The sequence below is a fragment of the Camellia sinensis genome, chromosome 5 (assembly GCF_055761805.1).
Source record: "Camellia sinensis isolate YWXY chromosome 5, ASM5576180v1, whole genome shotgun sequence".
NCBI lineage: Eukaryota > Viridiplantae > Streptophyta > Magnoliopsida > Ericales > Theaceae > Camellia > Camellia sinensis.
Window position 1 is genome coordinate 13,456,209 of NC_138965.1, and position 72,089 is coordinate 13,528,297.

General features: G+C 36.2%; 2 protein-coding genes and 1 pseudogene across 2 annotated transcripts; all 3 read right to left on the minus strand.

Annotated features, from left to right (window-relative positions):
- Positions 1 to 15,303: 15,303 nt before the first annotated feature.
- Positions 15,304 to 15,816, minus strand: LOC145791228 (uncharacterized). The gene has a single exon (XM_082871552.1). The coding sequence runs from the start codon at positions 15,814 to 15,816 to the stop codon at positions 15,304 to 15,306; it is 513 nt and encodes a 170-aa protein (XP_082727678.1).
- Positions 15,817 to 27,230: 11,414 nt separating this feature from the next.
- Positions 27,231 to 27,832, minus strand: LOC145791229 (dirigent protein 23 pseudogene; annotated as a pseudogene).
- A 20,198-nt stretch (positions 27,833 to 48,030) lies between these two features.
- On the minus strand, positions 48,031 to 55,259 carry LOC114322065 (putative amidase At4g34880). The gene is given in 6 exon segments (XM_028269334.2): positions 48,031 to 48,601; positions 49,220 to 49,418; positions 49,526 to 49,585; positions 49,587 to 49,760; positions 49,880 to 50,094; positions 54,502 to 55,259. Coding segments are annotated over 6 exon segments (1,482 nt in total). The 5' UTR covers positions 54,967 to 55,259; the 3' UTR covers positions 48,031 to 48,232.
- Positions 55,260 to 72,089: the final 16,830 nt, after the last annotated feature.

Below are 72,089 nucleotides of genomic sequence, written 5' to 3' on the forward strand. Positions count from 1 at the left end.
GCCAACCTAAGTCAGAGTCTACAAAGTGGAAATAAAAAGTGTTAAGCCCAGATAGTTGGACTGTGTTAAGTACAAAGGCATAATGAGTATAAGCCTAGCTTGGCTACGTGGGTTACTACCCATTCTTAGTTCGGTTGGACCGAAGGACTTTAGTTTGGCTAAATAAGACGAAAGGTTCTTAGACTGATTGAAACTAAAGGTGTGGCATGAAGTTATAGCTCGGTCACTGGGTAAGCTTTCTAGTTTGGTAATGTGCACACCTAGTACAAACAGGTTCCTAGTTTGGTCGTTATGTGATTTTGGATCAAAGGGATTTCATAAACGGATTGATTGTAATATCCAGATAAAGTATGATTAAGAAGTTTGGGAATATGGGTTTTTGAAGATTTGTGTTAAGACTACAAGAATGTGTTTCAGAAAACATGTGTATATACTATTATAATATACGTACTCATGAAATGAACAAAGAAAAAAGGAATGAGGTTGAGGCACTTACCACTTCAGATTGAAGAGACGAAGATTGAGGTAGTGAAACGATACCAGCAGAAACACAAGCTTGGTGGGGGATAGGGTCGTATGAATGAAGACTCAAAGGGCAAGAGAGAAGATGAACAGAGATGCTTTGATTTGAAAAAAATTGGGTTTTTGTATAGAACCTAGATTTGGGAGGGACTGTTCAAAAATCACGAGGTACGGAGACGGCGTTGACAGTTGTACTCAACCAATAGGGGCCTGCCACGTGTCTATAGGAATAGCAAGCGATTCAGATGTACAGCGTGACTAAAGAGACGTTTTTTTCGGTAGCCCGGTGTTAATTTAGCTTGGTTGAAGGTCTAAAGTTTTAGCTCGGCTAGTAACATGTAATCCCAATCATGCTACGCAGATGGAATTAAGGGGCAATTGAGAGACAGTTTTTATGTGTATTAGGGCCGAGCTAGGCCCAGGTGTAGTAATGGGCCGTTCTATGGACCGTGGTGAAAAGGGCTTACCAAAGTGGGACTCGCTGTTAGCTCCATCCAAGCATTGTTACAGTCACCACGGTCGGAGTGGTTATAATAAGCTCGGTCATAGTATTCGGAGCCGAGGTGTTTTGGCTCCTTAAAGCGGACCTTCCTCTTATTAGCTCGGTCGAAGCTTGCTGCAATTAGCTCGGTCCAAACAGACAAAACCGAGGTACAAGTGAGCGAGAGCCGAGCTATGTATTGCATATGAAGGCGCTGGATTGAGTATGACAAAGGGGCTAGTGTTAGCTTGGTCATACTGTTATCCAACTGTGGTAAAACCATCTCACTTGGTTTAAGTAGTGAGGGGGGTGTTGAAGGATAAGCATTATCTTTCAAGAGTGTGATTCCTAGGAAGACTCTACATGGAGGAATAAGAGTGATGGGTCGTTGAACACACCAAAATTAAATACTAAACGATACCAAATTCAATCAAAATAATGGCAAGTTCAGGTATCGATCCACAGGGATTATTGTGAAATTAAACTAATTTAATTGTCAAATTCCTAAATTAATTTTGAATAAAAGATTGATTGTTTATAACCTAATTTAATAACGAATAAATTAAACTAAGGAATTAAATTATCAATAATAAATGAAATTGGGTTTACTAAATTAGGGGAAAAATCCTAGGGTAGAGAATTCATCACTAACCACATAATTAGGGTTTCCAATTGAAATCAATTATGCTATGGTTTGAACGGATTAATGCTTCGCAAACTATAAGCTCAAAGCATTTAACAAAAAGATCATCACATTCAATGTACGAGCACGAACCATCTCAAGTAATACGAATCGTTCACTCTAAACTAAGGTAGTGATACGACTCGTTCCTCGTAGCATGGTTCGTCTCATACCTTGAATGTGAAGGAATAGAAAACTCATGTATGGATAATATTCAACAATCACATAAAGTCAAATATTCAAAGAGATAATGAAAAATATAATAAAGAAACTTCTAAATCACCATACAAATGTTCAAACCTTTACATAATAAAAGATCAAAAAGAAAACAAAATAATTACATGGCTAGGGTTTCATCAAAACCCTAGTAAAGACGACTTGCCACTTATGGAGGAGTGGAAGAAGGAAGATGGAGAAGGAACCACCATGGGAGACATCCTTGAAGCTTTTTGTTTTCCTCTTCTTCCAAACCCTAGCCTCCCTCTTTAGGTCAAAACAAGTTCAGAACCCTAGAAAAGCCTTTTCCTTGCCTTTTTATACTTCCAATCTCGTCCAAACAGGTTGAAAACGTCGGTTTGACTTTCCCAGAAAAAGTCAACGCACGTGCAGGAAAAGTCAATGCACGTGCGTTAAAGTCAACTCTGTCCAAATTCTGTCTTTTTGCCCATTTTATGCTCCGACAATGTACAACCTGATTGACATTCAACACACATAAAGTATACAGTTTGACCAGCAAGTGAAGTTAAGAGATTCTAATTAACGGCCTCAATGATGTACATTTCGGCCTTAATCACATCCCCCAACTTACTACTTGCTAGTCCTCAAGCAAGTAAAATAAAATAAAATTAAACAAAATATATCTATTTCCTTTTTCGTGGGAAAACGGTTGCATTTAGCATATGCAACAAGCCTTTGAACCACAAGGTTACCCCAAGTGGACGAGTAAAGTCTCGTGAGGGTTTCTAGAAATGATACCCACAAACATTAACATATTCATATATACTCAACAACAATTGATCACACTACTCCACCTAACATTCAACTTATGTGCCACTACAGTGTGATATTGAGACATCATGAGTCATTAAAGGCACAGTGGATAAGCATGAAGGAACCTATTGAGTCAAAACCACAATTCAGTTAATACAAAAGTAAAGTCCCATGTACTTGTGCATGCTAGTAGACAAGTCATGAGTATCCTCAGTGTAAAGTGCAATCTCCATATTAGTTAACTGTCCACTATAATAGCTCAGTGTAACTTATAATAACACCCAACATATACAGAAAAACTAACTTGTTGCAGCCAAGATTCTCAAAAGTTTTTATTTTTTTATTTTTTTTATTTTTTTTTATGACTGTGCAATGTCCTGATCCATTAAGCTTTCTAATCAACCCATGTAGCAAGTTTTGGGCCAATGACTCCCAAACCAGACGATTTTAGGACATTAGGTGTAGAGACACCCCTATGGGCTTAATAACTCGAGTTGAAAAGGTTACGAATCTGAACTAGTCATTCTTCTTATTTTTCCTTAACTGTGCAATGTCCAAATCCCTTAAGCTTTCTAATTAACCCATTTAGCAAGTTTTGGGCCAATGACTCTCAAACCAGACGGTTTTAGGGCATTAGGTGTAGAGACACCCTTACGGGCTTAATAACTCGAGTTAAAAAGGCTACAAACCCAAACAAGTCAAGTTTTTATTTATTTTTTTTTTTTTAAGAATCTTGGCTCCTCATTTATTCTTTTCTGCAACTTTATCTATTATCAATGATGTACACCAGGGATTATAATAAAAAGATCACCGCTATGATAGTGTGTTCATGTGAATTAAGGCATACTCATGACAAGTGTACTAATACCACAAACACAGACAACTCTCCTCGTGCAAACATTGCATGCAAGTATCTACCCAATAAACCCTTTTCATACAAGTCTACTATGTTCTCCAATAACATATGCACATATCATCACTCTACTAGTAAAAAGTCACATCAAGTGAAGTAATGCAATCAAGTGAAACAGGTATAAGCATGAATTATGAGCCAAATAGAAATGCATAAAAGAAAAATAACCCTTATCCCCCAACTTGAATATGACATTGTCCTCAATGAAAAAGTAAAGAGAAATGAGAGAATATTACCAGAATTGTAGGTGCACATCCAGGTAGGAAGAGAGTAACATACACACACTTCACACTCTTTTTTTTTTTTTTTTTTTTTTTTGAAGAAAAGAAAGAATTAAATAAATGAATAAAAATGACATCAAATTAAATTAACTAAACTATAAAATAAACTAAACTAAACTAAACTATAAAATAACTAAACTACAAAAGAGACTAAAGTATAGAATAAAATAATCTAAACTAAACATTTTTTTTTAATAGAAGAGAAGAAAATAAAATAAAAACTAAACTACTTAATAATTAAATGAACAATTACATCATAGAATAGAAAAAATAAATAAAAAAATAAAATAAAATAAAATAAAATAAAATAACATCACTAACTAAACAAATAAAATTAAAAATAAAAATAAAACAATCCACAAACTAATGAGAATCAGTAACGAAACAATTTAAACTAAACAAATATAACAAATAAAAAAAACTAAATTAGGATTATTGTTAGCACAATGATTTTTGATTTTTTTTTTTAGTTACGAAAATAAAAAATAGAAAAGTAAAAATAAAATAAATAAATAAATAAAATTTGATTTTTTTTAATATATATATATATATATATAAATATAAATAAAATAATTGTATAATTATTTATTTATTTTTAAAATTTATTTATGTATTAATTTAAAATTTATTTACTTAAATAAATTAAAAATGAAATTAAAAAAAAATAATAATAAGAATAAAACAAATGTCATTGGGCAGACTTCAATAATAATAATAAGAAATGGTGCTGCACTTGCCCCGCACCTGCTTTAATAGCAGTGGGTAGATTCAATCTCACAAAATGTCCCACACGTGCGAGGGCCAGGCCGCACATGCGGCGATTTCACTCCCGTGTGCTTTTTTTTTTTTTTTAATTAATCGGCATCCCGCACGTACGAGAGTCAAGCCGCACGTGTGGCTTGGTCAGTGCACAAGCCACCGCACCTGCTTATTAAGCAGGGGCCAACTGCAAATTCACAAATTTTTTTTTTTTTGTTTTTTATTTTTTTTTATGTATTTGTATTTGTTTACAATTGAACATGTATAACAACAATTTTTTTTTTTAACAAGTACAACACAGATTTTTTTTTATTTTTTATTTTTAAAATTGAACAAGTATAACAACTATATATAGTTTTTTTTTTTTTTTTTATGGCAAAAAGTTGCCACTTCAGAATCCCCCAGGTAATAAAACCCACACTACTAAAAAGCAGGGCTTTTGAGTCGGCAGCTTGCCGTCGCAAAAACTTTTTCCGACGGCGTTTCGACGGCAACTCAAGGGACGAAAATGGTGGGGTCGCAAAAAGTTTTTGAGTCGGCAATCTGCCGACGCAAAAAGTTTTAATTTTTTGAGACGGTAGATTGCCGACTCAAAAAGTGGTTAAATGTTTTAAAAAATTTAACTCATAATTTTCTCACTGAGGCTCCCAAGGTTCGAACACACACCCATTTGGACAAGTTGACCCAAGGTCAACGCACTACACCCACTTCACCACCACACCTCTTTCAGATATTAAACGAGATATATATTATTTATAGTATATACACTCAATATTAATATAAAAGTATATGTATAAATAAATATATTTATTAAATATAATCAAGTAAATAAATATATATCTTGGTTATAAATTTTTTTTTTTGCTACGGCATCAGTTGCCGACACAAAAAGGTCTAATTTTTTGCGTCGGCACAAATTTGCCGACGCAAAAGGTCTATGACGACTCAAAAGGTCTAATTTTTTGCGTCGGCACAAATTTACCGACACAAAAGGTCTATGCCGACTCAAAAGGTCTATCTTTTGCGTCGGTAAATTCAACCGACTCAAATAATACTATCAAATATTAATTTTTTGTGTCGGCCAACGGTGCCGACACTAAAGGTTTGGTATTTGAGTCGGTAACTCTGTGCCGTCTCAAAAAGGCTACCTTTTGCGACGGTAAAATTTGCCGACTCAAAAAACCGACTCAAAAGACCCTTTCTTTAGTAGTGCCAGCGTAGTTTATAGCCTTCGGGCTAGTACAACCCAAATATACTTAACCATTTCTACCTTCAATTGACATCTGAAATAAATATAGCACATAAGAACATAACAGAATGCCCACTAAAGGTATAATCTTCACGCGAAAACCACGGATACTACTTTTCTCCCTAACTGTGTTTGTAACTTTTCCTATTCTCTAACAGGGCGACAAACTAGGTTGATTCAGTATTCAGAATCGAGGCGCATAAAGCTACCTCAACCTATGGGGCTGCCATACAGAGTTTAAGCCGAGATAGTTTTGAAGCAATCTCCACACCCCTGGGTATTTAAACCAAACTCTAGTCTCGGAAATCTCAAACCTTTGTGTTCTAGGCTTTGCCATTCGAACTCTAGTTTCCACCGTCTCAGTTGGTCTCCTAGGAACTCACTACAAACACGGTTAGGTGGGTATACCAGACCATCAGATGCCGTTCGGGCACGGCTAACACCAAAGGAATTACACCTTTAGAGGATTTAAAGTCTCCTAGACGCAAATAAAGCATAATGAGAACAAAGAAAAACAGAACAGCATAGAAAGGAAAGAAAAGAGAATAAGGAATCAATCTATCAATCATAGTAAAATGGGTCCATCAAACCCCTGGGTAAAAGAAAATGATCCTTCCTAGTCGAGGAATTTAGTCTCCTATAATCAATGCACACTCGCCACCCAGTAGTGGTTCGTGTGGGGACTAACTCTCCTCCCTCGTTCTCAACAACGGTGATGCCCGATTTCTTGGGCACCACTTGTGTGAGACTAATCCACTTGCAATCTGAGATGGGGTATATGATACTCGCATCCAACAATTTCAAAACCTCTTTAACTGACCCATCAATATCAAAATTTTCAAACCCAAAATGAGCAAGACAAGCCTCTAAAGGGTCCTTTACAAGAATGGAGGGCAAAGCCTCCTCCACAATCTCATCCACAACATCCACTAATAAGCACTCCTCTCTCTCATAAGGTTGTTGGGATGCTTGGAAAACATTAAGTTTCACTTGCATGTTGCCAAATGAAACTTCCATAACCTCGGTCTGACAATTGATGTATGCATTGGCCGTAGCCAAGAAAGGTCGACCTAAGATCACCGGGATTTGTTTCTTAGAACTGGCTACCGGTTCCATATCTAACACCAAAAAGTCAACTGGAAAGTAGAACCTATCAACCTTAACTAGCACATCCTCAATCATGCCACGTGGCACTCTGAGGGATCGGTCAGCCAATTGAAGAGTGACAGTAGTGGGTTTCAACTCGCCAAGCCCAAATTCCTCGTACACAGAGTACGACAATAAATTGACACTAGCCCCTAAATCTGATAAGGCCCTATCAATGAAATGGTCCCCTATAATACATGCAATGGTTGGGGCACCCGGGTCCTTAAGCTTAGGAGGTGTGTCACTCAACAAGATAGAGCTTACTTGCTCCGTGAGTAGGACCGTCGGGGACACATGTGTCCTAGATTTACGCTTTTGTGTACAAAGGTCCTTCAGAAATTTGGCATATGATGGTACTTGCTTAATCGCCTCCAACAGGGAGAGGTTGATTTTTACCTGTTTAAAGACATCCATCATTGCCTCCATAGATACTGTCTTCTTATTAAAAGGGGACGGTGTATCAAGGCATTGGGGAAAGGGTGCCTTAGGCACATATGGAGTGCTAGGGACTAAGTCATCCCTCTTAAGTGTTTCTCCCTCACCCTTGCTCTCATTAGGTGTACCCCCGTGGTCACCCTTCTTAACTCTAGTTGCATCTGGTGCAACTGACTAAGACTCTAACTCCCTACCACTTCTCAAAGTAACCACCGCCTGCACTTGCTCATGTTGCTTACCATTCCTACCCGAACTCTCTACCCCGTATTGTCCCTTAGGGTTGGCCACAGTTTGACTTGGTAATTTTCCCTCCTCTCTCCGATTCATGTTGTTAGCCATTTGACCCAATTGGGTCTCTATCTTGGCAATAGAGTGAGTGTGGGAGTGAACTATCGGTGCTAACCCCTTAAGTTCTGAGAGAATTTCCAACACCTAAGTCTCAAAGACAGAATTGCCCTGAGGAACAGGCGGGTTTGTGGTTGCTAGTACGGTTGTGGGGGTCGATAAGGTTGCGGTGGTTGGTAGGATGATTGGTTAGCAAAATTATTGAAATTCTGCCTTGGTGGTGGAGGATTGTAAGAAGTGCCATGTGAAGGGGGTCTCCATGAGAAATTAGGGTGATTTCTCCATCCCGGATTATATGTGTTGGAGTATGGGTCATTACCCGGGTTGGAGAATCCTTGAGCCACATTCACATGCTCTTGGACTAACTCCGGAAATTGTGATGCCGAAGGGCACTCACTCAAGTCATGAGCAGGGCTCGTATATATAACACTTGCCTCACGGAATTGAGGCTGATCTTGCTGGGTAGGGGTATGTCCCGTAGCTAATAAGTGGTCTATCTTCCAGGATAGTGCCTCTACTTGTTGGGCTGACTCTAAGTTTTGCCTGACCTCATAAATGCCCCTTCTTTTTGGGGCTCCAACTACGGGTTGCCGGACTTGCTGGGCTGCGGAGGCATGGTGAAGGGAATTATCACTTAAGTTCTCAAACAATTGCCATGCCTCGGCATCATTTTTAGACATAAATGTCCCACCACAGGACGAATCCACCATTTGGCGGTGCGGCTCAGTTAAGCCAGAATAAAATGTTTGAACAAGTTGCCAATCAGGCACTTGGTGGTGGGGACACTGTTGGAGAAGGTCTCTAAGTCTTTCCCACGTCTCATGGAATTGCTTGCCATCCATTTGAGCAAAGTTTGTGATGGCTCGCCTAAGTTGGTTTGTTTTACCTATGGGAAAGTACTTCTCCAAAAACCGTTGCTGTAATTGGTCCCAAGTTGTGATTGAATTAGCAGGTAAAGAATTTAGCCAGTGTTTGGCTTTATCCTTTAACGAGAATGGAAACAATCGCAACATTAAGGCTTCATTTGTGAAATTTTGGATCCTCACTGTCGAGCAAATTTCTAGAAATTCATTCAAATGCTTATAAGGATCATCATGAGTTAGTCCATGAAATGATGGGAGCATTTGTATGGTGCTGGACTTAATCTCATAATGGGCAGCAGTGGTGTTGGGTAATTGGATGCATGATGGTGATGTATATGCAGTGGGTGTAAAATAATCCTTAAGTGTCCGGTTGGGCACATTCGGGACATTAGGATCTGCCAGCTCTAATGGCTCAATGTATGAATATGAATACTCAAGCCTAGGAACACGGGCAGAAGCCCTAAGTCTCCTAAGGGTCCTTTCTAGTTCACGGTCCAAACACCACAATTCAGGGCGACAAGAACGATGCCCGTGCATACACTACCCATACACACACAATAAGTTCGACTCGGTGCACTAAGTTACGAAAGCAGAATGCTAAAAGAGAAATACTCACAGCGGTTTAATGAAAACACTTTACTCGTCTTGCGGGTGCTTGGTGTGTAAACGTTGTCGCCAACCCCCAATTGAGCTTTGACTTTCGTTTTAGCACTTTGGTGCTTTGCTTGTGAGTGTTTGCTTCTGTTTACTCACTTTGGTGCTGCGGTTTTTTTTTATTTTAAGCTCGGCTGCGCTTCGCTTGCACTTCAATGATAGCTCCAATTTCAAACGCTCTGCACACTTAGCAACACCAAAAGCATAAAATCCGATATTAAAAATTAAAGTAAGAATGTAACTTTAAATTAACTAATTTCGCCAGAAGTCCCCGGCAACGGCGCCAAAATTTGATGGGTCGTTGAACACACCAAAATTAAATACTAAACGATACCAAATTCAATCAGAATAATGGCAAGTTCAGGTATCGATCCACAGGGACTATTGTGAAATTAAACTAGTTTAATTGTCAAATTCCTAAATTAATTTTGAATAAAAGATTGATTGTTTATAACCTAATTTAATAACAAATAAATTAAACTAAGGAATTAAATTATCAATAATAAATGAAATTCGGTTTATTAAATTGGAGGAAAAATCCTAGGGTAGAGAATTCACCACTAACCACATAATTAGGGTTTCCAATTGAAATCAATTATGCTATGGTTTGAACGGATTAATGCTTCGCAAACTATATGCTCAAAGCATTTAACAAAAAGATCATCACATTCAATGTACGAACATGAACCATCTCAAGTAATACGAATCGTTCACTCTAAACTAAGGTAGTGATACGACTCGTTCCTCGTAGCATGGTTCGTCTCATACTTTGAATGTGAAGGAATAGAAAACTCATGTATGGATAATATTCAACAATCACAGAAAGTCAAATATTCGAAGAGATAATGAAAAATATAATAAAGAAACTTCTAAATCACCATATAAATGTTCAAACCTTTACATAATTGAAGATAAAAAAGAAAACAAAATAATTACATGGCTAGGGTTTCATCAAAACCCTAGAAAAGACGACTAGCCACTCATGGAGGAGTGGAAAGAGGAAGATGGAGAAGGAACCACTATGGGAGACATCCTTGAAGCTTTTTGTTTTCCTTCTCTTCCAAACCCTAGCCTCCCTCTTTAGGTCAAAACAAGTTCAGAACCCTAGAAAAGCCTTTTCCTTGCCTTTTTATACTTCCAATCTCGTCCAAACAGGTTTAAAACGTCAGTTTGACTTTCCCCAAAAAAGTCAACGCACGTGCGGGAAAGTCAACTCTGTCAAAATTCTGTCTTTTTGCCCATTTTATGCTCCGACGATGTACAACTTGATTGACATTCAACACACATAAAGTATACAGTTTGACCAGCAAGTGAAGTTAAGAGATTCTAATTAACGGCCTCAATGATGTACATTTCGGCCTTATTCACAAGAGTCCTACTAGGATTGTGCCAGGCAAAAACTATGAAAGCACACAACATAACCTAAGTACATGTAATAGAACCTTGATTCTCGAATACATAGAGCTTTTGTCTAATTGTCTATTTTGCTGACTTAGGCATCGGAGAGGTATCCGGCACACACCCACCGGCTAGTTCACGTTTGTGTTTTCAGGGAGTAAAGCGACGACGTTTGGAGGAGCGCAGACTTGATCAACACGATTATACGAGAAGATTATTTCGTGCTCGTACAATGATGAATAACTTAGACTTATTATATGGCAGAGTTGAATTATACTTGCATATAATAGAGTTGAACTAAGTTGGCGATGTTTCTGAGTGAAACATAATGAATAACTCAGACTTATTATATGGCAGAGTCGAATTACACGTGCATATGATAGAGTTGAACTAAGTTGGCGATGTTTCTGAATGAAACATAATGAATATCTCAGACTTATTATATGGCAGAGTCGAATTACACTTGCATATGATAGAGTTGAACTAAGTTGGCGATGTTTCTCAATGAAACATGGCGAATAACTTAGACTTATTATATGGCAGAGTCGAATTATACTTGCATATGATAGAGTTGAACTAAGTTTGCGATGTTTCTGAATGAAACATGACGAATAACTTAGACTTATTATATGGCAGAGTTGAATTATACTTGCATATGATAGAGTTGAACTAAGTTGGCGATGTTTCTGAATGAAACATGACGAATAACTTAGACTTGTTATTTGGCAGAGTCAAATTATACTAGCATATGATAGAGTTGAACTAAGTTGGCGATGTTTCTGAATGAAGCATGACGAATAACTTAGACTTATTATATGCCTGAGTTGAATTATACTTGTATATAATAGATTTGAACTAAGTTGACGATGTTTCTGAATAAAACATGACGAATAACTTAAACTTATTATATGGCAAAGTTGAATTATAATTGCATATAATAGAGTTGAACTAAGTTGGCGATGTTTCTGAATGAAACATGATGAATAACTTAAACTTATTATATGGCAGAGTTGAATTATACTTGCATATAATGGAGTTGAACTAAGTTGAATTAACCTGGACTTGCCATATCGGCAGAGTCAAACTCAGAATGGAACTAAGTTCATTAACAGAGAAACCAAGGTTAAAACGCCTCGGGAAGCCTTTGTTTGAATATGACTTCAGCGAAAGACCATAGTACATTCTTAATGTAAACTTAAGTGGAACTTAGGTTCACATTAGGGGGCAAGGAGCTGGAGTGATGAACAAACTTAAGAGTTTGACACTTGTTGAAATTTTCAAAAATGGGCTTAACACTTGTTGAGATTTCGGAGAAATTTATAAGTTGGAGTTCGCCGATGCAATGATGAATAAAGTATCCGAGGTACATGCTACCCGAGGTGACCAACCAGGTTGTCAAAACTTGGAAATGGTGAAGTTTTAATAGAAGACAGCGTATGGAGGTAAAAAAGCAATAACATTTGTAAAAATATTTTTGTTTTTAAAGTGTTAGCCGAGGCATGAAAATTGTTAGCTGAGGCAAACAATCCAGGTTTATCCAAGGTATTGTATCCCGGAGTTATTATACAGTTATGCATGCCTAATTATCATCTAGGCTACGTGTTGCTTCGGTTTGTTCTTTTTATTTTATTTTATTATTTTAAACCTTGCTCAATTCTTAAACTAATTATATTATTTTACAAAATTACACATAATAATACAAAATAAATCGTATATTTTCCCAACTGTGATTAAATAATATTAGTATAAATTTTACAGAATAATTAAAAATTTGAGTTGTTACAATCTTCCCTTCTTTTAAAATTTCGTTCTCAAAATTTGTCATATATGTAAGCTATCCGTTGCGCACTTTGATAAATACATATTAGATGATTAATCTGATAGAAAATATTACCTCAAAAAACTTTACCAAAAACAACTCACTGTCTAGTTGTCAAAAATTGCTTTGGGCAAAAATGAGAAACAAGCGGTGGCTTTAAAAACTTTTCATTGGTTTTATTTCTGAAAAGAAAAAAATGAGAACATAATTAAACAAGCAACTGGAAATGAAATGACAGAATCACATGCAAGAGTTGAAGGAATTTGAGATGAGCTTTCATTTCTTTTATCCGTGAACTTTCAACTGATGGAAAATAGTTTCAAAATTAGTATCTTTATAATTTGAACCCACTTTTAAAAAGTCAAAATGATTTTTTTTTTTGAATACTGAACTGGAAATTATATATATTTAATTATATTATAATTTTGGTAGGTTCTTGAGCCTGACACCCTTTGTTTCTTTTCCTTCTTTTACTATAACAAATATAAATTATATCTAATATCCTTCACAAATTATGCACAAAAAATAAAAATAAATTAATATATATAATCATATAAAATTATAATATAATTAAATCATTTAACAAAGTATAATATTTTGGTACTAATTACCCGTTATCTTACTTCTTTAAATATGCGTGTGTCTTATGCTCCAATGATGATTTTTTTTATATATTTATAAACCATTGCTCTGATACCATTTGTCACGACCTGCTCCCCGTACCCAAGGGTTAAGTATCATGATGGCCAGTAACTGAAGTTACCTCCGACCAATTCATGAACAAATTAATAAGCGCGAGCAGAAATAATATTTAAGTGAGGGTACCAAAATAATCATTGGAGCTTCTATTTTTATTACAAAATTTATTGACTAAAAAGGCCGGTATTTACATATAAAAATATCATAAAAGTGTTTTGTGTGTCTATTCTGCAGTCTCGCATCTAAGACTTTCCAAAAGCTATTTCTGAATTGCATTGTTTCTTGAAAATTGGTAAATATCTATAAGCACATGGCAGAGCGAGAAATATTATGTCAATAGTATAAGGGACACAAAATAATCATGGATATTTATGTAATTAAAATATTTAAGATAACTTAGTGTGAACAAATAATCATTTAAGTAGCAAAACTGAGATTATGTAATTAAATAATCATAACCACGGTACCGAATAGAACAGAACAGAGGTCACAGGAATGACAGTCAGAACAGAGGTACGGATTCAATAGGTGGCTTGTACGGATTATAGAGGTGACTCTCACAATAGAACAACACTTTGCTCTGCACAGAACAGAGGTCAATAGATCCATGACAATAGAGGCCACAAATTGACCAAACAGAGGCCAATGGTTATTTAAGTCCCCCAAGGCATGGGACTTCCTGGTAGTACTTACAAAACATAATTGTTTATAAGGTCATAGTCAAATATTCTTTAAAGTTTAAACAAACATATGCATGGATTTTCATATTAACAAATAGAGTTCAGAAATTAATCTACGTAATTAAAATGTTTATAAAACATAACTTGTATTAATATAACTAATAAAATATAACGTGTATAAAATAAATTATGGTAAGTCAAAACATACATAAAATATATTATGGTAACTCAAGGTATAATATAACACACCTTAATATTAACCTTTAGCCTTACTCTACTATCACAACCTTCCTACTATAAATTCCTACTACCAACAACTTACGTGCCTCTCCCCCTCTCTTTTTTTTCCTCTTCTTTCCACATAGTTGATCACCTCCTCCCTATTTATAGGAGGCAACCCAAGCACAACTTACACACGCGGCTCCTCTAAATTCTCCTCCATCTATTCAAGCTTATCCCAAAGGTGACTCACTAGTCTACACCTATGCATGCCTAATTATCATCTAGGCTACGTGCTTCGGTTTGTTCTTTTTATTTTATTTTATTTTTTTATTTTAAACCTTGCTCAATTCTTAAACTAATTATATTATTTTACAAAATTACACATAATAATACAAAATAAATCATATATTTTCCCAACTGTGATTAACTAATATTAGTATAAATTTTACAGAATAATTGAAAATTTGGGTTGTTACACACACCCTCCATTTGTTGTTCTTTTTCTTCACCACAATGATGTTAGACAACCATTTTAGATATTGTACCTCCAATATGACCCTTGCCGCTAGAAGCTTGTTTATCTCATGGATGACCGCTTCTGTATGTTCTGCGAACAATCATTTGCTCTTTTGGACTACGGGCCGAGCTATTGGTTGGACATGGAGTTGGTGACATGCAAAGGCTGGGTCCAACCCAGGAGTCTTGTAAGCAGACCAGGAAAATACTTGGATATTCTTGTGGAGGAGAGGTAGCAACTGCTTCTTCTCTCCGGCGAGAAGCGAAGTGCTAAGTAGAAAGAACTTGTTTGGGCCTCCTTCGTCCACCAAGATTGTTTCTAGGTCCTCCACCATCTTTTCTGTTGGTACTCTACCAACATCTTCAAGTACAGGCTGATTAGGCAATTCGACCATTTGGACTTCCTTGTATCCTTGTTTAGACTTCATGGCGGCGATGAAGCAATGTTTCGCTGCTACTTGGTCACCCCTGATCTCCTTCATCCCATTCTTTGTTGGGAAACGGACTACCTGGTGGTAAGTGGATGGCACCGCCTCTATTGTATGAATCCAAGGTCGACTGAGGATTGCATTATAAGGAGGTGAAGTGTTGATCACCAAGAATTCGATAGGGAGACCACTTTGGACTTTGCTGCGATGGACAAGGTGATCTAGCCGAGCAGCCTCTCTGTCTGTCCATTGAAGTCAACCAGAGGGTAGATTGTGGGGATTAAGTGTTGCTCATCATGACCCAAATTTTTGAAAATGTCATAATACATAATGTCAGCAGCACTCCCTTGATCAATTAGGACCCGTTTCACATCAAATTTGTTCGCTACACCGACGGTGACGATCAGTGCATCAGTGTGACGATGTTGGATCCCTTTCAGATCTTTTTTGGAGAACACAATGTCGAACTGAGAGGGTTTTGCTTCCGTTTTGGGCTTCTTGAGCAATGGTCCTATTAACATGACTTGTTGTAAGTGCGTGGCTCTCTGAATCTCACTACAAAGGGCATTCTCCTTTTGGGGGTCGGTCACCCCATGGATGATGTTGATCACTAGTCTTGGGGCTTGGTCCTTTGGTGAAGGGGCTGGAGGTTGTTCTTGTTTTGCCCTTGTCTTCTCCACATCGATCCATTGCTGGAGGTGGCTGACAGTGACCAGGTCTTTAAGATGCCTCATAAGGTCTCTGCAGTTCTGTGTCTTATGTCATTTCTCACGATGGTAGGAGCATCGCCACTCTTGATTACGCCGAGCAGGGTCCCCCATCATCTTAGGGGGCCAAACGAAGTAGGGTTCTCCCTTGATCTTTTCTAAGAGCGTGTAGATCAGCTCCGTGAACACAGTGGTTATGGTTTCATAAGATCTACTTCTTTCTTTTTTGGGTTCTACTGTGAGTTTCTTATTTTGGCCATACCTCCTTCGCTGATCCTCCTTCCTAGGTTGTTTAAGCCCTTTGTTGCCAGGAGGCCTTAACTGTATCATTTACAACTGACACTTGTACAGAGGCAGCGCCGTCTTCCACACGAGCTCGCTCCTCTATCCAGGCCCTCAACTCTTTCAATTCAGAGGCAGGTCGTTTCGTCAACGATTTTCTAAGCTTGTGTAAAGGAGGGAGACCTTGTTTGAAGTATGGAGCTGCTAATGGCTCACTACAAACATCTTCTTCTAAATCGCCATACGCCTCGCAATACTGCCGAGTGTATTCGTGCAAAGACTCATTTTTATCCTTCCAAGTATTGAACAATGTGTCAAATCCCTTCGGGATTCGGCTATTAGAAACAAACCATGCAAGGAAAGCTTCGAAGAGCTGAGCCCAATCATAGATTGATTGAAGATGAAGCTTATCATACCACCAGAGGCTGTGCTCACCAAGGCTAGAGGCGAAAACCTTGCACATGAACACATTGTTCTAATTCCAAAGTGACATCATTTGGTGGTAGTGGCTGATGTGAGTCAGGGGGTCTGACTTCCTATCATAGAGGATGAATTTTGGTGGACTGTACTTATGAGGAGCTTCCACCGCTTCAATCTCAGGGCAAAGAAGGGAAGAGACTAGTCGGTCTAGAGCACGAAGCTCTATCTAATGAACAAATCGATCTAGATGCTCTTTCTCCCTTTCTAGTTGCCGTTCCATTACCTTGTTCAACCGTCGGTCATCCCCTCGGTTGTCATTCAACCATATCCTTAAGTTACGTTGTCGCTTGTCACGATGGCACGGAGGAGGATAAATTATTGAATGATGACTGACGGTCTTCTGTCTCTTGTGAGAGTCCTCTCAGAGATTCTCCGTCTTACTGCTGGCCTCTTTACTGCGTACTGGAATTAGTCGACTACGCTCACCACGAACAAGACCGTAATTGGAACGTTCCCGTCATGGGGGTGGAGTGTGCCTTCGTTGCTGCGACGGTCCCCCTTCAGACCTCATTGGTTCACCCTGAGGCACCATCTGCGTCCTCAGTTGTGCACGTAGCTCCTCAATCTCCAGACTCATCGAGTCGATGATGCGTTCACGGTGGTCCTTCTTAACAAATAGTCGTTGAGATGATTGATATACGGCGGCCTGATGTCGCTCCGCCGTATCGATGGTCGGACTATCGTGGTCCATCAGGTCGTTGTTCCCACTAGGGAAGGCTAGATCCTTGTCTTTGGCTCTCTCCGTTCTTGGAGTTTTTTATCCAATCCTAGGTTGCGAGGTCTCTTCAATACCCATTGTCGAAGTTCGTCACAAAGCAATCAGAGAACGATTCCCATAGACAGTGCCAAATATGCGAACTTGTTTCCGCAATAGATTAAGATGGAACTTTGTAGATGAACCCTAGTGCACCGATGGGTAGAGGTCTATGCAAGGAACAAACGGTTAGGCTGCCCGACCGAGGGTTGGTCAGAAAGCCCTCTGACGGTCGAGTTAACATCGGAGTTTGGTAGGGAAAAGATAGAGAGTACAAGTGTGTCTCTAGAGTCCAGAGATTGCCCCTTCTCAAAGAGAGTAAGGTTACCTTTTATAAGGATCGTATGACTTGTTTATCAAGCTTCCTCGTTCACTATCTGGTACTCAGCCGTCTTCATTCGCCGCTTGACACCCAGCCGTGATACTAATACGCCCCTTAATAGAGGAGAGCAAAGATTCTGTTGAGTGATTCCGTCGGGCACCACGCGCCCTTTACTTGCATGGTGTTGGTTGAGCGATTCCATCATTCCGTCGTTCGTGAGTGATTCCGTCGTTCGCGATTAGGGAATGGGCCAAGATTGATCCCTTAGCTCGGCCCATCTTAGTGTGGGAGAGAGGGCCCACTTCAGAGTGGGGGTCCTCGTCTAGCCCAACTAGGTTCCATATGAATAGGCTTGAGTAATTGTGCCCCCTTTAATAATTAAATAAGTAAAGAAGATTCAATTTAATATAACTCACAATATTCAAAATTTACATTAATTTAAAATTTGTACCGTACAAATCATTTGCAAGGTAAAAGATGACATTAAAAGGTCATTCTAAGAGCATCTCTAATGGGAATTGTTATTATAGCATTGGCAAAATTATAATTTGACATGCTACAGTAATAAATTGTCAAATTATAGCAATAGAGTTTCAATAGTGCAAAGCCATTTTGGCACAATCCCAACCAAGATATGGACATTTTCCAGGACAACTACTCTAAAATATTGAGGACATCCTCTAGGACATTCGCAGGATGACCACTTTATGTAATATCTTATGCAATCGACATGTGCATACATTGTTGTTGTTTGATTCTATTTAACAAAATTTTGGTGAAATTTGGTTTAATTTTTTTTTTTTTTGGAAGGGTTTAGTGGTGAATTTTGTTTAATTTTTTTTTTTTGGTGAATTTTATTTTTTTTAAAAAAATTATTTGAGAAAGAGAGGGAGAGAAGGAAGGAATGAATGAAATCAGTTGATTTTGGCTGAGCTAACAGATTTGACATTTGTCAAAACTTGTGCCAAATTTAATATAAATTTTGACAATTATCAAATTTAACAGTCGCTATAACATGCCACTAGAAAACCCAAATCAACTCAAATTACCATATTTTAACTTTGACTGCTGTTATAATTAACATTAAAGATGCTCTAACAAGGTGGCTTAGGCCTACAAAAGAGGCCATTAAAGTTGTTCCCATTTTGTATGAAAACATACCATGAGTGCTTGTCCATTTCTTAGGACACAAAAGATGCAAAACATTATTTGGTACACTGCAGTAAAACAAAACAAAACTCAAGAAAGTGAGAACTCAATTGTGGCCAAAACTTTACACCTTATAGCTTTTTGCATGTGGAAGGGAATGAATTATGAAAGGTCCAGCTTGTCTCTCTTTAGTTAGAAATCAAAGACTGGATCTTTCAGTCTATTCTGTGGGCTTACTTTTGGATTTCATTTCGATAATTCGAATCGTTTACATTTAAAAATTCGTCGAATACATTATTTCTGTAAAAAAAAATCTGCCGGGGTTGTTAACAACTCCGCCAGTCCCAAGCCCGGGTTAAGGAGGAGGGTTGTGTGTTAGGTAGCCGACAGCCAACACATAAAAAAAAGTCGCTCGGATCCCTTATGAAAATGAATCCTACTTTGAATCGTTTAAATGCTAGGTCATTCCCCTCAAGTGACGCGTTGCGCCTGTCTCCGGGTGTTTCAAAAAGTGAGCAAGGGACGCCGCATCGATGCTTGGGTGCGGTGAAAAATGGACAAAGGTTTCCGCGCTTTTCTGGACGAGCTCGGGTAAAGAAACTAGTCTAAGACTATAGGTTTAGGGTAGCCACTTGGAACATATGAACCTTAACTGGTAAGACGATGGAATTGGTAGATGTTATGATTAGGAGGAGAGTTAGTATAGCTTGCATACAAGAAACTAAGTGGACGGGAGAGAAAGCTAGGGAAATTGAGGATACCGGTTATAAACTATATTATAGTGGTAAGGATAGACGCAGGAATGGGGTAGGAATCATAATTGCCAAGGGTCTTGTGGAAAGTGTAGTGGTGGTCACTAGGAAAGGAGATAGGATTATGCTAGTTAAACTAGTTATTTGAGGGAATATAGTGAACATTATTAGCGCATACGCCCCTCAAGTAGGGTTAGATGATCAGACTAAGAGGGATTTTTTGGAGCAAATGGATGAGATCTTACAGGAGATACCCGTAGGAGAGAACCTGGTTATAGGTGGAGATTTTAATGGCCATGTGGGCATAGATAAACTAGGTTATGAAAGGGTGCATGGTGGATACGATTTTGGTGACATAAATGAGGCTGGAGAGAGTATCTTAGATTTTGCGTTGGCTTCTGACCTGGTGGTGGCCAATACTATGTATAAGAAGAGGGAAGAGCATTTGATAACCTTTAAGAGTGGATTAGTTAAGAGTCAAATAGATTACTTATTAGTGAGAAAAGTGGACCGCCTAAAATGCAATGATTGTAAGGTGATTCATGGAGAGAGTCTGGTCTCTCAACATAGGATTTTGGTACTAGATTTATGTTTTGGAGAGCAATACCAAGCTAAGAAGGATGGTGGGCGTAGTAGGACGAGATGGTGGAACCTAAAAGGGGATAAACTAGAAATATTTAAGAATCGAATCGATAAGGAAGGTACTTGGGACTTAGAAGGTGAGGCTAACACTATGTGGAACTCGATGGCCAATTGTATGAGGAGAATCTCAAGGAAAGTTCTTGGAGAGTCGAAAGGAACGGGACCCATCTCTAGGGAAACTTGGTGGTGGAGGGAAGCGGTTCAAGCGGTAGTTAAAGCAAAAAAAGAGTGATTTAAAAAGTGGCAGAATGATAGACTGAGGAAAATCTTAAGAGCTATAGATTGGCTAATAAGGAGGTCAAGAAAGTAGTGAGAGAGACCAAGTTGAAAGTATATGATGACCTATACACTAGACTAGATAGTAAGGAAGGACAGAAAAGGGTATACAAACTTGCTAAGATACGGGAGAGGAAAACAAGAGATTTTAATCAAGTAAAGTGCATCAAGAGTGAGGATTCTAAGGTATTGGTGAAGTATGATAAGATTAAGGAAATATGGAAGAATTATTTTGAGAAACTATTAAATGAGAAACATGGAGGTACGACAATAAGGGAAGAAATAGCTAGTAATACGATAAACCAAGACTATAGGTTCTATCGCAGGATTAGGAACTTTGAAGTGGAATTTGCACTTAAGAAGATGAAATCAAATAAGGCTTTAGGACCTGATGATATCCCTATTGAAGCTTGGAAGTGTTTGGGTAAAAAGGGAGTTGGTTGGTTGACTAGGTTGTTTAGCAAAATTTTGTTGACTAGGAACATGCCAGATGAGTGGAGGAAGAGTATTTTAGTGCCAATCTATAAGAATAAAGGTGATGTTCAGAATTGTAACAACTATAGAGGAATCAAGCTAATGTGTCATATAATGAAAGTGTGGGAGAGGGTGATGGAACGCCGATTGCGAGATATAACAGAGGTGTTAGAGAATCAATTTGGGTTTATGCCTGGTAGGTCAACAATGGAAGCGATCTATCTTTTGAGGAGAGTAATAGAAAAGTATAAAGAAAAGAAAAGAGACATTCATATGGTGTTTATCGACCTTGAGAAAGCATATGACAGAGTGCCCCGGGATATAATATGGTGGGTGTTAGAGAAGAAAGGGGTGACAAAAAGTTACATTGACGTGATTAGGGACATATATAAAGGGGTGGTGACCACTATTAGATCGTCAGCTGGAGAGACAAATGAATTTCCTATTACTGTAGGGTTACACCAAGGATCTACCTTAAGTCCTTATCTTTTTGCTTTAGTTATGGACGAGTTGACGATAAATATTCAGGATGACGTGCCATGGTGCATGCTTTTTGCAGATGATATTGTGCTAGTGGATGAGACTAGAGAAGGAGTTAACACAAAGTTAGAAATTTGGAGAAAAGCTCTTGAATTTAAAGGATTCCAGATAAGCAGAAGTAAGACAAAATACATAGAGTATAAATTTAGTAACAGTAACAATGAAAACAGAGGAGAAGTGAAGATTGAGAACCAAGAATTGCCTAAGAGTGAACATTTTTCGTTATTTAGGGTCGATTATCACAACAGTGGGAGAGATTGATGTAGATGTGGCCCATAGGATTAAAGCGGGATTGTGTAAATGGAGAAGTGCGTCTGGGGTATTGTGCGATAAACGAATACCCACTAGACTAAAAGGTAAGCTTTATAGAACGGCTATTAGACCAGCTATGTTGTATGGGACGGAGTGTTGGGCAACCAAGAAACAACATGTAAATAAGATGAGTGTGGCTGAGATGAGGATGCTAAGGTGGATATGTGATAAGACTAGACAAGACAGGATTATGAATGAGTGTATTCGGGACTGGGTAGGAGTAGCACCGATTGAAGATAAGTTGAGAGAGAATCGTTTGAGATGGTTTGGTCATATTCAACGGAGACCAACAGAGGCAGTAGTGAAGAGATGCGATGCTATAACGGTAGATGGAAGTGTTAGGGGACGAGGTAGGCCTAGATTAACGTTGACTAGCGTTTTAAATAGAGATATGAATCTACTTAATTTGACTAATGAAATGGCCTTTGATAGGGCCGCGTGGAGAAGAAGGATTCATGTAGCCGACCCCATTTGATGAGACTTAAGGCTTGGTTTGGTTTGGTTTGGTTTACATTATTTCTGTAAAAAACCAAATCGATAGGATAACGGTAACTATGTATTCGAATCAATTTTGTATTTAAAAAAGTAAACATTGAAAAAATAAACGGTTCATACAAAACTGATTCGAATAAGTAATTGTCGTTATCCAATCGACTTAATATTTTACAGGGATAATATACTCGACAAATCTCAAAATGTGAATGGTTCGAATTATTGAAATAGAACCTAAAAATAAGCTCATGAAGTAAACTAAAAGGTAAAAAGCGGAAACCATTGAGAAAATGTGGCTATGCTTCGTTGTTCCATCGTAGTGTAATGTAATCATTCACCCAAAAAAGAAAAAAGGAAAAAGGAAAATGCAATGAATAGTCTTTGTGAACACTGATGATGTGACTTGCCAGTAAATCTCAACCACACAGTGTAGCATTCTAGGAAACTTTAGGAAAAAATCACTCTAGAAGATCCTTGGTGCATCTGATGTAGTTGAGTTTGCCACTAGTATATTTTTAGAAAAATATTAGGGATCATGAAAAAAATATTATGAAATATTTTATGAAGAGTTTTCATCATTTGATTAGTTTGTGGTGTCTTTTTGTATGTGTAATCTAACGGTAGAGAATTTTTCATAATCATTTTCATATTTTTTTTCATGATACCTAGCATTTTTTATATGGGAGGTGAGAGAAGGTTAATCTTATAATAATAATAATAATAATTTCTTTTGCATTGTTAGGATTTTTATTTAGGAAGAATTATACTAGCAATTTTTATAGTTTAGGATTCGTATTACTTTAATTTTTAAATTTTTAATTGTAATACATTTGACTCTAAATTTTGAATCTTGTTTCAAATAAAGATAATTAAAGATACCATTGTTTAATTTCAAGAGCAAAATCGTCAATTTGATAAAACATAAATTAATTTGACAAAAATAATTGTCAAAAAAAATATTTTTAAATTTTTAAAAATTATTTCTACCCACCAAAAATAAAATTATGTAAAATTGATAAATCTTTTAGATATTTATTTATTTATTTTTACCAAATTAATTTTTATTACGTGTTTGAATGATGATTATGTAATGGGTAGTTGTTAGGATTTTAATGTGTAATCGATATATTTAATATATGAAATGTTTTAGTTTTAAATTTTTTGATTTAATGGATATTGATTTAATAATGATATCAAAATTGTTGTCATATTTGACTTTTGAAAAAATAAAAACTAATTTAATGAAAATAAAAACAACTGCTCATTACATGATCATCATCTAAATACATAATAAAAATTAATTTGGTAAAATAAATAAATAAATAAATAAATGTCTAAAAGATTTATCAATTTTACGTAATTTTATCTTTAATGGGTAGAAATAAATTTTAAAAATTCAAAAACATATTTTTAACATTTATTTTTGTCAAATTAGTTTATATTTTATCAAATTGACGATTTTGCCCTTGGAATTAAATAATAGTATCTTTAATTGTTCTTATTTGAAATAAGATTCAAAATTCAGAATCAAATGTATCACAATTAAAAAATCAGAAATCAAAGTGAGACAAACTCCAAACTATAAGAATAGTTAGTGTAATTCGCCTTTTATTGTATTAAGTCATTAATTTTTTCTTATTATGAGGGTTTTATTTTTTTTTTTTCCCCTTCTTGTGGTGGTTGTTAAATTTCTATGTATTGTTGGATCTAATTTCCTGTGTCGAATTAGATTCTTAGAAAAACAGAGTAAAATTGCATTTGTTGGAAAAATGATGAAATTCATCTAATAACACAATCAAAAACAAAATGGTAAAGTTAATTAGGCTTCTTTAGTAATTTTTTGACTTTTTAGTTAAAATATGATGTAAAAAAAATTAGTATGTTTGAGATGACTTTTTGATTTTTTACGAAAATATGTGCAAAAAATAGAGAGAAAAATGAAATCTTTAAATTTTTGGTATAAATTATTTTTTTTTTTACTTTTTTTAGTAACTTTTTGACCTTTAGGCTAAAAAGTTATGTTGCCAAATGAGTTAGTGTGTTTGGTTTCAATTTTCTAAATTCAATTTTTTAGAAATTGAGTTTTTTGTTTTTTGTTCTTTTTTTTTAGTGAATATTTTTAAACTTTTAAACAATTTTTTAATTTTTTTAGATACACCTTAATTAGATGTATCTAAAAAATAAAATATTTATAAAAAAATATTTTAAAAAATCAATAAATACACAAGAATACGAAAAATGTACTAAATTCTCGTATTTTTAAAAAAAAATAAAATAAAATTGGCATTTAGTGAGTTTTCTAAAGATTTTTTTTCACAAATTGTTTGGTTTGTTTTTTAGAAAAAATTTTGGGAAAAATTCTCTACAAACAAATTTTCAAGAGTAATCAAACCAAACAAATTTTTCTAGAAAAAATCTCAAAATTTTGTTTGGTTACCTGCTTTTCAAAATCGCTCTCTTTCTCTCTTACACAACAATCACTTTTTTTAAAACTCTCTTCCCAAAATAATTTTTCAAAACCATTTCTGAAAAAAAGCAAATCAAACAAGTTTTCATACTTTTTATCTCAAAAACTACTCTATAAACACAAACCAAACAGTACTTTGAGGCAAACCAATATTTATATTAAGTGTATCTAAAAATTTAAAAAAAAATTACTTAGAATATTAAAAAAATTAGTAAAAATTTAAAAAACTAAAAATAAAAAATTTTAATTTTCTAAAAAATAAATCCTGAAAATCTAAACAAAACAAATTGATCAGTGCTTCTTCCACCCAGATACTCCACTCGTCATAGACCAAGGGTTTTTGTTGTACTTTTGTGTTTCAATCTTGTTATGATCGTTACCTTAACATTACATGTCAATGAAAAAACATAATTCAAAGGGCCAAATTTAAAATTGAAATAAAATCACTATAAAATTACACGAAATTTTGCATCAACTTTAAAAAGAACAGGTGAGGATCCTATTCCTCTATGCCACCCTTTCCCTTTTCTTATGAAATTGTTTTAAAACCATTAAAAGATTATTTAAAAATTTATTAAAAAATAAAAATATACGCACTAGATTAATTTTAGGTATAATTTACATAACACTAAATTTAAATTTGTATCATACACTTTATGTATGAGTAAATTTTTAAATAACAAACTATGCTACTTCAGACTGCGTAATGTTACACCTATCACATTTTTCTACCGTTGTTTTTTTTTTTTAGGCCAAGATTGTAGAATATTAGTTTGTTAGTAAAATTATATATAAGCAATTTTTTTTGTCAAGATTATAGGATATTAATTTGTTAATAAAGTTATATTACAACTAAAGGCGTCGCCGCTGCTCCATCAACTCAAATTCTTGACATTTTCCTCACCACACACTAAGATATGAATACAAGACCACTGGATTAAACATCTTTTTCCTACTATATTTAGTTTACCATGTAATATGTTATTTTTGCATTAAAGCATCTCCAATCCAGTATTAAATATTTCATCAAATTTGAATTTGATAAAAAAAACGCCTCATTTTGGCACTTCAACCATTTCATCATATTCATGTCAAACAGAGAAAAAACTAAAACTTTAATCAAATAAAGGGACTCTTTCATTTTTTATCAAATATAAATTGTTACCGTTGGGTCAGACATCTTCTCAAATGTCCACCCAAAAGCAACTTTGACAGTTTTTTTATTTATTTCCATACGACTTATAGAACATCCGCCTAGACATCCTCACAGACAACTGGGGATGTAAAAAAATTTGATGAAAATTTTATTTTAGCATTAAAGTAAATGGTATTAAATCAAATTTTTCGTCAAATTTTAACTTAAATTTGATCAAATTTTTTATTCAACATTGGAGATAGTCTTACCAGACCTAATAAATCAAATGTGATAGAAAAAATATAATATGCTTAGCATTACCCCCTTCAGAGTCCCTTACTTTTTCTAAATTCTAATTAGAATAACAATACTATAAATTTATTTATACCTCTCTTTTTCTTTTTTTTTTTTTTTGGGCCAAGATTGTAGAATATTAGTTTGTTAGTAAAATTATATTATAAGTAATTTTTTTGTCAAGATTATAAGATATTAATTTGTTAATAAAGTTATATTACAACTAAAGGCGTCGCCGCTGCTCCATCAACTCAAATTCTTGACATTCTCCTCACCACACACTAAGATATGAATACAAGACCATTGGATTAAACCCAAGATCTTTTTCCTACTATATCTAGTTTACCATGTAATATGTTATTTTTGCATTAAAGCATCTCCAATCCAGTATTAAATATTTCATCAAATTTGAATTTGATAAAAAAAAATGCCTCATTTTGGCACTTCAACCATTTCATCATATTCATATCAAATAGAGAAAAAACTAAAACTTTCATCAAATAAACGGACTCTTTCATTTTTTATCAAATATAAATTGTTACCATTGGGTTAGACATCTTCTCAAATGTCCACCCAAGAGCAACTTTGACAGTTTTTTTATTTATTTCTGTACGACTTTTAGAACATCCGCCTGGACATCCTCACAGACAACTGGGGATGTAAAAAAATTTAATGAAAATTTTATTTTAGCATTAAAATAAATGGTATTAAATCAAATTTTTCGTCAAATTTTAACTTAAATTTGATCAAATTTTTTATTCAATATTGGAGATAGTCTTACCAGACCTAATAAATCAAATGTGATAGAAAAAATATAATATGCTTAGCATTACCACCTTCAGAGTCCCTTACTATTTCTAAATTCTAATTAGAATAACAATACTATAAATTTAGAAAATTATTTATGAAAATAAATCAAAAGTCCACCTTCATTGTTATCATAACTCATATCTGATTAATTTTAAATTTATACCACAGACACTCACTTTTGAAAGTTCATAACATTTTTTTTGGCATAATTTTAAATACATTAAATCCAAATCTCACACAATAAATATTCAATGATTGTATTAAATTTTGTGATTCTTCGTCCAAGTAACAATGGTAACATTGTACCCTACAATGGCATCCCCAGAGATCGGGTCGAACCAGTCGGTCTTCGCGACGGCGTACCCGCGAGCCAGTCGAAACAGCCCAGTACCTCCGACAACCGCCATTTCTCGGACCGAATGAAGAACACAGTTCAAGCCGACAATGCTAATAGAGCTTCCATTGTAAATCCCATCTACGAACCCATAATTCAAAGCCATTATTAACCCGAAGTCCGACTCTGTCTGCCCAGCCGACCCATACAATCCCTGGGCTCGGCCCACCAGCTTCGATGACGGGTCAGGCGACTCGGTCAACGGGTCATCGTCCATCATCACGGCTCCGAAACGGGTCGGCGAGTTTTCGGTGTAGAAGGATTGAGCCACGCGCACTGCGCTTGGAGTCTTCCCACTGACAGTGTCGTGGAAATAGAATTGGAGGTTGGTTACGATTTGTTTTTTGGATTTGAGTGTCTTGGCCCAACTAAGTTGGTTATTGGGTTGCTCGACTTGAAGGGTTTGAACCCATGGCACGGTTACAATGAGAGAGATCATGAGCATTACAACCACACCCATCGATCTCTCTCTCTGGGTTTTTTTTTTAGGCAATAGGTGAGTGGAGAGATGTATCTTTATAGGAGAGCATGTCAAAAGATTCCAAAAACAAAAAAAAAAAAAACAAAAAAAAAGTAGTTTTACTACGATATAAAAAGATTGAAGTTAGGAATCTCAAATAATTTATTAAATTTTTATCAAATTTTTTATATGGGTGTGCCCACACCCATGTAAGTTTGTGTGGGTCCCACACTCACGTGAAATGTTTGGTAAAAAATTTAATAAATTATTTAAGGTCCATAGCATTTTCCATATAGAAATAAGAAGGTAATTCTATGTAACTATGAGATTGTTCCAAGTGATTAGTGGTTGTGCTTCCCATACAATTGTTTGAGTTTGATTTTTAGAGTCAGGCTGCGACAAAGTGATTTCTCGTAATTTTTTTAATTTTGATGTCGATAATTTGCTTTTGATCGGATTAGAAAGAGAATTAGTCGAAGTGTACGTAAACTAATTTAGATATCCTAATCACTAAAAGAAACACAAGAGAGAAGGTATTCGATGTGTGTGACATGTCCCAACATTAATTGGTACTGCATTCATGATGTAGTTGCAATGTCTGGTAATATCACATTGTAATAAATATTTTTTTCAAATGGACAAAGGGTGCTATTTTTTTTTTGAAAAATGATTCGTAGCTCAAAAAATGATTTTGATCGAATAGCCCAACTGCCCAAAACGACATCGCTTTGGGTTTTTTTTCCCCCCTATTAGATCTTTGAGAGAGGAAGAGAGAGAGAGAGAGAGAGAGAGAGAGGAAAAGAGAAGAAAGAGAGGGAAGAAACACTGAAATCGATTGATTTGAGCTCCACCAGAGAAGAGAGAGAGAGCTCAACCAGTTTCTTCTTCTTCTTCTTCTTCTTCTTTTTTCAGGGTTTGAAGTCGATTGATTTCATCGAATCGATGGACGTTGATGATGATGATGTTGTTGATGATGTTGATGAAGATGTTGTGATGATGATGTTGATGAAGATGTTGTTGTTGTTGATGATGATGATGTGTTGATGATGGTGATGTTGGTGTTGATGATGATGATGTTGATGAAGATGTTGTTGTTGATGACGAAGATGTGTTGATGAAGATGTTGTTGATGAAGATGAAGCCTTTTGTTGATGTTGACGAAGATGCTGTTAACGAACATGTTCTTTCCCAACTTCCTCTTCTCTCTGTGTTCTTCATCTTCAAAGAAAAAAAAAAAGAAGAAAAAGAAAAAAAAAAAGAGAGAGAGAAGTTTGAGGAATTTGGGAAAGAACACCGTTTTGGACTCGGGCCATTCGAGCCATCTTGGTTTCGAGCTACCAAATGAGACTGATTTTTTTTTTTTTTTTGACCTACTTACATTAGTTGCACATTTACGATGTAGATGCATTTGTTGTCTTTTGGAGATTGGACTCACTTTTTTTTTTCACTAAAGAGAAGTTTGAGGAATCAGTACAAAAGAGACTTAGACGGATCAAAAAACACGAGAGTATTATACACACAGTGATGCTATGTGGAAGCACCTCCTTAAAACTTGAATTATAACTTAGCTTTAGTCCCATCAAGGGCATAACGAAAAAGAGCTAATGAAAACCTAAGTCCTGGTTTTACTATTATTTTGGAATTAAAAAAACCATAAAATGATAAAATAAATTAAATAAGTTAATGAGATAAAATATCATATCTAATTCATAATCATTAAATTTTTTTCTCACAAACATCAAAAAACTTAAAAAAAATCCAAATCAAACGAAATTAAAAAAGTCAGGCTAAAAAAGTCACAACACAAAAATATTGATTATATTAGCTAATGTCAAATGAAGCTTAAGCCTAATTGTCATCTTAGAGACATCTCTTCTTAATCAAGTCATAGGAGAGTAAGCTCCCAACCACTTACTTGAAGCATCTTCAACAAGAAAGATACTTAATTTTTATGCACTTGGTCTCGTGTAAAATGAAGCTCCAGCATAATAGCTAACACAAATATGTTGCCTCATCTTGTCTTGATTAGCTACATGTAAAAAGATTTAAAAGTACAACAAATTAATTTTGAAAATATGTTGAAAATGAATAAATAAAATATAATACACTAATGCTACAAATTCAAAAAAAATTATCTAGGAAATTAAGCAAAAAAAGAGAATCAATGATTTACATCTATTATAAGTGTGATCTATATTTCACTAATTTTAAATATACAGTATACCCTCACTTTCGAAATAAGATTTAGAATAAATTTTTATGATATATAATATTTTTAAATATAATATATATTTTTATGTGTATTTTTACTAGACAAAACACTTAGTTGTGTTGGAGTACCTCTAAGCTACCACATGGAGTGGTGTGTGCCCACTTGTTATGAATGCCAACTTTTCCTAACAAAGGTCTTGGTATTTGGTATACCTCGAGCTCTTTGCCAGAATGTGATCCAACATAGAAACCCACTGTCTCAAGCTTTGGTTTGAGCCTAAGCACTCAACTAATTTAAACTTGGCGTTATTAAATTTTTTCAAATGCTTCCAAGTTTCTTGAACCAATACAATACTTCCAACTTTACTTTAACCCTTTCCATTAACTCTGCTCGGAGCATAGGATCAAAAGGTCTTCAAGGCAAGTAAAATAAGCGAAGGAATGTCTTCTATGGGACAATATCAATTGGTCAAACTCACTCTGCTGTAAAAAGAGTTGGGCATCAAATTTTGTAAAATTTGAGTTTAGCTCGTTTGTTCATCGAGCTTGAAAATCAAACTCTAGTTCGGCCTTGAAAATTAACCTAGTTTGAGTTCGATTCTGTTCATTTATTCTAATCATGCTTTAGCTCAATAAGAAAAAAATTAACTCGCTAATCAAGTTCAATCAACTCATTATTATTCTATATTAAATATGCATATATAAAATATTTTATATTGTTTGATAATAAGATAATAAATAATATATGAGTCGAGCTTTATAATTCAAGTTTATAAGCTTGACAAGTTTATTAAACGAGTCTAAAAATTTAAATCAAATTTATTTACATATATAACGAGTTGAACCAAGCTCATGAACAACTAATATGAGTTCACCACAACAAAATGTACCTTTGGCGATCAAAATTGACGACTAAAAAAAATTTAGTTGCCAAAAGTTGTGGAATTAGTGACCAAATTTTTTTTAGTTAGCAAAAGTACAATATTTAGCTACTAATTTTTTTTAGTCAGAATATATTGATTATTGGAGACTAACAAAAATTTAGTCGCTAAAAATACCAGAATTGGCGACAAAAAAATTATTTTAGTCGCCGTATATTGAGTTTTTGCTACAAAACCTATTTAGTTGCTGAATGTAAAATAAAAAATTATTTTTTATCTTTTTTGGTCGCCAAAAACATATTTTTAGCTACAAAAAATTATTTTAGTCGCTGTATATTGAGTTTTGGTTACTAAAATCATTTAGTCACCGAATGTAAAATAAAAAATTATTTTTTTATCTTTGGCAACTTAAATTTTGGTGGCCAAAAATATATTTTCAGCGACTAAAAAATGTTTTAGTTGCCAAATAGTTAGTTTTGGCTACTAAAATTATTTAGTCGCCGAATGAGAAACAAAAAAATACTTTTTATCTTTGGCGACTAAAAATTTGGTCACCAAAAATTTATTTTCAACGACTAAAATTATTTTGGTCGCCAAAGAACTAAAATATTTGAAGGGAGATATTTCAAATTTTGGAGGGATTTATAAAATTAATTCACATTTGCCGACAAAGAAACCAATTTGGTCGCCAAAGGTGTGAAAATTTTAGACAAAACAAATTGTTCTCGGTTTTGACAAAATAGATTGTTCCCTCTCACACAGATGCTCCTTCACAACCAAACATCACCCACCTCTTTTCACCGCAGACCACGATCGCTCACCGTACGTCGCACACCGCCGCCACCGCAACCGCAAATTACAAGTTCTCTCTCTCTCTCTCTCTCTCTCTCTCTCTCTCTCTCTTGCTCACTTGCTCTCGCTCACGGTTTGTCTGTTTGTTTGCCTCTCTCTCTCTCTCTCTCTTCCTCTATTTTCCCCTTTCTGACTGTTGCTCTACGGTTTTGTATGCTTGATTTAGTTTAATTTCGTGTTGATTTGTGAAATGGGTTTGGTTGTTGTGGTTTGATTTCTTAGGGCTTTGTTATGATTCGTAATAACGTGATGGTTTAAAATGGGTTCGGTTGTTGTGGCCTAGAGGGTGCTGCATTTTTAATCTCTGATATATCCTTGTTATGTGTGGTATAGAGGGTGAAGAGATGGGAGAGTATACCCAATCAGTAGACTATCTATCCTTCTTGAAAGAGTTGTGTGCCTAATCATCCATTTATTTATAAATGAGGAAGTCCTAGAATCCATTAAAAAAGAAAAAAAAAATCATATGGGTGTTAGCTCACACACTATGAAACCCATCCTATATGAGAGGGTGCTGTTATATCTGGTTTTTATTCCATGGTGGTTGTTTTTTTTTTTTTTTAATAATTATTTTACACATACCCATCTAAAATACATATATACAAATTAATCTATCATATGATCTCAGTTAGCATATGTGAGTTGAGTTGAGTGTGCATGTGATTGTGATTGGATCATATAAGTCGTATGATCATAAATATTCTCCTTATTATTGCAGTTGCACAAGCACTACATGATGACACAACAGCTAGAAATTAGGATTGAGAATGCGGGAGGGATACGTATATATATGGACAAATCAGGAATTACATTCCATTACCAATTCAATAGTTCCCATTTCACCAAATAATTCAATGTTGTTTATGTTATCTATTAATCATATCACGAAGAAAGAAAAATAGAAGGTACACCCCAAAAGAAGACTGACTGATTCATAATAACACGATAGTTTGAAATGGGTTCGGTTGTTGTGGCCTAGAGGATGCTGCATTTGTAATCTCTGATATATCTGTGTTATGCTTTGAGCCTTTTGGTACATGTTTGGAACATACATGCTATGTTGGAACAATCTTTTGTGTAAGATAAATAATTTGAAACCAAATCAAATAAATAAAAATAAATCATTTACAGAATTTATTTTACCGAACTGAACAAAACTTTAAAAGATCAAGTCGAGTGTGTGACACTCTGTCCTTAAGATAGATTTGCCACGCTATGGTGCTTACAGATATAAGGCGTCTATCTTCCAAGATACAATGATCTTCACAAATTGTAGAAGCACTCTAAACAATTTGTACGATGAACAAAACATGTGTTTTTAACTCTTTGAATTTTATTCTAAAACAAAAACTAATATGAAGAGAATTTATGCAAAGGAGCAAAACTGGGAGGGAACCAATTTTTTCTAGAGTTTTGCAGGATGTTTTTGGATCTATAAGACTGCTGGAAATGGCTAGTATTTATAGGCAATTTTTGACAGACCCGAACAGGTGAGTTATTTGAATGAACAGATGCAAAATTAAACTAAACAGATACAACACTGTTTTGAACAGATAACTGTTGATCAGTTAAATCTATTGGAAACTGCAGCAGTTAAAAACCTGTTTGGGACGTTTTAAATCTGTCTGGCAGTTTGAATCTGTCCAAAAAATTGAATCTATTTTGGAATTCAGAAGAGGCACAAATATTGGACAAAAAATTTGAAATAATTTCAATTTGAAATTCAATTAATTTCCTATAAGAATTTGGAAAAGTTCAAAAAAATTTTGTTCAAAAAATTAATATTAGAACCGACCTGATCCACAACTGCGACCGGCACAGCTCAGTTGGCTGGCCGGACGGACGAACGGACGGATGGCGGCGCACGCACTTGTGTGGTGGTTTGAGCCAAGGTTGGGCCCAACCCAAGTGTTGCTACTTAGAACTTATATACACACATAAGTTCTCTTAAGTTTCCAATGTGGGACTAGCCTTACAAGGAAACCCATATTTAATTCTTTAAATGTCCATTCCACAAACCTGAAAACGACGTCAAATTCCCATTCACTCATAAATGGTTTTGACGAATCGTCTTCACCGTGTGACTTGCCATGCGGCAAGAAACACGTCACCTCTTTGGATCCACCTCAAAAGATGTGTTGATCTCACTCAAATTTGGGCTCAAAGTTAGCCCAAAATAAGCCTATAAAAACCAAATTTTCAACAATCCCCCACATAAATGGAATTTGAGGGAGAGAAAATACAACAACATGATCTAATTACAGAGAGTACATAAATTGAAAATATTCTGCAAAGGATAGGTACTTTCGGCTTTGAACCTTCCTTTATGAGGCACTATCGGATTTACTAGCTAACTAGTGAACATGATGTCTTGAACTATTTAGCCGTTTGCGTAAACCAAGATAATAGAACTCACACAGTATATTCCCAGACATAGTTTAGTTCTCACTATTGTGTTCATTTTGGCCTTAAACAACCTGGTGTTTCTTGAGTGCTCTAAAGACTTGTAGCCATTCACAAATCTCATAGAGCTGGCCTAGTTCACACTCATATAGGTGATTCTTATGAAAAGTATCATGCCATACTCCACTAGGTGTACTTAGCTATAAGAATCATTAAAAGTATTACTTAACCTAAAACGCTACAAACATCATTATTTCATCATAGAAATGGGTAGGAGTTTGACTCCCCAGTGATCCGTCTGAGTCATACACAGCTCGGTTATCTCTTTGAACCTAGATCTTGGGATCTCTAGTCAACTAGGTTAGGTTGCTGTTGTGGTAACTCTTATTTAATAGGCTTAAGTCCTATTCCCCTCGATGAATTTTCAAGTAACTCCCTTGCTAACACTTTGGTTAGTGGATCCGCTATGTTGTCGTTAGACTTCACATATTCAATGGAAATAATTCCATTAGAGAGTAGTTGTCTTACGGTGTTATGTCGACGACGAATGTGTCATGACTTACCGTTATACATATAACTTTGTGCTCTACCAATTGCTAATTGACTATCATAATGTATGTATATAGCAGGCACCAGTTTTGGCCACATTGGAATATCTTCAAGGAAGTGGCGAAGCCATTCTGCTTATTCCTCAACTTTATCTAAAGCTATGAATTTTGATTCCATAGTAGACCTAGTAATGCAAGTCTGTTTGGAAGGTTTCCAAGATATAGCTGCCCCACCAAGAGTAAAGACATGCCCACTTGTGGACTTTGAGTCTCTAGTATCCGATATCCAATTTGCATCACAGTATCTTCAAGTACTGCTGGATATCTAGTATAATTAAGTCTAATGTTACGAGTAAATCGGAGATATCTTAGAACCCTTATAATTGCTTTCTAGTGTTCTACTTCTGGATTACTCGTATATCTACTTAATTTACTTACTGCATAGGCTATATCTGGGCAAGTGTAGTTCATCAAGTACATTAAGCTTTCAATTATTTGGGTATACTCTAATTGAGAAATACTTTCCTGTACATTCTTAGAAAGAAACAAATTAACATCCACAGGTGTTCTAGCAAGATGATCATCATCTTTGCTAAATTTGTGAAGTATTTTCTCAATGTAATGCGATTGTGACAAAGCATAACCTTCTGATATTTTGGTAATTTTCATACCAAGTATTACATCAGCAATTCCTATGTCCTTTATGTCAAAATGTTTATTCAGCATTTTCTTGGTAGTTTTAATCATATCATTATTACTACCTATCATGAACATATCATCTATATAAAGACATACAGTGACATAACATTTGTTTGTGTTTTTAATATAAACACATTTGTCACACTCATTAATTTTAAATCCATTTGACATCATTTCCTTGTCAAATTTCTTATGCCATTGCTTTGGCGCCTGTTTTAAACCATATAATGATTTAACCAATTTACACACTTTCTTTTCTTTTCCGGGAACAGAAAATCATTCTAGTTGTTCCATGTAAATTTCTTCATCTAACTCACCATTTAAGAAAGCGATTTTCACATCCATTTGATGAATTTCTAGATTGTACAAAGATGCAATAGCAATTAGCATTCTAATGGATGTTATTCTAGTAACCGGTGAGTATGTGTCAAAGTAATCAAGACCTTCTTTTTGTCTAAAAGTCTTGCCTTGTATTTGTCAATTGATCCATCTGTTTTCATTTTTCTTTTGAAAATCCACTTGCACCCAAGAGGTTTACAACCTGGTGGCAAATTCACCAATTCCCAAGTGTGATTTTGCAGGATGGATTCAACTTCGCTGTTTACAGCTTCTTTCCATAAAGGAGCCTCAGGACTGTACATAGCCTCTTTAAAAGTTAAGGGCTCATTTTCTAACAAAAATGTTAGAAAATCTGGACCAAAAAATTTTAAGGTTCTAGCACGTTTACTACGCCTATGTTCCTCTTCCTCATTTTGATCTATTTCTTGGTCTTGTTCTTGATCTTGTTCTTGATCATGACTAGTAATAGCATCATAAGATCTTTTATTAATACTAGTCTCTCGTCTAGTTTTATTTGGAAACACATGTTCAAAGAAAGACACATTCTGAGATTCAATAATAGTATTTACATGCATTTGGGAATGTTCTGACTTATGAATAAAAAATCGATATGCATTACTATTCATGGTATAACCAATAAGAATGCAATTAACAGTTTTAGGACCTATCTTAGTCTTTTTAGGACTAGAAATAGCCACTTTAGCCAAACACCCCCACACTTTTAAGAATTTGTAGAATGGTACTCTCCCATGCCACATTTCATAAGGTATTTGATTCATTTTCTTTCAGGATACTTTATTAAGTACATAATTAGCAGAAAACATTGCTTCCCCCCACAAGTTTTGAGGTAATGCAGAACTTATTAACACGGCATTCATTATTTCATTTAAAGTCCTATTTTTCCTTTCAACAATTCCATTTTGCTGAGATGAGTAAGGAGCAGTGGTTTGATGAATTATTCCATGTACTTTACAAAATTCACCAAAAGGTGATTTATATTCTATCACTTCTAAGTTTCTTAATTTTCTTACCAAATTGATTTTTAACTTCATTCTTATATTGAATGAAATTTTTCAAAGTTTCATCCTTGGTTCAAATTAAATAAACATAATTATATCTAATATAGTCATTTATAAAAGTGATAAAATACTTTTTTCCACCTCTAGTTTGAATTGATTTAAAATCACAAATGTCACTATGAATTAATTCAAGTGGTTCCATATTTCTTTTAATTGTATGAAAATGAATTTTAGACAATTTTGCCTCAATACAAATTTCACATTTATGATTTAAATCAATGTCAAATTTAGGTAAACATTCTATATTAATTTGCCTACGCAAAGATCCATAATTAACATATCCAAATCTACCATGCCATAAATTTGAAGACTCAAGCAAGTAAGAAGAATATGTATTTTTATTAATAACAGAGGGTACAACAGTCATTATATTCATTTTGAAAAGGCCATCAGACATGTAACCTTTTTCTATATACATTCCGTTTTTGGTAAATACAAATTTGTCACTTTGAAAGACTAGTCTAAACCCATTTTTACTCAACAAAGATCCGGAAACAAGGTTCTTGCGAATGTCCGGTACATGCAGCACATTGTTGAGAGTGAGTTCCTTTCCAGATGTTATCTTCAAAATAATCTTTCCTTGTCCTTCAACTTTAGAAGTCGAGTAATTGCCTATAAAAAATTGTTCACTGTTGTCCACTATAGAATAAAATGTGAACATCTTTTTGTCAACACAGATATGTCGAGTAACACCAGTGTCCACCTACCATTCTGTAGGATTTCCGACAAGGTTTGCCTCAGAAACAACTGCAGAAAGATTTATGACATCTACACTATTGGAAATTTTATCCACTTTGGTCATATTGGCTTGCAGCAACCTTCTTGCTTGATCTTCCTTTACCTTTGCAAAAATCAGTTCCTAAGAACTCCTCTGGCTTTTTACCATGATTCATTGGCACAGTCCCAACATAAGGAGGGGTTGACGCAATTGCAGCCACCATACCAATACTGGTTTGAACATTAGTTTAACCAGTTTCTGTAACCATGAATTCTAAATTATAAAACAAAATTAGAATTAGAATTTTTATACTACACAAAAAATAAACCAAAACCACATAATTAAATTCTGTAAAAATAAAAGAAACAAGAAATGTAACTTTTATTTCCAATTAATTTGAAAATAGATAAAATTTTATTTAAACAAATTAATTCTACACAGAAAATTAATTTTTTGTAACACTACAATAATTAAAATAATAAAAACAGAATTTTAATTAATGAATTCTCAGAAATTATTTTTGAAAACTAAAATTAATTTCTGACAAACTTCACAAATAAATATTCTGAATTGTTAATGACACCAATATATTACTACTAGTTGTTAAAGAAAATAGACAGTATATTGCTACTATCTGCTAAACAGTATATTACAACTATTTGTTTTTCCAACCAGAATATTATTTTGTAAAACTACAAAAAATAATTTCTGTAAGAAGAAGAAAGAGAAAAGGAAACAAACGAAAAATTATGTAAATAGAATAATTCGAATCTGTCTTAAGATTGTTTAAACAATCTTCTGTGTAAGATAAATATTTTGAAACCAAATTGAATAAATAAAAATAAATCACTCACATAATTTATTTTACCGAACTAAACAAAACTTTAAAAGATCAAGTTCAGTGTGTGACATTCTGTCCTTAAGACAGATTCACCCCGCTACAGTGCTTATGGATATAAGGCGTCTATCTCCCAGGATACAATGATCTTCACAAATTGTAGTAGCATTCCAAACAATTTGTACGGCGAACAAAACCTGTGTTTTTAACTCTCTGAATTTTATTTTAAAACAAAAACTAATATGAAGAGAATTTATGCAAATAAGCAAAACCAAGAGGGAACCAATTTTTTTTTGGAGTTTTGTAGGATGTTTTCAGATCTGTAAGACTGCTGGAAATGGCTAGTATTTATAGGCAAATTTTGACAGACCTGAACAGGTGAGTTATTTGAATGAACAAATGCAAAATTAAACTAAACTGATACAACGCTGTTTCGAACAGATAACTGTTGGGTAGTTAAATCTATTGGAAATTGTAGCAGTTAAAAACCTGTCTGGGACGTTTTGAATCTATCTGGCAGTTTGAATTTGTCCGAAAAATTGAATCTATTGTGGAATTCGAAAGAGGCACAAATATTGGACAAAAAATTTGAATTAATTTCAATTTGAAATTCAAATAATTTCCTATAAGAATTTGGAAAAATTCAAATAAATTTTGTCTAAAAAATTAATGTTAGAACTGACCTGACCCACAACCCGCGCTCGGCACGGCTCAGCTCGGCCGAACGGCAGCAGCGGTGTGTGTGTGTGTGGTGGTTTAAGCCAATGTTCACTTTGTCCATAACTCCTCCCTTCTACAAACTCGGGGCCCAACCCAAGTGTTACCACTTAGAACTTATATACATACATAAGTTCTCTTAAGTTTCCAATATAGGACTAGCCTTACAAGGAAACCCACATTTAATTCTTTAAATGTCTATTTCATGAACCTGAAAACGGCGTCAAATTCCAATTCACTCGTAAATGGTTTTGACGAACCGTCTTCAATGTGTGACTTGCTATGCAGCAAGGAACATGTTACCTCTTTGGATCCACCTCAAAAGATATGTGGACCCCACTCAAATTTGGACTCAAAATTGGTCCAAAATAAACCTATAAAAACCAATTTTCCAACGTGTTACGAATGCAGATTTGTGCATTTGTAATCTCTGATATATCCTAGTTTGTGTCAGATTTGTGCCAGATTTGTGCATGTGTATAACAAGGTCACATGCTAGCCTAGTTTTTCAACCTCTATATTATACTCTATGTTACACCTTTTCCCGGTTTTTGTTTTTTATGTATTTATTGTTGGGATATACCTCCTTATTGGAGTGTGGGACCCAGTTGATTTATTAAAAGAGGTTTAATTTGGCTTAGTTTAGTATAATATATTTTTATATATTATATTTGAAGAAACCCAATCCAATTTGGATACAACTAGGGTTTAGTTACAAAACCCTAAATTCATAATATTGGAAGAATTGGTTTTTTGTTCAACACACAAAAAGTGAACGGCGGCTGCTACATGGAACATATTGCTTCGGTAATAGTGCCTGGGAATTTGACAATTGGGAAAAGACAAATCAAGAGTGCTTGATTTGTTCAAGCTTTGGTTTTCTTTGTGTGGTTGATGTTTGGTTCGTTATTTTGGGTCTTCTTCAACTCTGATTCTGAAGATTTTGATTCTTCTATTTGGTGAGGTCTTTCCTCTTTGTTTATTTGTGATTATTTGGAATTCACCTAAGGGTGGTTTTGTGAGACCATTAGTGTCTCGTTTGTAATCGTTTGGAATTATTTGGTTGATAGTGGAATTGGATTTCGATCCCGTGGACGTACCTCACATTGAGGGAACCACGTAAAAATTCTTGTGTTGCCTTTGATTTAATTTTTCCGCATTAGTTTTTATTCCCATTGATTGATTTACTTGTGGGGAATCACATCGATTTTCCCTAACAACTGGTATCAGAGTTTACGGTTTATTTGAGTCTATTTATTTGTGTAAATCAATGGAGGGGAATGTGGGTCGTATGTCTAGCTTCAATGGAAGCAATTGGGTAACTTGGAAAACTAAAATGGAGGACCTATTATTTTGTAAAGATTTATATGGACCCATTGAGGGTGATTCTGGCAAACCCGAGGGTATGAAAGATGATGAATGGAATAGGCTTAATCGAAAAGCCGTTGGTGTTATCCGTCAATGGATTGATGACAGTGTGTTTCATCATGTTGCTACTGAAACTTCAGCACATGATTTATGGAAAAAATTAGAGGGCCTTTATGATAGGAAATCAGCCACAAATAAAGCTTTTCTGTTTCGTAAGTTGGTTAATTTAAAATATAAAGAGGGCAGCCCTATTCCGGAACATCTGAATGAAATAAAGAGTATTGTTAACCAACTTGCTTCTATGAAAATTGTTTTTGATGATGAGTTGCAGGCTTTGATGCTACTTAGTTCTTTACCCGAAAGTTGGGAGACTTTGGTTGTGACCGTCAGTAATTCGGCGCTCGATGGAGTTGTCACAATGGGCCAAGTCACTAGTAGCCTGTTGAATGAAGAAACTAGAAGAAAATCAGCGGGTTCCTCTCATTCAGAAGCATTTGTTGTGAGAGGCCGAAGCAAATCAAGGGGGAGGAGTAAGACTCCTCATGGTCGTGATCAAAGCCGTGACAAATCAAAAGATGGTTCTTTTTCAAAGAAAGACATTGAGTGCTATTATTGCCATGAGAAAGGACACATGAAGCGAGAATGCCGAAAGCTCAAGAATAAGGAGAAAATGCGTGATAAAAGTGTGGATAAGAAGCAAGAAGACACAACAGCAGTTACTACCAATGGTGATCTCATGGTCGTTTGTGAAGATGATTGTATCAATTTTGTGGGCCAAGAGAGCAATTGGGTGATTGATTCTGGTGCTTCTTTTCATGTGACTTCTCGAGTTGATTTCTTCACTACCTACACTGCAGGAGATTATGGTTCTGTTCGAATGGGTAATGAAGGTTTGTCCAAGATTATTGGCATGGGTGATGTTTGCTTGGAAACAAATTTGGGCTGCAAGTTATTGCTTAAAGACGTGAGACATGTTCCCGACATTCGCCTCAATTTGATCTCTACTGGGAAGCTAGATGATGAAGACTTCAACAACAAATTTGGTGATGGAATATGGAAGCTCACAAAGGGTTCCTTGGTGGTGGCTAAGTGTAAGAAGACTCATACACTTTATTCGATGCAAGGAAAAATTTGTAAAGGTGTTGTCAATGCACTTGAAGAAGATACTTCTACTGAATTATGGCACAAGCGGCTTGGCCATATGAGTGAAAAGGGGCTGCAAGTATTGTTCAAGAAAGAGCTTCTACCCAGTTTGAAAGGTACACATCTTAAAACTTGTGTTCATTGTTTGGCGGGTAAACAACATAGAGTTTCTTTTCATAAAAATGTTGTTTCTAGAAAAGAAAATGTTTTGGAGTTGATTCATTCTGATGTTTGTGGTCCTTTAAAAGTTAGAACACATGGTGGTGCACTTTATTTTGTTACTTTCATTGATGATTATTCAAGGAAAGTTTGGGCTTTTCTACTAAAAACTAAAGATCAAGTTCTAGAAGTATTTAAGCATTTTCAGGCTATGGTTGAAAGAGAAACAGGGCAGAAATTGAAGTGCATCCGATCAGACAATGGTGGTGAATACATTGGGCCATTTGATGAGTATTGTCGTAGCCAAGGTATTCGGCATCAAAAGACAGTTAAGAAGACTCCTCAACAAAATGGAGTTGCCGAGAGAATGAACCGCACCATTGTGGAAAGAACAAGGTGTTTGCTTTCACAAGCTAAATTGCCAAGATCCTTTTGGGGTGAGGCATTGAAGACAGCGGTTGACGTGATCAATTTGTCTCCTTCCTATCCATTGAATGGTGATGTTCCAGAAAGAGTTTGGACCGGTAAAGATGTATCTTATGAGCACTTGAGAGTGTTTGGTTGCCGAGCCTTTGTTCACATTCCAAAAGACGAGAGGTCCAAGCTTGATAGCAAGTCAAGACAATGTATTTTTCTTGGCTATGGGCGTGATGAATTTGGGTATAGATTGTGGGATCCGGTCGACAAGAAAGTCATTCGAAGCCGTGATGTTGTGTTTCTTGAAGGCCAAACAATTGAAGACTTTGGCAAAGGTGATCAACCGGAGCCAAAAACTAGTGATCTCATTGACATGGATTCATCTCCTTCATCTTCAGTTGATGATGAAAACGGGAGAGATGTGCAGCCACCTATTGAAAATGTAGAGGATGATGCTAATCCTAATGAAGTTGAGCCAGAAATTGAGGAAGAGCATCCAACTCAAGTACCGTCACCACAACTTGAGTTGAGGAAATCTACAAGGGACCGACAACCTTCAAGAAAGTATCCTCCCAATGAATTTGTGTTGATTTCTGATCAAGGGGAGCCTGAGAGCTACCAAGAAGCAATTGAGCATGCAAAGAAAGGTGATTGGAAAAAGGCCATGGAAGAGGAGATGAATTCCTTAGTTGAAAATCACACTTATGATTTAGTGAAGTTGCCTAAAGGGAGGAAAATTCTGAAAAATAAGTGGGTCTTCAAATTGAAGAATGATGGCAAGAATCTGAGGTACAAGGCACGTCTTGTTGTGAAAGGCTTTGGGCAAAAGAAAGGTATTGACTTTGACGAGATTTTCTCGCCGGTTGTGAAGATGTCTTCTATTCGGGTTGTACTTGGCATGGCTGCAAGTATGAACCTTGAAGTTGAGCAACTTGATGTGAAGACCGCATTTCTACATGGTGATCTTGAAGAAGAAATTTACATGGAGCAACCGGAAGGCTTTGTGGAAAAAGGGAAAGAGAAATTTGTTTGCAAATTGAAGAAAAGTTTGTATGGTCTCAAGCAAGCCCCGCGGCAATGGTACAAAAAATTTGACTCTTTCATGATGAATAATGGTTTTACTAAAACCACTTCGGACCATTGTGTGTTTGTGAAAAATTTCCCGGATGGTAAATTTATTATTCTTTTGCTTTATGTTGATGACATGTTAATTGTGGGTCAAGATTCTACCATGATAAACAGGTTGAAATTGGAGTTGAGCAAGTCTTTTGCTATGAAAGATTTGGGACCGGCAAAGCAAATTCTTGGTATGAAAATTGTTCGTGATCGCAAAGAGGAGCTGATTTGGTTATCTCAAGAAAGCTACATTGAGAAAATTCTTGAGAGGTTCAACATGGATAAAGCAAAGCCGGTTGGTTGTCCACTTGCGGGTCACTTCAAACTTAGTTCGAATCAATGTCCTATAAGTGAGAAAGACAAAGAAGAGATGTTGAAAGTTCCTTATGCTTCAGCAGTTGGTTCTTTGATGTACGCCATGGTTTGTACAAGGCCGGATATTGCTCACGCAGTTGGTGTGGTGAGTCGGTTTCTCTCTAATCCGGGTAAAGAACATTGGGCAGCGGTAAAATGGATTTTAAGGTATCTTCGAGGGACTTCGAAGGTGTGTTTGTGTTTTGGAGATGGTAAGCCGATGCTTGATGGGTTCACAGATTCTGACATGGCTGGTGATGTTGATTCTCGGAAATCTACTTCGGGGTATTTGATGACTTTTGCAGGGGGAGCTGTGGCATGGCAATCTAAATTACAAAAATGTGTTGCTCTCTCAACTACCGAAGCTGAATATATTGCCATTACAGAAGCTTGCAAAGAAGAGTTATGGTTGAAGAAATTTTTGCAAGAATTGGGTTTGAAGCAAGAAAAGTATGTGCTTTATTGTGATAGTCAAAGTGCTATTCACTTGAGTAAAAATTCTACTTTTCATTCGAGATCGAAACACATTGATGTGAGATACCACTGGATTCGTGATGTGTTAGATTCAAAATTGTTACAACTCGAAAAGGTTCACACAGATGATAATATTTCAGATATGTTGACAAAGACTTTGTCGAGGGACAAACATTTGAAGTGTCGAACTTTGGCGGGTATGGTTGATCTCTCCACCTAAGTCGGTAGGGGGAGAATTGTTGGGATATACCTCCTTATTGGAGTGTGGGACCCAGTTGATTTATTAAAAGAGGTTTAATTTGGCTTAGTTTAGTATAATATATTTTTATATATTATATTTGAAGAAACCCAATCCAATTTGGATACAACTAGGGTTTAGTTACAAAACCCTAAATTCATAATATTGGAAGAATTGGTTTTTTGTTCAACACACAAAAAGTGAACGGCGGCTGCTACATGGAACATATTGCTTCGGTAATAGTGCCTGGGAATTTGACAATTGGGAAAAGACAAATCAAGAGTGCTTGATTTGTTCAAGCTTTGGTTTTCTTTGTGTGGTTGATGTTTGGTTCGTTATTTTGGGTCTTCTTCAACTCTGATTCTGAAGATTTTGATTCTTCTATTTGGTGAGGTCTTTCCTCTTTGTTTATTTGTGATTATTTGGAATTCACCTAAGGGTGGTTTTGTGAGACCATTAGTGTCTCGTTTGTAATCGTTTGGAATTATTTGGTTGATAGTAGAATTGGATTTCGATCCCGTGGACGTACCTCACATTGAGGGAACCACGTAAAAATTCTTGTGTTGCCTTTGATTTAATTTTTCCGCATTAGTTTTTATTCCCATTGATTGATTTACTTGTGGGGAATCACATCGATTTTCCCTAACATTTATTATGCTTTTTTTGTTGCTTTGTAACACAGAGAAGTTGCATTTGAAAAGTGCAAATGAATATAAATACTTGAGGCAAAGCAATTGCTATTCAATTTTTGGGGTCGATGATGCTTGACAGTTATGCATTGTAATGGTATTTTCTTCTTGTCCTTGTTCTTATTATTATGAGCACAGTCATCACCATCAATGCTTTTAGAGTCTTATTTTTCCCTTTCCCCTTCAAGTTTAGAAATAGGGGTTGATTTATATATGAACGTCATTGTGTCCTTTTTCACTCTTCGGGAAGCTCTGGATATTGTTCATGTTAGCAAAGAGGATCAAGAAAGTGTATTTAAAATGCTCACTACAGTTTTGTGGTTGGGGAATGTCTCCTTTGCAGTGATTGATAATGAAAACCATGTTGAACTAGTGGCAGATGAAGTAACAATCTACTGAAAAACTTGTCTATAATTTTTGTTGATAGGAGTGTCGCTACTCATATTATTTTTTCAGACAGGTTTTCAAATTGATAAGCCATTATCAACAAAAAAATTATTATTTATTGACATAGCAAAAATCTTAGCCAATAGACTAACCCACTCGCCTTCAAGTTGAAGATCTAGAAAAACATACCTCGGTATTATATATGTAAACAGAGTAGTGAAAAAGAGTTTTGTCTGGTTCAGCATTGAGAATGTGAGGGAATCAAGATTTTTGTATGAAATCTGCAGCAGACTGTTTTGCAGCGCATAAATAGCTGTTGGCAATCCTGATGTAATCAATGAACCAACTAAAGTCCACTCCTTGAATAGTCTCCTCAAACCACCGTCTCTTTCAATGAGTATAAGAGCAAAAATAACCTGTAAGCTCATGAAAAATATATTTCCTTCAATGTACATCAGATCAAAAACAAAGACGGAGTGCAAAACAAAAGATGAAGGAGAAAACCTTTATTATCACACATGCCAAAACAGAGGAAGTCACAATAACTTCTTGTCTGCAAGAATCATAGTTAGTTGAAAACTGGAAAATTACAGTACTATATATTGGTTAAAAATTGAACCAGCATTTATCACTGCACATGGTAATAATTAACAAGAAAAGTAAAAATGCTCCTGTGGTGTAAATACTGAAAAACTTGACACCAATTTTTCTTCTCTTTTCCTTCTTTTTTTTTATCTCTTTCCTGTTGGGAAATTGGTTTCTAGAGTGTGAAGGATTTTAAAGAATCAATATTAATAGTCATTTTGTGTAAAATAATTGGTACTCTACTAAAAAACATGTCTATAATTTTTTTGTTGATAATGGCTTATTATTTATTTTGCTTGTAGGTGGTTTATTGGCTGTAGGTAGCAACACTCCTATTTGAATGAACAATCCTATTTATTGCAGTTTGGACATACTAATCCATACTAGCCCTCCTTGAGCTTGTTGCTCTTGAGTATGACCTCATGCACCTCAGTTCAAGGGTTCAAATGCTAGTGACGGACTGCTAAAATTGGACGTGGTAATCCTTGTTGCAGTGAAGAGGTTTTGAAACCCCTTTAGAAAATATTGCATTGCGGATGGTACTTCATGAATGCCATCAGCTGTTCTTATAATCAAATCAAAAATTTAGAAATCAAGCTCATAGTATTTTGGAAGACGGAGAGGAACTATTAATAGATTAGATTGACTATTGATATTTGCTGATATCTACTTGTTTCTCTCACTTCAATCCATTGTCTTGATGATAGCATGGATGGATTAATAAATTCTTCTCATACTTTCTGTTGGTGATAACTACAAATAAAACACTAGAAAATAGAAATTACAATAATTATTGAAACGGCTGAGGCGCGGGAAATTCGCTCTCTTTAAGGAGATTCAAGCCCTCTGCAGTTAGGCAAAGCCTCACACCGGTGTAGCAGAAAAAACCTTGACTTGTCCCCCCTTGAGTTAGGATTATAAGGAGGGACTAATAATCCAAACTTTGACTTAGTCCTTCAATTTATATCTCACCCATCCCAGTGAGATTGAATAGTCTATCATATGTGAGATATCATATCCGGACGAATTGTTAGTCTATACTTCAATTGTTTAACCAAACATCGGATTAATAATTTTATTGGACTATTAGTCCAATTTCAATCTCATGTCCACCCAAACAATCATGGCTTAAAGATTCTTGTGAGATGTTCATGTATATAAATGAATGGTCCTGACTCATGAGTATCTTGGTGCATGTGCATGACTTATTCATGTTGTTAGATCTTATAAATACGCTTAGATTCCAAAATAGGGATTTGAAAAGGAAAATATATATATATATATAAATAAAATGTAAATGAAATATAGATTTATTTTATCTATATTTTAAATACTTTTTTATTTTTTCTTTTTAAATTTCTACCTAAATCTATACTTCAAACCCAACTTAAATCAAATTGAAAATTACTAAGCGTCCTCCTACTAGCCACTTCTCTATCTTTCATTGTGATTTGCATAGTATTAAGCCCGCAGTATATTCAATAAAGAGTACAACCATGAGACAAAAAATATCCAATAATTCAGCATCAGTACCTGAGCTGCAGGGTTTAGTTATAGGATTTGAGAATAAATTTAAAAAAGAAAAAGGTGAGTAAAATGTAAATAAAATAACCTTACATTTCATCTAGTTTCATACATTTTTTCTTTTTTCCTTTTCAAATCCTTCCCTAAATTTCTTAAACAAACGCATGCTAAAACAATTTCCGTCCTCCCAAAGGTAACTGAACCTGAAGCAAACCCTGCTTTCCCCACTCACACTCGGTGCCTCCTGTATTTTTCTATCTTCCCTATATCTATACCAATCCTAGCAAATCATAGAATAGTCTTACACAATTAACAAAGCCCTATATAGAATGGATTCTGATGGATTTCAGACTCTAAACCCAACCCAAATACATGTAAGAAAACAATAATTTTATAAGACCGCAGAATACGAGACACACATCCAATAAAAACATATCGTGGAAAATTAAGCTTTGGCCTCACTTGAATTGGTAATAAACTTTTTTTGGCAATTTATATTGAAGGATAGAAACTGCAGATCTTATGTTATTCGATTCTTGTTTGTAGGCAAAGCACTTAATAATATTGTGCTGCATTCACTTGTACATGTCCTGCAAGTATAACAATGGGTGTTCACCAGAACCATTTCTGGTACCAATAATGTATCAGCTAATTAGCACACACTAAAGTTCAAGGTCCAAATGAAGGTGGCTTCCTAATCTTCGTAGCCTGCTCGAAACTATACGCGATTTCAATGAGTTTAGACTCAAAACCCTTTAATCCTCCAAAACAAATACCAAACGGCCTCCCATCGTGATCGTACCCAGCTGGAACGCTAATTCCTGGGAATCCCCCAATTGCAAGCACTCCAGAAACATGTAGGAAATCATATGACAAGGGTGTCACCAGTGCATCCAACATATTATCTTTCATCAACTTCTGAAGTCCATTTTGGGATGCTTCCATTAAATTTCGCAGCGCTTTCTTTTCCAATTCACCCATCCCATTTGTTTTCTCTGCTTCCAAAAACAAGTCTTGCCCATATTCGCCAATTTTTTCCTGCAGAGCCACCAAACCATGTATGATTAATCTTGTACTGATGGTGATCCTCAATTGTGTACGTAATTCATGCTAACAAAGGAGTTTATATTTCTATCAGTCATAAATTTTTTCCTGCAGAACCACCAAATTGGGTATGATTTATCTTGTTGAAGCAACATTTGGATTGTTTATATCAAATTGTAAGTGGTAAATTAATATACTAACCCAATCACTACTTGTAAAAGAAATAAGTGAATATAAATCAAATACACTAAAACCAAAACATGTCAAGTCAATTAGTATCTTATGCCAATTTCTCCATAGGTGAATATAAATCAAATACACAAAATCCCAAAACATGTCAAGTCAATTAGTATCTTATGCCAATTTCTCCTCAACAATCTTTAGTTAAAGAGTGACTTCACACAAGTTAGACGCTTAGGCTTGAAAAGAGGTGGTAGAAAGAGAAAAGGGAATCTGTATTTTGTTGATCTGACCAATATCTTATACCAGTATCTCTTTCTTATCCGATCACAGTTTAGCATAAATTAACCTAATTAACAGTGTTCATAGTACAGAGGACCTATTCATTTGCTCAAAATTGCTAAAATGTTGGAAAGAGATGGTGGTATGTACCAAATCCGAAAATTTCTTGTTGAAGGCTATTGCATCAGCTAATGATCGCACCGGAGAAGTGAGTAGGTCTTTTAGATAAGCATTTAGAGACAACTTGAACTCAGCTAGCAACGCTATGTCTTGATCATTGAACACAGAGTTGATGATGGCATCGAAGTTGGGTATGTCCATACCATCTACCAAAGTTGCACCTCTTTGCCTAACGTTTCACCCGATTTTGGGGTGTAATTTCAGGATTAAAATTGTCCTTGGAGTAACCAAAGCTAGACAATGGCAGCAAATAAAGACTCATGATGTAATGCTTACCTTAATGTGTTGAAATGCAGCTCAAAAGCATGAGAATTTTCGGAGTTGTTGGGGAAACCGATAGCTTGTTATCCCTAACCTCTTTCCCCTGAGCCCATCAGCCTTGAGAAATTGCACGTAGCCACCATGTGGGATGTACTTTGAAGCTTTTCTAGTTGCCACAGCATCATAAGGATCGAAACCCACGATGGCGTCAAGCACATAAACAGCATCTGATACTGTCCTGCAGATTGGCCTGCCATGTCCAACATGGTAGAAGTTACAATTTGGGTTTCAATCTACAAACACAAAAAAATTCTCAAAATGTACACAATGAAATACTAACAACACTGCATATTGCAAAGCATCACATACCCGACTGTGTCTTGTCTAGTTGAGATTGGGACGACCCCTCCCCGGCTGGTGAGGCCTACTGTGGGTTTGATCCCAACAACCGAGTTAAAACTGGATGGACATAAGATGGACCCGGCCGTCTCTGTACCAAGTGATACTGTAACCATATTTGCTGCTACTGATACTGATGATCCTGTGCTTGATCCACCTGGGTCTGCAGATTTCACATATGGATTCTGCATCAATCCGCAAGCATCATATCACAATTCAATAGTTTGCCCTTCCATTTCAATGATCTTCAATACATCTAAATTATATTTGGTTAGTGTTGGCGGAACTACTCTCAAGATATCAATACACAAAAATGGGCCTTAGAAAGAATAGGTCATGATCTCATGAAGCGTTTGACTCTCTTAGTGCGTTGATGCATTGCGAAACGCGAAATAGTGACAATCTTAGAATCCGTTGATTCAAACAAGAATATCAGAAGTAAGATTCCTTTCTAGACTCGTTGATTCACAAAGAATATTGAGAATAAAGGCTCAACAATGGTTGATTCACAAAGAATAAGCAACGTTATAAAACTCGAAATATATTAATCATCCAAAACTTTCTTTGCCCTAAGACTTACATCTTTATTTATAATAAATCTAATTCTTGTTAAACAAGAAACGAATAAAATAATAAATACAATCAAAACTAATAAAATAAGAAAATTGCATCATATCAAATTAGGAAACTAAATAACTAAATAATTCTATAATATTATATGCTAAATTAGAAATTTTCTAATCAACTATTAATTTCAAAATAATAAAATAAAAATGTTTATTTTTTAAAAATTTGGCCTACATCATTCCTCCTTGCTTGAAAAAAACTCGTCATCGAATTTCCATTGTTTGAATTAATTTGCCATGTCTATACTTGTCCACATCCGCTTTATACTTGAGATTAACTTTCTCAAAACTGAATTTTAAACGAGAATCTTCCGAAATTAAATAAATAATTTTCTTCATTAAATTTAACCCATCTTCTTTGTAGTACAAATTCTGACTAAAGACATTTCACTTCGCATCTTCAAGCAATTGATCTTCAAATGGACTGTAATGAAAACTCCATGGATTATAGTTTTGTTGGAATAAGTCCATTCCTAACTCTACTTGAACAGGTTTTCGTTTTTGATCAAATCCATCTTGTAATGAATTTTTGTCCTCTTTGCTAGACATGAGCAATATGACCCCATTACTGTCTTTTTTTAGTTCTTCCACTTGATCATTTTTCCTTAATTCGATTGCATCACTAATTTGCAAAATCTCATTCCCACAACCATAATTTAGAGCATATTCACAATGTCTAAATTTTTCTTTGACTTCATGAATTTCAATCTCCTGCTCCACTAAATATTCATCAAATTTCGGAAGTAAATTCCAATCAACTTGTGATTCCGAAAATAAAGTATTTATATCTAATAATATCTCATCAAATTCTTCCTCACTAAATATTTTGTGAATCATAGTACCTTCTAGATCAATTTCAATTTCGTCCTCTATATCGTTGAGAAAATCTCCTATGTCCCACTTGCTAAGGAACTTGACAGGTTGCAAGCAAATTTCCTGTGGGGAGGTACAAAAATTAGGAAGAAAATCCACCTAGTCAAACGGAAAGAGATTGCAATGAATAAACAAAAAGGGGGCCTTGGGATTAGAGACATTAGATTTACAAATCAGTGCATGTTACTCACATGGTGGTGGAAGTATGCTGTGGAAGATGATGCACTCTGGAAATCAATTGTGTGTAGCAAGTATGGATTCACAGGTGGGAGGTGGCTGCCATCATCTAATGCAGCAAGTTTCACTTCAAGGATTTGGAGGGACATTCTGGATGTGGCACAATCTAACCCAGGACTATTTACATTCTTTATGGAAAATATGGAACTCAGAGTAGAGAATGGTAGAAGAGTACAGTACTGGGTTGATAATTGGTTCGGGGACTCTAGTCTGCATGCTCAATTTCCTAGATTGTATCCGTTGAGTACGGAGAAAGAGGTGTCATTGTGTGTGCTTATCTCAAGAAAGGTTAGCTCAAATAGGTTGTGTTTTAATTTTAGAAGAAATCTTCATGCTTGGGAGGAAGAAAGTGGTAAGGCTTACTGATAGGTTGGGTGTTGGGCCAAGGTTATGGATATAAAGGACCATGTGAGATGGAAGGTTGATCAAGTAGGAGATTTCAAGGTAAGCAATGCTTAAAAATGGTGTGATCTAGAATCTGGGCCTACTTTGAGATATGGAATAATTTTCTACAACCCAAAGCCAATTTTTTTACTTGATTGGCATGTAAAGGCAGACTTAAAACAACAGATTATCTAAATAGAATTGGTGTATTGAGGAGTAGTGTGGACTTATCTTGTGTATTCTGCAAATTAGAAATGGAATCAGTAAATCATTCGGTGTTGCTCTGTCCCTATGTATGGCAAATTTGGCCATGCATAATTGACTGGTGGGGGCCATCTTGGGCAACTCCATGATCAGTTGACTGTCTATTTCAATGGTGGATGAGCTGGAATTTCAGAAAGAAAGAAAGGCAGATTTGGAGAGCTATCCCCTCAGCTGTGGTATGGTCTGTGTGGAAGTGCAAAAATGAATGTATTTTTTCTAACAAGCAACCAATTTTGGAGGAGTTATGTGAGCTAATTAAAGTTCGATTAGCACTGTTTCTGGTTGTTCTTATTCTGTTGGTAACATTGTAAGAATATTCAACTGGTAAGAAAGTTCATCTAGTAGCTTAGGGGGTGAGCTGCTATGGTGGTCTGTTAGTGTGTGTAGCTAGGGGTAGCGTGGAGTTTTTTTATGGTTACTACAGAATTTGTCTTGGGCATTGGGTGTGCTACTGTAGTTGTGGGGTGTAACTAGCCTTGATGTTATTATGTTTACTCTATTTCTATTTGTTTTTGGCTGTTTGTGATTGGTCTCTCACCAATCTTGGGTTCGTGCTAGCATATGATTGAGCTAGCTCTCTGGTGCCAACCTAGTTGGGATTGTTGAGTTTAGCTATGATACTCGATGCATTGCCTTTTTTATTGATGTAAGATTTCACTTGTATTTGTTTCTTTATCAATAATTCTTTTGCTGATCAAAAACTATAATTTCTTCTATGACTTCTTTATGATACTCCTCATATGAGGGAGGAAAATCCCAATTAACTTGTGAGTTGAAAGAAAAGGAATCCAAATTCATAAATACCCTTTTTTTTATCTTTAGAATTTTTTAACGCATGAATTTTTCTTGGTCTTTTGTTATGAAAACTCAACAGAGTAAGATCATCATCAATTACCTCATCATCTTTGACAAAACATGAATTACAAAGATTCGGCTGTCGTCGTTGTTGTTTCTGCATGGCAATGGACAAGATTGTAATCTGTTTGGTTAGAACATCAATTTGTCGCTGCATCCTTACTTTCTTAGCCTCAAAAACTTCATTTATCCTTAGTGGCATGATTGCAAGAATGTAGCCTAAGCTTTGATACCAACTGATGTAGCGCGAAACGTGAAATAATGACAATCTTAGAATCCGTTGATTCAAACAAGAATACCGAAAGTAAGATTCTTTTCTAGACTTGTTGATTTACAAAGAATACCGAAAATAAAGGCTCAACAATGATTGATTCACAAAGAATATCCAAAGTTAGAACAAAAGAGTATAAAACCCGAGATATATTAATTATACAAAACTTTATTTTCCCTAAGAATCTTTATCTATAATAAACCTAATTCTTGTTAAACAAGAAACTAATAAAATAAGAAATAAAATCAAAACTAAAAAACTAAGAAAATTGCATCATATCAAATTAGAAAACAAAATAACTAAATAATTCTGTAATATTTTATACTAAATTATAAAATTCCTAATCAACTATTAATTTCAAAATAATAAAATAAAAATATTTGTTTCTTTCTTAAATTTGATCTACATCATTCCACCTATCCGACCTATGTTATACCCATTAATTATGAAACAAGATTGTAAAAGAAACCAATCTACTCAAACTCAATTTGTATTTGGTTTATTAAAAACTAGTTTCAAATTGACTCGCTAACTAAACAGGTCAAACTTGAATACATTTTAAAACTTTTTTAAGTTTTCAAGCCAAACGTGAACAACTTATTCAACTTGATCCTATTATGTGAGTGTTTAGGAAAAGGGTTGGGTTAAAATAGTTTATTAAAAGACAAAATAGTTTAAAATAATCAATAAGACAAAATGTTACATCAAATTCATAATTATTTTACATTTTTTTTCTCACAACTATCAAATCAACTGCAAAAAAAAAAAAAAAAACCCAACTAATTTTCTAGACAAAACTATTTTAGCCAAGCTAAAATAACTGAAAAGTCAAATAACCAACTTCCAAACAAGGCTTATATATGCATTATAAAAAATCAAGAACCTTACCTCCCTCAATTAAAACTTGTTTGAAATCATTTTAAAAGGTAAACAAGATAAATTTAAACACATTTTCAAACCTATGAAATTTTGAAGTCTGTACACAAACGACTACCCTACTAGGCTTACCGTAAAGGGGATTACATGCAGCTGGAGACTAATTGGGACTTAGAGAGAGAACACAAATTGGCAAAATTACTTACCACAGCCTGGCCAGCTCTAGCGCACCACCCATTTGGCTGCTGCTTCGACCTGAAAGCAGCCCACTCAGTCATGCTCGCCTTCCCCAATACGATCGCACCTGCTTTCCTCAGCTTAGCCACCACTCCTGCGTCCCGAGCCACCACCGAACCCAGCAGCGCATCCGACCCAGCTGTGGTATTGAGCTTGTCTTTGGTTGCAATGTTGTCCTTCAACAGAATGGGAATACCGTGCAACAAAGACGACTGTGAAATGGGTGACTTGGTGTTTCGCTCTCGATCAGCCTCGTCTGCGAGGAAAAGAGCTTCTGGGTTTACTTCAATGACTGATCTGAGAACTGGGTTGAGTGATTCAATTTGGGTAAGGTAGAACTCGACGAGTCGTCGAGAAGTGAGTTTGTTTTGCTTGAAAGCGATCTGGATTTCATGAACGCTGGCTTCTTTGATTGGAAATTCAGTGCTGCTCATGACGAATCCAAAGAAGACGATGGACAGGAAAAGTGGATGGGTATAATGTGAATATGAGCGAAGGTTTCCAGGAAAGACTGATCAGTAGACTTTAGAGTAGACTTTAGAGGTCTCCTATGTCACAATTCATTTGTATATTGGTAATGTAACGTCTACCGACTTTGCTCTCCTCTCAATTGTTTGAATTTGTGCATTCGATCCTCCAAAAATACCGACTTTGTCTACCGTGACCACCACAGTAGACAAAGGTCACGCCGGTCATCCCATCACGTCATTTCAGGCGAAATCAGGCCGCCTCTATTTTCGTGGACAACAATGATTTAGACTATTAAAAAATGAGCAATGATTCATGCTCTCTTAAAAGTCCCACCCCCACCATTCCCCACACACGTGGGGATTGGAGATTGGGAGATCAGGAAAAAAAAGAAAAAAGAAAAGATAGCCAATCAAATGCAAAGGGGTGAAGGGGGTGACCTCCAAAGGGGGTCTTAACTTTTATTGTTAAAAAATACACCATTAATAATACTAATGCATTAAAAATAATTTAAAAAAAAAGTATAAAAGTGGGCGGGACCCACTGTCATATCCTTAGTGCTCCCTCTAGTGTTTCCAAGCATTTTTCTTTTGGTGGACCAAGTATTTTCCTTTTGTATCTTTAGGCTATGTATGGCGTAATGGGTTGGGGTTAAAATAATCATAAAAAGATAAAATATATTAAAAAATAAATTAAATAAAGTATCATATTCAAATCATAATCATTTTATTTTTTCCCTTATAAAAATAAAAATAAAAATAAAAACCCAAAAAAATTATTCCAAACAAAACTTTTTAGCCTAAGCTAAAATAATTAAAAAGCCAAAAAGTGAAGGTTTATATGGGAAATTATGTGTGTGTACCGTATATACCTGTGTTTGTAGTTATGATTTATGATTTATTGTTATTCTGATTATAATTTAAGAATTTTTTTAGGGTAAATTACACTAACACCCACTGAGGTTTATGTTTATTACAGTTCTTCCCTCACCTTTTGGAAATTACATCTTTCCCTGAGGTTTAAAGTTTCATTACAGATTCCTCCCTCAGCAATTTAATTTTTTTAAATACCAATTTTGCCCTCATTGGGTAAATTACAGTGACACCCCTCATATTTTAGAAATTACAATCGCCTCCCTAAGGTTTAAAGTAGCATTACCAATTGCCCCCTCGATTAGTATTAGTTGAAAAAAAAATTTATTGAAAAAAAAATTGAAATTTTTTTTTATTAGTAAAATTTTTAAATTTTTGTTTAAAGACCAACGTAAACTCATTTTTTGAATTTACGTTTTTTCCTCAAATTTGCAATCTGAGACAACCATTCATAAACCACAAAAATTATCAAACAAGTTTTTATGACAATTTTAAAAATTTTTGTAAGTATAAATTGAAAACGGAAAACGAAATAGTTACTAAATAGGTTTCAGATGGTAAAAATGTCGTAAAATTAACAAATAATTAAATAAGTTATCAACGTAAGAAATGATTTATCAAAAAATTTTTAGGCTATGTATGGTTTGATTTTTAGAATTTTTTTTTAAAAAAATTAAAAATTAATGTGGTTAAGAAATAAGAAATAAAAAATAATTATCATTTAAGGGTAAAAAATAATTATCATTTTAATTTTTGGACAGGTTATATACATACGGATGGCTATTTCAATTTAATTTGTAAAAAAATATTTTTAACCACTCGAAAGATAAAAATTATATAAAAATGATAATTATTATTTTTTATTTCTTAATCAAATTAATTTTTAATTTTTAAAAAAAAATTCTAAAAATCAAACCATACATAACCTAAGAATCTTTTGATAAGTCATTTCTTACGTTGGTAACTTATTTAATTATTTGTTAATTTTACGATATTTTTACCATTTGAAACCTGTTTGGTAACCATTTCATTTTCAGTTTTCAATTTATATTTACAAAAATTTAAAAAACTGTCATAAAAACTTGCTTGATAATTTTTTTTTTGGTTTATAAATGGTTATCTCAGTATGTAAATTTGAAGAAAAAACGTAAATTCAAAAAATGAGCTTACGTTGGTTTTTAAATAGAAATTTAAAAATTTTACTAACAAAATTTTTTTCAAATAATTTTGTTTTCCAACTAATACTAACCGAGGGGGCAATTGATAATGCTACTTTAGACCTTAGGGAGGGATTGTAATTTCTAAAATGTGAGGGGTGTCAATATAATTTACCCGGTGAGGGCAAATTGGTATTTATAAAAATTAAATTGCTGAGGAGGAATCTGTAACGAAACTTTAAACCTCAGAGGAGGATGTAATTTCCAAAAGGTGAGAGAAAAATTGTAATAAAATAAACCTCAGGGAGTGTCAGTGTAATTTACTCATTTTTTTATTATATCTTTATGCAGTATTTGATTATAATTTATTTTTTTAATTATGGTAATTAAAATTACAAATAATATAGCTTATCTATGGTAGAATTATATGGATATACAATGGTTATGTTGTTGTTGTTGTTGTTTTTTTTTTTATTATTATTTTTAGAATATGAAAAATATTATATTTGATGATGTATCGATTCCCGGGTGGATGGGTCGGACCGGCCCAGGTTCTCCAGACTCCGGCTCAGGAAGGCTGGCTCCGTCAGATGACCTGCAAGCAAGTTCAGGGGGGGAACGGGGTAGTCCCCCAGTGAACCCTCCGGTGCAAGAATTAGAAGAGCAGAGTATGAAAAGACTGTATATCGAGAGATCAAGAGAGAGAGCCACCTAACTTCCTTTTTTTTCCTCTTATCCTTGCTTATATCCTTTTGTCATCATTTTTCCTGTCTCTTGTGACGTGCTTTTTCCGCCGAAAGCCTGTGCCATAGCTCATCTTGTTTAGGGTGATGGAGACTCTGTTCCGGCGGGGAGTGCTGTTGTAATAAATGCTGTGATGGGTTGCATTAATGGTGATGTGTTGTGATAATAACTCTGCAGATCTTTGTCTGCTGATGTGGCCCGCGTCCCACCTGCCGTGTGCCTAAATGCCGTTGGCCCTTCATGTCTAGGTGGCCTCCAGCTGTTCTGGGCCTTGTCACCCAGGCAACCGGGTTGTGCCATTGGCCCCAAGCACTGGGTTCGGGGTGGTTTACCGTGGGCCGTGTGCCTTGTGGGCCTATCCATGTCAATATTAATAAAAAAAAAACAGTACATAAGTAAGACCCCAAAGGATCATCCCAACCAAACAACAAAATAAAAAAAAAAAAATACATCAAAAAAAAAAAAAAACGATCCAAAAAAAATCATCGATATAGTTAAAGATGTGATCTAGAAAACAAGATCTGTTTGAAAGTCCACCGTCCCCGTCGCTACTGTCCAACTCCGTCACCGTTGCTTCCTGAGAAGGAAGTATATCTACAATGGTATGGAAGAAGGCTTGAGAGAGGAAGAAACCATTATGAGTGTCAAAAATTTAAAAATTTATTTCAAAATCGAAAGAGAAAACTCTCAAAATCCTTATTTTAAATACAAAAAGTCCAGATTTACACTCTAAAACTGTAGATCTATAGTCTAGAAGTGTAGATCTACACTTTAAGAGTGTAAAATAGATCACCAAAATATTGTCGGAGAACCGCCGAAGTATCGCCGAAAAACACCTAGAGAAGGGGCTATGCTCTCTCCCTCTCTCTGGACTGTTAATGGTTATGTTATTGATGATGCCCTTACCATTTGCATGGAAAAATGTTTAAATTAATCTTAAAATATTTTTAAATTTGATTTGTTAATATTTCCAACTAACAATTTTAATTGAGCTAATCACAATCTAAACTTGAGTAAGGTTTTTATAAATGCAAATAGTTGCATATGTTGAACATGCCTGCATTGTGAAAAACGTGAAGGAGGAAGTGAGGCGAAAATTAGGGACTTAATACATTTTAGTGATGTCAGTGACAAATAATTATAAATGGGTGAGAAATAATATAAATATTATAAAATTTTTCACTAATGTTTAATCATTTTTCAAAAACTATCCTAAATAGTAATTTCCCGTAAAATCAATATCGAATTGATAAATATGATTGGTGCATTGTCACTAGGGAAATGGCACATGCTTTGTAACCTATTTGACAATTTCTTGAAAGAATGATCATCAAAAAGGGTGTAAGGGAAAGTTTAGTATCGAACTGAGCTTTTTTATTTCGGTTTTATTGATTGAGAAACCGAAATGGGCTATATACTATAGTTCGATTTTATTGTTTTCAAATTGGTTTAGAGAAGGGATTTTAAAGGGTTATATAAAAATTAGCGATGATAGTGGCTAGAGTCGTTATGCCAATTGTGGTGGAGGTGAACCGTTGTGGTAGTTGGAATAGTGGTGGTGATAATTGGAGAGGCAACCGTGATGGTTGTGGTCAGGTAGTAAAATGATAATGGTACTTAAGGTGACCATGACATTGGTGATGAAGGTGATGGTACTGATAGTGGTAGTGTTGGTAAAGAAGTAGTGGTCGTGGCAATAGTTATGACGGTGGCAGTGGTGGGAGTGAGGAAGTTATGAAGGTGCGTGTCGATATTTGTGCATAAATATACATAAATTCAATCATCATTAAGTAAAAATCCTACTATTTAAAATTTTCTCAATTTTTAATTAATATTTTAAAAAATACTTGAAAGTGATGCGAATTGTGATTATCAAATGAATTTAATTATTGATAAAAAAATAAATTTAATTAATTTTCATTTGCTACATTATTTAAGTATGGAATTGAGTTATCAAATAGCATCCAATGTTAAATAAAGATAAATGAATGTTAAATGTTCATTAAAAAAATTTAAATGGTTATTGGAAAAGGAATTCATAAGAAATGTCGGATTATAGTACTAATAGGGATGGAGGAAAAAAAATAAAAGAAGATTTATTGGTATCCAATTCCAGGTATTGGCTTAAAGAATGGGAAAAATAGATGTACAAGAATGTTGAGAAATTCTATTTCCAGACATTTAATTAACTTAGGACACACATTTAATAAAATTTTAATTTAGTAACAATTATATCCTAAATTAAAATGATCATAATAAACATTCAATAACATCCATCTTTTAAGAAAAAATTTTGTGTACACATCGTTTAAGAACACACTTACATTTAAGCTTCCAAACAATTCAATTCGTTGCAATCTAATGCTCAGTCAACCACTTCCCATATGATCAAAATCAAAAGCAAAAGCATATTGCGCTTTACAAACATCCAAAAACAATTTTTTTTAAAAAAAATACTTAAAAAAAAAAGACCCCCAGAAAAACACTTCCACTGATCAGTCACTGCACCTCTAAATCTCTCGATGATGGTTTGATAGCATAACATTCCTTACACGCCGACAGCACCGACCTGAAAAACCTCTGGCCACACCCCACCGCCTTTCTGCCGCCTTCTTTCTTCCCCTCTCAACCCTTCTTCCACCGTAACCTCCTCCTTTCTCCGTCGCGAAACCTAGTGGCCCGATTCCGGCGCCACCGCAATAAGCAGCCACCATTTTGAAGACCCATATTGTCTAACCATCTCTCTCGCCAACACAGGCATTTTGACCCCAACAACTTTTGAAGCTCTGTTCAATGGCTTCTTCTGATCGGAAGAAGAAGAAGAAGATAAAGAAGAAGGTTCGCTTGTACTCGTTTTGGCGCTACTGTTGCTTCGAGACGACGACATTCAGGATCGGCTAGTTGAGCTCGAGCAAGAATAAGGAGTGTTTGTGGGTTGGGTTGGATTTGGGATTGGAAAAGAGTGAGGTAAGAAGTGGCCATTGAAGAAGAGATGATTGGCTGATGAATAAGGTGTTTGTGTGTGTACAATAGTAATGAGTAAATGATATAATTGTAACTTTTAGGGTGTGTTTGGTAACGTTTACGTTTTCAGTTTATATTTACAAAAATTTTATAAACTGGTTTTTGTTTATTTTTTGTTTATTTTTAGAAAAACATAAACTACAAATGCGTTTAGTAATTCACAAAATGTTTAAAAAATTTTAAAAATATAAAAAGGAGTGAGAAATGACAAGTGGTGGCAAGTGGCGGCGGAAGACGGTGGTGAAAAGTGGTGACGGTGGGTGGTGGCGGGTGGGTGGGTGGGTGGGTGACGGTGGCGGGTGGTGGGTGGTAGTTAGTGGGAGGTGTGGATGGTGATGGCAGGTGGGTGGCGGATGGTGGTGGGTGGTGGGTGGTGAGTGGCCGATGGCGGGTGGTGGTGGGTGGCGGGTAGGTGGCGGGTGGTGGTGGTAGTGGGTGGGTGGGTGACGATGGCGGGTGGTGGATGGTAGCGAGTGGGTGGTGGTGGTGGTGGTGGTGGCGGCGAGTGGTAGTGGGTGATGGCGGGTGATGGTGGGTGGGTGGGTGGGTGAAAGTGGCGGGTGATGGGTTGTGGCGGTGGGTGGTGGGTGGTGGTAGCAAGTGAGTGGCGGATGGTGGGTGGTGGCGGGTGGCGGTGGTGGTGGTGGTAGTGGGTGGGTGGGTGACGGTGGCGGGTGGTAGTGAGTGGGTGGTGGTGGCAGGTGGGTGGCGGGTGGTGGTGGTCGTGGGTGGGTGAGTGACCGTGGCGGGTGGTAGGTGGTAGCGAATGGGTGGTGGTGGTGGTGGTGGTGGGTGGTGGGTGGTGGTAGTAGGTGGGTGGTGGGTGATGGTGGTGGTAGTGGTGGTGGTGGTGGCGAGTGGGTGGCAGGTGACTGGTGGTGGCAGGTAGTGAATGGTGGTGGCAGGTGAGTGGTGCGTGGTGGTGGCAAGTAAGTGGTGGGTGGTGGTGGCGAGCGGTGAATGGTAGTGGCAGGTGGTGGGTGGTGGCGGGTGGATGACAAGTGGGTGGTGGTGGTGGTGGTGGTGGTAGGTGGATGAGTGGTGGTAGCGGGTGGATGACAAGTGGGTGGTGGCGGCGATGGATGGGTGGTGGTGGCGAGTGAGTGGCAGGTGGGTGGTGGTGGCGGGTGGTGGCGGATGGTAGCAGGTGGGTGGTGAGTGGTGGTGGCAGATGGTGGTGGAGTGTGGGTGGTAGTGGTGGAAGACGATGATGGAAAATGGTGGCGGGTGGTGGCTAATGTTGGGTGATAAAAAAAAAAAAATTAAAAACTCAAAATGGAAACACATTTTTTGTGTTTTCATTTTTTGGCCAAATTTATAAACTGAGACCACTGATTTATAAATAAAAAATTTTACCAAACAAGTTTTTATTTGAGTTTTTTAAATTTCTGTAAATATAAACAGAAAACTGAAAACGTAAGTGTTACCAAACGGCACCTTAGTGTGTGAATTGAGAAAATTAATTAATAAATAAATTAATAGGTGTGTGTATTGAGAAAAGTTGTGTATTGAGGTAATCAAGTGTGTGGAAATAGAATTTCTCCAAAATGTTGTAATACAAGATATCTTTTTTTTTTTTTTTTTTAAATATGTGCTAAAAAAAATTACAAATTAGCCATACTAAGTAATAAGAGACTTTTGCTAATAATAATAATAAGAGAATTGACCAATGAATGACCTCCGATTCTCAATTTCAATCATCATAACACCATGCTCACAAATTGTAAAATCTGCAATAACTATAATGGTTAATCCCACTGTATAGCAAAAGCTCAATACAATTAATTTCCTACTGCCCATTAGTGTGTATTTCCTATGTCTTCCAGTTCTACATAGACAGTTGTCATGACCCGAACCCGCCCCTGTGGGTTAAGGACATAACCGGCCAGTAATCATGAGATTACCTACGGCTTCAGACCAAAACAAATGTATTTTTAATAGAGATATTGGGGGCCAAACGGAAGCAATTCAAAACTTTGTCCATAGAGCTGTGCTTACATGGCACATCCATACAACCAAACACATATACATTAATAACTCACTGTAAACTAAAAACACAGAATATGCAGCGGATAAAATAATCAGATCATACCTTCTCTTGATGATAGAACCTTCTTGGATAAATCACGTGCTTCCAGAAAACTGATAAATCAACCCAGCAGTGGAGTGATATCACAGATTGAATATCACCCACACAAAATCACAGTGCAAAGACTTGATCGTTGTGTTTTTGGGAGAGAGTCAGTATATGGGTAGAAACAGACTATACGTTGTTTCTCACTTGATTACCCATAACCATATATTAGATATATAATATATTATTATATCTATCCATATCAGTTAAAACTGATAATATCTGTATCTTGAGTGGTTATCCTAAATAGGTTTGATTTCAAATTCAAAACCTATTTGGATAAGGATTCAAATTCAAATTTAATGGTCATGCCACATGGGCGCCCATTACTAACATCTCCCACTCGCACATGAGTTGGCATGACACTGCCACATCTCTATCTCAATATCCCCAAAAAACGAACAATCTCATACTAGCCAATGCACCGTGCGACCGCTGAGAACACCTGCAAATGGGAGCTCTATACTAGAAACTCAATATGAGTCAGAACAGAGACATCAACCCAAAAAGAATAGAAATAGTGTCTCATGTACCCAGACCCATCTAGCTACATCAGTCCAAAAACATCTCTAATCCCTCAAAGAGCATGTTTGACTCTCCTAGGTCCCGCATTATATTCACACCCAATCAGCATCCTATAAAGAGCGATGTGAGTTGTCGACAGTGAATATAGAGCAGAGATGTAGAACTAGATGATCTTCCCTTCACCCTCATATCATTCAATTTGAAGTTGACCGCTTTCCCAGTAATGTCCCTTAAAGCCGAATCATACATGACCGTAGGCAACATACCAAAGTAGCTGAACATCAACTCCTCATCTTATGACATAGTCAAAGGTCACAAAAGGCACAAAGTGAAGTCATTTAGGGGAAAAAAATGACTTTTAGGACTCACACGGTGAAGAAGCAGGGATCCATTCTTTCACCTCGCTAACGGGTCGATAAGCACATGCAGTATGAATGCATTTTATAGTGGAGTTACTCTTCCAAAGAGTGATGTTAAACTCACACACCATACAGATCTTAGTCTAGTCGCTCTTAAGCGCACGAGTCGCTTCCTAGCGTCTAACTCGAATTCTCTGTTTGCTCGCCTCTCAGGCATCAAATGAGATCTCGCATCTGGCTATCCATAACAGACATATCATGGAAAAGTGGGTACTCTCATATCCATGGTCGGTCTCTAACAAGACCTCATCTTGGCTCCAACCAAGGCGACATAGCTAGTGGATAATTTTAGCTTCTAGTCTCATCCTTACTCGCTACCCAGCGCTAAGGGCGATTGCTCGTGTGAGTGAGCCAATCTTACCTGCTAACATCAATTTAATTATTTTGTGTATGCTAATTCACAAACCATTGCTAAAAGTAGTAAACATAAATGTGTGATAGAAACAAGTATGAATACTAATGGCATAAATATCCCCAAAAATGAGTTCAACTGAATACACAAAAAAAAAAAAATATCACCACCTACGTAGTCCTAAAGCCCTAACATGAGTAAGATAAACATCTCTAGCAATGGGCTTAGTCAAAGGGTCCGCAACCATGCGACTCGTAGGGATGTGCTCCAGGATCACTTCTTTCTGCGCCAAAATATCTCTGATAAAGTTGAACCTCACATCAATGTGTTTGGTTCTGCCATGGTATTTAGGATCCTTAGCATAAGCGAGTGCAGCCATGCTGTCACAATGGATAGTCACAGGGTCTGAAGTGTGTGTGACAACATCCAAATGCTGAAGGAATCTCCTCAACCACACGGCTTCCTGAACGGAAGATGAACAAGCCACAAACTCAGCCTCCATAGTCGATAAGGCGATACAGGATTGCTTCTTACTGCTCCAAGAAATAGCACCATCGCTAAGCATGAAAGCATATCCTGAAGTAGACTTACGCTCATCTAGGTCTCCTCCCCAGTCAGCATCACAATAGCCAACTAGATGTAGATCTGAACTCTGGTAGCAAAGTGTGTAATCTGCAGTCCCTCTAAGATATCGTAATATCCTCTTAACTGCTTTCCAATGAGCTGGTCCTGGGTTGGATTGGTAACGACTCACCAATCCAACTGCATAACAAATGTCAGGACGTGTACACATCATATCATACATCAAGTTTCCAACAGCATTTGCATAGGGAACACGGGCCATCTTTTCATTTTCTTCTTGAGTCTTAGGACCCATATCAAGGCTTAGGCTCTCGCCTTTTGCAACAGGAGTGTCAATGGGTTTGCAGCTCTACATCTGGAACCGCTCTAGAATAGTCTTAATGTAAGTCTCTTGAGACAAACCAAGAAGTCTCCTAGAGCGATCCCTAAGGATCTTAACACCGAGCACATAGCTTGCCTCACCCATGTCCTTCATTTCAAATGTAGAGAACAACCACATTTTAGTGGCAACAATCATCTCCTTGTCATTTCCAGCCAATAATATGTCATCTACATATAATGACAATATCAGAAAAATGTCCTTGGACCGCTTAACGTACACACAGTGATCTTCATCAATCATCGTAAACCCATTTGAAACAATGGCTCGATGAAATCTCAGATTCCACTGACTGGATGATTGCTTTAAGCCATAAATAGATCGTTGAAGCTTGCAAACTTTGCGCTCCTGACCTACTGCCACAAAGCCTTCTGGTTGATCCATATAGATCTCTTCATCCAATTCTCCATTGAGAAATGCAGTTTTAACGTCCATCTGATATAGCTCTAAGTCCAACTGAGCTACTATGGCCAGGATTAGGCGAATAGAGGCAAACCTTACAACTGGTGAAAAAGTTTCCTCATAGTCCACACCCTCTCGTTGGGTGTAACCTTTCGCCACTAGGCGAGCCTTATACCTTTCTATGGAACCATCCGCCTTGCGCTTGATTTTGAGAACCCATTTGTTCCCAATAGTCTTGCGCCCAAGCGACAAATCAACCAAGTCCCAGACATGATTTTTCTTCATAGACTCTATTTCTTCTTCCATTGCAGTACTCCATTCTTTACTAGCAGGGGATGAGAGAGCCTCTTTGAGATTCTTAGGCTCCATCTCATCACTCGGAGCAATCATGAATGCTTCCCCTTCAATCTCAAAACGACGACAGGGTATAGCTCCACGTTTGCTTCTACGTAGTTGAGAATCCTCATCCATTGGATCTAATCCATGGGTAAGTAGATCGCTCCAACTGTCCCTAGGAGCTTGAGGAATTATTTCCTCATTCTCTACTAAGCTACTAGGTGCACCTTCAAGTAGATCCTCCATCTCGTAGAATTCTACTTCTCTAGTTACCTCACCTCTGCTAGGGAAATCCTCCTCTAGGAAATCCACATCTCGCGACTCAATTTCAGTCACACTTCCATCCGGATGCTCCCCAACAAACACATAGCCCTTAGAATGCTCACTATAGCGAATGAAGATACACTTCTTTCCTCTAGGGCCCAACTTCCCAAACTTATGAGAAGCGTTGTGTATGTAAGCTGCCGAACCCCAAGGCCGCAAATTGCCCAAATCAGGCTTTTTGCCAGTCCACATCTCATATGGTGTGGAAGGAACTGATTTGGAGGGCACACGGTTAAGGACGTAGGCAGCAGTCAACAAAGCATCTCCCCAATAAGAAATTGGAAGATTAGCTTGCGCCATCATTGATCTAACCATGCCAAGCAATGTGCGATTCCTTCTCTCCGCTACACCATTTTGTTGCGGAGTCCTAGGAATTGTCAATTGCCTGATAACTCCTTTTTCCTCACAGAGCACTTTAAATTGCTCAGATAGATACTCACGTCCTCGGTCAGTCCTTAGAGCTTTAATGCTCTTGTCTAATTGATTCTCAACCTCATTAACATACCGTCTAAAGCAATCCAATGCTTCTGACTTGTGAGAAATCAGATAGACATGACCAAAACGTGTGCAATCATCTATAAATGTGATGAAATAAGGGGCTCCATGCCTTGCCCTCACATTCATTGGTCCACATATAGCAGAACCATCAGACTTAGCCGCCTCAAGGCGCTCAGCCTCTAGCTCCAAATGACACGATATGTCTTCGAATGTTTTCACACTCTCATTATGCATCATGTTCTGCTTCATCTGCTCCCAATAATATGGCAGAGAGCGTATCACAGCCTGTACTTGCTGCTCTTGAGTCAAATTATGCCCAGCAGCCGCAAGCTCACGTATCATGGCTGACATGACTCTCAAATGCTGCATCATCGAGTGATGCGCCCTTTTCTGATATGAGTCAAACTTCATAGTCAGCCCACGTAGCTTTGCCAAAGAGGTAATACCAAACTTTTGCTTGAGAGCTTCCCACATCTCAAATGCAGTCGGGCAATGCTCAAACTCACTAATCAAGTCGTTGTGCATGCTGCTCAACATAGTAAAGCGCGCACACCGATCTTTGTTACGCCAAGTCTGAAAGGCTTCAAGATCACGACGATGTTGAGCTGTATTGCCCTGCTCTGGCTCAACCATCACTTGTTCAAGTGTGGTCAACACTTCTTGCTCATTGAGGAGGTATTGGATCTTACGGTGCCATATGTCATAATTGTCGCTATCCAATTTCTCTCCCTTAGTTAAGTCTGCCACCACTGTCTTAGCAGCCATTTCTACATACAGAGTAAATAAATGCGCAGGGGATATTAATGATAGCAACACAAAACCAAATATTTTGCAGCAAAAAAGAATCTAAATTAAATAATGATAATTTTACACATGTCTCAAGATCGAAAATTTGCTATGCTCGTAATCATCTCTTGCACCTCTAGTGATAATTATCAAAATTTAATTTCATTCCATGCGCAAAAAAAAAAAAAATCAAACAATCTCCCACTATTTATGGCATATACAAAGCATGATAAATTCCATACAATAGCATCTCAATATAAATTTACAAACAACTCATGCTATATTTATTTAATGATGAAATTTAAATAAATAATTAATCATGCTTCTTTAATTGCAACATATTAAAAAACCAAAAAAAAAGTTGTATTTAATATGCAGATTATGCCATAATTAAAGTGTACATCATTTTTGAAATTTTCTGAAATTTTAAATAACTAATTAAACACACATAAAATTAGAAATAAAAAATCCAGAAACTAGTAAACAGAAACAATATTCAGATTATGCCATAATTAAAATGTACATTGTTCTGAAATATTCTGAAATTTTTCTGAAATATTCTGGAATTTTAAATGACTAATAAATACACATAAAATTAGAAATAAAAAAATCCAAAAACTGATAAAATGAGACAATATTACTAGTAAATAATAAAACCTTTCAGAAGTCTACAATAAATATTTCAGCCCCAGAAAATTATTCATGCAATACCAGAAGCAGTTTAAAGCATAAAACATGAATTATTAACACAAGAAAAATAATTTATATTTTCTGAAAATTTTCAAAAATTTACAGAATGTAGAAAAGTTAATTCTGAGTCTAACAGTATAAGCCACGCATAAAACAAATATGTAATGAATTAACTATGACCATTTAACGCAATTCAGAATTAAAAACAAAACAAACAGTGCCTAATGCGCCAGCAGCCAAGCCAGCCGAGGAAAACGGCGCGGCTCAGCACGCGGCCCAGATCGCGGCTCGGCTCTTGGCTCGGCTCGCGGCTTGGCGGGCGGCTCGGCTCGCGGCTCAGCGCGCGGCTCAGAGCACAGCGCGCGTGCGTGGCGCGGAGGGCACGCGCGTGGCTGCGCCGCTGACGCGCGCGTGAGAGCGCGTGCAAGCGCGTCGGTTGAGCAGCTGGCGCGTGGGGGCGCGTGGCTGCGCGTGGGGGCGCGTGGAAACGGCCCACGGCGTCGGGTGGCGCGTGCAGACCACGCGCCGCCTTCCAGGGTGTTTTCTGGTCCGATTTATGTACTGCCGGACTCCTTTTTTCAAAATAAAACTATTTATGATATGAAAAAAGACATTAATGAACATAAAAAAAAATATTTTTATGCTCCTAATCTGATAAATTTTTTTTTTCTACAAATATTCATGTGTATAATGTATACATATACATATAAAAGTATACACATGATTAAAGGAAAACACGAAAATATCCATTAACATGCTCTGATACCAATGTAAACTAAAAACATAGAATATGCAGTGGATAAAATAATCAGATCATACCATCTCTCGATGATAGAACCTTCTTGGATAAATCACGTGCTTCCAGAAAATTGATAAATCAACCCAGCAGTGGAGTGATATCACAGATTGAATATCACCCACACAAAATCACAGTGCAAAGACTTGATCGTTGTGTTTTTGGGAGAGAGTCAGTATATGGGTAGAAACAGACTATACGTTGTTTCTCACTTGATTACCCATAACCATATATCAGATATATAATATATTATTATATCTATCCATATCAGTTAAAACTGATAATATCTGTATCTTGAGTGGTTATCCTAAATAGGTTTGATTTCAAATTCAAAACCTATTTGGATAAGGATTCAAATTCAAATTTAATGGTCATGCCACATGGACGCCCATTACTAACACTCACAACAGAAATACAGTAGCATAAGTTCTGTACAAACAGGATCATCCAAAACTAAGTCAACCCATGACAACTATGTACAGACATATGTAAAGTCCTCGCCAACATGACAAAAATAAAATAGTATAGCAGAAAGGAGAAGACAGGTCTCGTGCGTGAGACACTAGGGATGACTCTCCAAAACTCGATTGTTTCACACAGACTTCACTGGGGCTGGGTCAGGACCTATCTTGGCTCACCTAGAAACACATGAATAAGCGTGAGCGATAGCCCAGTGAATAATATCAAATAAGAAGATACAAACAATGTGTAGAACAACATACTCCGAACGGCCTTGGGCCCAATTCACATTTTTGTTTCACATTTATATACGCAATTTAAGTCAAGTGACTGTGGTTTCAAACGTACTGGCCTTTGGCCTATTTATCTTTCATTCCTGTCAAACGGCCTCTGGCCCACTTATTTGTATCAAAACGGCCTCTGGCCCATCCATTTATGTCAAAACGACCTTCGGCCCATTCATTCATGTCAAAATGGCCTTTGGCCTATTCATTCATGTCAAAACGGCCTTTGACCCATTCATTCATGTCAAAACGGCATTCGGCCTAATCATTTATGTCAAAACGGCCTTTGACCCATTCATTCATGTCAAAACGGCCTTCGGCCCAATCATTTATGTCAATCGGTTGTCCATAATTCAAACTAGTAAACTGGTAGAGAAATAAACAATTGGACAATTGACAAACTTCAAAATATCGATGTTACTCACAGTGGTCGGTTGGTTGGTTTGCCCTAGAGCTCGACCCTACATAGTCCATGAACACAAAAGGGTCACCAACAATTCAATCTGTTCTTAAATTCACATTTTCCTCTTTAGGCTTTATTCTTATCTCTTTAATTCAATTACAATGCTCAATGCATGCCTAAGAGTACTTAGAAGTAAAAGAGAACAGAAAATGGAACTCAGAATGCATAGACAAAATTTCAGAAAACAGGGTCCCCGCTCGAGCGTGGACTTCCCTGCTCGAGCGGACCCTTAAGGCCTGCAAAAGTACTGGGAGCATCAAAATTACGCTCGAGCTTGAAGTCTAGCACTCGAGCGGAAGGCCTCTCTTCGTGGTTCCCCGCTCGAGTGGACGCCATGTCTGCAAAAAATGCTGGATGCATCATTTTTACGCTCGAGCGTGAGCTCGGACGCTCGAGCTGAAGGTCTGTCTACATAGCTCCCCGCTCGAGCGTGGACTTTTCCGCTCGAGCGGACATCCAAGTTTGCAAAAATACTGGAAGCACAAAATTCACGCTCGAGCGGTGGTTTCCCCGCTCGAGCAGACGTCGAATTTCTGGAAAATCCAGAACATGTTTTTGAGCTTCAACTTCAAATTCAAAGGCTCCAAATGCATGATTTTGGCTCAAACTTCATATATATATGTACTAACATGGTATAAACACCAAATTACAACATCAAGAAGCCCAATCTCACAAAATAATCACATGCATGTTCCAATCTTACATCAAACTCATGTCCAACATGATAAATTCAAACATTCAAACTTCTACTCCCATGGATTGTACATGCATGTGACACATAACCCTCATTCTCAACTCATATGATGAAGAGATGGTTAAAAACATGGATTTCAACTAAAAACTAACATGGATCATACATTTGGTGCTCAAACATGCAATTTCAAAGTAATTTCATACATGCATGCATCTATTGACTTTAAATTCACCAAGACTAACTCAATCCATGCTCTTTCTCATCATTCAACTTTGAATTTACAATTTACAAACAAAATCCATGAATCAATGGTGGGTTACTCACCTAGGAGCTTAATTCTCCCAATCTATGGCAAAATCTTGGGTTTAATCTTCCAATTCTCCACAAACTTGAGCCAAACACAACTTTTCTCCTCTTACCCTCTCTAGTCGACCCTCTCTCTACTCTTAGAGTCAAAAATTAGCCAAAATGCAACAAAATAAGAGAATTGAGGGTGTGGTGCCCCTTTTACAACAATTCCCACAAACTTAATTTAATAATAATAAATAATTGGGCACTAATTCAATAATTTAATCAACATAATTTGGTCCGAATCAGTTTTCAATTAAATTTCATCGTAGGCTCTAAAAATCACACTAATCACAATGGCGTAATCAATTCCGGGTTCTGTGGCCGATATGGACTTCAATTTAATTTTCAAAGCAGACAGTCGAACAGATATTCCTACGATGAACAGATAGAAATTCAAAACCACATATTTTCACATAATGGCACACAAAATCATATTAAACACATAATCATACTTAGGTTAAGGACCAATTAACATATTACGGGACAGGGGTATGACAACAGTGTACAAGGAGGAAATATTCATCGCTCTCTATACTCCTCCTGTCCAAGCTCTGTGCTGCTTTGGGTGACGTCGTTTAACCTGAGAACAAAACAATGGTGAGCCACCCGACTGGTGTACAGCTAGAAAACCCCTCCGACGATCAAGTTAGCACACTTGGAGAAGAAGAAAGAAAGAGCAGAGACAAAATGCAGGTAGCTCTGATAACAGGAATTCCAGACCTGTGCATGGAGGCGCTTGTAGACACCCCATTTTTGACTGTTCTCAAGATTTGGGCGTCATCGTTTGTGCACTCGATGATTGTCCTTGTTTATGTTCG

Bases quoted from the DNA above. Each gene is read 5' to 3' on its own strand.
- LOC145791228 (XM_082871552.1), bottom strand. From the start codon at position 15,816: ATGAGGCATCTTAAAGACCTGGTCACTGTCAGCCACCTCCAGCAATGG.